General features: G+C 36.9%; 3 protein-coding genes across 10 annotated transcripts; 1 reads left to right on the plus strand and 2 right to left on the minus strand.

The window, feature by feature from the left end:
* Positions 1-12372: 12372 nt before the first annotated feature.
* Positions 12373-25746, plus strand: LOC140006075 (uncharacterized). 8 transcript variants are annotated; one of them, XR_011813669.1, is made up of 8 exons: positions 12373-12864; positions 12992-13017; positions 13198-13322; positions 13421-13464; positions 16741-16790; positions 24000-24155; positions 25101-25370; positions 25474-25746. XR_011813669.1 is itself a non-coding variant. In XM_072047723.1 (8 exons), exons 2-7 carry the CDS (start codon positions 12827-12829, stop codon positions 25266-25268), a joined length of 624 nt encoding a protein of 207 aa, XP_071903824.1. In that variant the 5' UTR covers positions 12373-12694; positions 12783-12826; the 3' UTR covers positions 25269-25370; positions 25474-25746. The 8 variants fall into 8 exon arrangements, 5 of the variants coding, with proteins under 5 accessions (XP_071903824.1, XP_071903820.1, XP_071903822.1 ...); XM_072047723.1 differs by lacking the exon at positions 16741-16790 and having other exon boundaries at positions 12373-12694; positions 12783-12864; positions 13149-13322; positions 13403-13464; XR_011813668.1 differs by having other exon boundaries at positions 12373-13017; positions 13403-13464.
* Positions 25747-33883: 8137 nt separating this feature from the next.
* On the minus strand, positions 33884-37412 carry LOC140005499 (uncharacterized). The gene is made up of 3 exons (XM_072046499.1): positions 36604-37412; positions 34598-36460; positions 33884-33914 (listed from the first exon to the last, which is right to left on the minus strand). The coding sequence occupies exons 1-3, from the start codon at positions 37410-37412 to the stop codon at positions 33884-33886; spliced, it is 2703 nt and encodes a 900-aa protein (XP_071902600.1).
* A 13229-nt stretch (positions 37413-50641) lies between these two features.
* Positions 50642-54512, minus strand: LOC140005500 (uncharacterized). Its single transcript, XM_072046500.1, has 3 exons — positions 53519-54512; positions 51356-53147; positions 50642-50672 (listed from the first exon to the last, which is right to left on the minus strand). Exons 1-3 carry the CDS (start codon positions 54510-54512, stop codon positions 50642-50644), a joined length of 2817 nt encoding a protein of 938 aa, XP_071902601.1.
* Between the last annotated feature and the right edge of the window lie 17577 nt (positions 54513-72089).

Here is a 72089-nt window from a genome sequence, read left to right on the forward strand (position 1 = left end):
ACATTTCATTTAAGTCGAATGCGATAAAGTACACACTCGCCTAGCAAAATTCATTTTGTCATAAACATTTATCATTTAATCAAATATCCACAACAAATCATATAGTTAATGGAAACATAACAAACAAAGAACACTCACCTATTTAAACAAAAGAACGTCCAAAGTATTCTTCCGGGTGATACCCTCAATCACCAAGGAACCCTAATATAATCAAAAGAACACATTATGCTTCGACCATTAAAGATTTAAGTACTTCAAAGAAAATCCGAATACTTACTAGTACAATATATAAATATGAGTTTTAAAGTGAAAAGAGTACATTTAAACCAATGAACATGAGTAACTAAGAGTTTCCCCAAACCAACCACAAAACTATACTCAAAAAAAAGTTTTTAGAAAATTCCCGCGGAAAACAAATGAATAGTGTCACGTCACAATCAGGCCAGAACTTGGCCGGATATCTCCGGCCGGATTCAAGGCAGTGAGCAATCGAATTTTTTTTCTTCTTCCCCTGTCAATTCGGCCAGCAATCCGGCCAAGACTTGGCCGGATACACAGCTGGATTTGAAGAAACATTTTTTTCAAATTTTTGCAAAACTTTTTGTTTGGCTCGAAACTAATACATATGCAAAGAAATAACGTATAACAAGTGTTTTGGATAAAATCATATGAAAAGGAAGATAAACAAACCCTAAATTCACACCCAAAGCCTCGCTTGATAAAATTAGGTTTTGCGGCCGAGAAACCCTATGCAACTCTTCTTTGCCTTGGAAAGGAAATGAGTAAACGTTTGAAGTTCAAAACTTGACATTTGTATCTAAGTATCATGTTTAAAACGGTTGTCACATTCACCATGCGAAAATGTACAAGTTCAAATGAAATCTAGCTCAAATAACACCATTAAAGTGGACCTAAGTATGTCCAAGCAAAGTAAGTCCAAAGCATCACAAAATCACATTTCCAATATCACTTTTACTCACTCAAACTTCAAGAAATAAACGGACAGCATTTCCCCTTAATTTCTTCACTTTCCATCCTACAATCAAACACCAAATCTCATCCCAATTCAACCACAATTTCACATACAAATTATAGGCGATAAAACATTTTTCGGCATAACAACCACAACTGAAACTACACTTATCGGATTGAAACGAATCTTATGGCATTTCGAAACCAAAACATATACCTACATTTCTTATGAAGGCCTCCAAAGCTAAAACATGCATTTTCAGGGTCAAAAATGGAAATCTCCACGAAAACAGAAAACTGTCCGCGAAACAGGGCTTATGGGCAGTCAAGGGTATTTCAGTCATTTCAAATGCTACAGTACTCCGATTGAGTTGAAATTTTACAGGTAAATAGCTAACTCAATTACCTACAACTTTTATGTTTTGAAAAAGGGCTAATTCGGTCTCTCTCAAGGACGAACATGCAGTACAAAATCAGGGCAGATTACTAACCCTAAACTGGAATTTGTGCACATAAGCTGAAATTTCTTTAGGTAACCAAAACTAGCATACCAAAGCTTCATTTCATCCAATATAAAGCTATCATTCCATGGCCAACCATTATTCATCTCATGAGGGCAGAAAAATCACCATAAAAACTGAAATTTCCATAATACTATTTCAAACTATGAAATATGCTCATAAAACTACCAAAACTACAATTTTAAACCATTAATTGGCAACTATTAGAAACAAAGAGGGATTTTGCAAGCAAAGTACCTTGGATCCTCAAGAAAGATGGTGGCTTAGAGTTCTTCATCCCAAATTAGCTCCACAAATACCTTGGAAACTACCCTAACTAGCACTTTTATGGTGTAGTTTGCGATTTAATCGGTTGGAACTTAAGATTTGGACAAGAATTTGAAGTAGAAGATGATGGTTTCTCTCCCTTTCTCTCCCTCAAAGTTTCGGCCAAGCAAGCTCAAAAAATGAAGAGAAATGTTGGTCAAAATTGATTTTAAGAAAGGTAAGAAAGGTTGGTCAAAGTCCAAGTTCCAATAGTTTTGTGACAAATGGTCCTTTAGGGTTTCAATCCTATCCTTTTGTCTACCAATGGTAATTTATCTAACTAACTTCTAATTGTCTCCTAGCACCTTGTACAGTAATATTCCTTTATACAAAACTTCAATTAATCGGCAAAACTTTATCGCACTTAGCGCACTAGCGGGCCCCACATCCATAATGCGTTTCAAATTTAACGTACACTAACTTATATTAGGAAAATGATTTAAAACTGTACTTGCTTATAAAAATGCATAGAAACTTTAATATTTTAAAAGCAAGTATAAAAATGTAGGCAAAATAAAATAATACCTAGAAAATGTGAAAATTTTCGGGTTCTCACACATTCTATTTAAAATAAATATCTGGATAATTTTTTCAATACTGACAAAATATTAGAGTATATTATAGGATAATATCCTCCACAACATATCATCTTTATTAAACTCTTCTTACACTAAAATACTATCACCCATACATTTCATACACTCTTATTTTAAATTATTTATCATTTGCATTCTACTTCATTTAAACAATTGGATAACTTCTGTAATACTAACAAAATATTAGACAATCAAATCCATATCCAATACTGAAATACAAATTAGGATATCTGTAATTATTAACAAATAAGTAATTCACTAAGGGATAGTGCAATTTACTAATTGTACTTGAACTACTATTATAAAAAAATGTCAAGATTTTTGAAGGAGCTCAATTCTTCAGGATCTTCTTTCTTTATCTTTCTCGCTCATAGTTTGATAAATTTATTTTTAGTGAGTCCTGATATTTTAGAAACTATATCATGAATTTCCTTAAGGTTTAGCACTAATTGCAAATGAAAGGTAGTAGTAAAAATCATTAAAAAAAATTGAAGAAAAGTAAGTGACAGTAAAAATAATTCAAAAAAAGAGTCAAAGAAAAAGTAGAATTCTAAAACGGAATTTTTAGTGTCTAAATTTGAGAAAACCATTATCATACGGATAGAGGCAAAACCGTGTACTAAATGGGATCGAATTGTGGCACAACATTGTTTTGTAAGGTAGGAAATACTACAATACATACATCTTCTGCAAAAAAAAAAAAAAAAAGAAGTACTACAATACATATATCTGTTATGACTACCTATCTATTGTCTAAAGATATTGTAAAATTAAATTGTTGATAAATATATATTTTTTAAAACATGAATAACTAAACAATCATTCAACAACCAAATTCCCTATATGTAAAATAATGTAAATCCTAATTAATTTCATAATTATTGATTTCAAAATATTAAAACAAAACAAGGTGATAATTTTTTGTGGCAAAACCCTACACATGAGACTGGAATGTGAGCTTACATTTTTGTGATAAATAAACAGAATAGGGAGGACTAAAATTTAACCTCCAATAGATGAGAAAATGACTTAAAATAGAGCATCATCCTCTTATATTGAAGACTCCAATAGTAGGAAAGTTAGTATTATTTAACTTAAAAATATTTCTAAGTCTTATAAGATAACATATTTATTTTGAACATTCAATGATATAACACTATAAGCTTCATGATTAATATGTTGAATCGAAACTTGTTAACACCCAATCAAGCCTAGAACACGATCAACAATATTGCAAAGAGGTCATTTAACAATTTCCAACCTAGTCATCGTTTGAACATGAGCATAAAAATCAAACTCCATTTAAACATTAGAAAACCTAATAGAAAGGCAACCTCCAGTAGTTGGATGTCAGAAAATCTATGAGCAAGGTGTAAAGATAAAGCAAATAAAAGGTCTCATCTTTTAACTAATTAGAGTCACAAAATTTCTTTTTAAACCCACTCTTTAGTTTAATCTGTTGCTTTCTTTCATATTTTTTAGTTTAATCTTTTAGAGTTTTATTTTTTATCTTGTGTGTATGTTGAATTTCTTTTTTTTTCCCTCTTTTCATTTGAACTTTTCTTTCTACTATTTTCAATATGTTGCTAAATTTAAAGTTTCTTTCTTGATTTGCAATTTTTTTTGTTTGTTTGATTTTCTCTCTCTTTTTTTGTGGCATGAAAAAATCGTCTATCAAATATGAAACTTCACTTTTTTTTAAATTTTTCATGCGACCAAGAAATTTTTTAGGGGATTTAAAAGTTTTTCTTTGATTTTCAAGAAGAGATTACTTTTAAATTTAATGTGAACAAAAATATTTTTAAATTATTTGTTTAGGTGATGATGATGCAATTAGAGGAGTACTTGGGATCTAGTAATGTTTCTATGTGCAGGGGATCGTCACTAACCATAGAAGAATGGAGATTGTGATTCTTCAGCACTTTTAAAATTTGAAAATAAATAAAAATATAGTGAATTGATGAACCATCCGGTTGAACCGAAAAAACTAAGAATCGGTGGCTCAGCCGGGTCAGTCACTGCTCCAACTTTAAAAACACTGATTACTTTATATTCAATCCTTAGAGAATGCCAAAATAAGGTGATATTTAAATGAGACAAAAAAAGTGTTATAAAAGTTCTATGAATATATCACTAACTATTTGAATAAATAAAGCTTCAATTTTGCGACTAAACTAAAACTCAGCATTGAAGTGTCTAGATTCTAATCCATCATAATGGAAGAAGTTTGAAAAACATAGCTAATACCATGGTAACTTGAAAATAATTATTTTGATTAATATCGTAACTCGATAGTTTTAGTGAATCATTTGTTACTAGTACTACTAAATATTACACTTCTAATTGAAAAAATAACTATAAAAATAATATTTGAATAAAGCCAACATACTATAGAAAGAGAGAATCCATAAAATGTATAAATGTAAATAACATTTAGTTTAAATTAAGTTAGCCATCAATATGCAACTATAAAAGAAACGTGTTTAGTGGTTAACTTTTAATCAATGGATTTTGATACATACATTCTACATGATGTATTATTTTATAAATAAATGATTCATTACTTGATGTGTTACATTTCAAAGGTATGAAAAAACATAACAATTGTAGAAAGATTACTAATACTTGAAAAAATGTCAAATTAACAAAAAAAAATTGTCAAAAATGGCTTTGGAAATCAACTAATATCAAATAAATCCAATTGTTATATTCTATAGTTCTAAGAAACAATAATTAAAATAAGGGTTCTCAAATTAGCTCCTCCTCGATATTTATCCAAAAAAGATTTTTTATGTAAGAATAAATATTTCTCATTGATACCCTGAAGGATTCTAGACTTCTAGTCAAGTTAATCTAAAGAATAAGGTTTGGCAGCTAAATTTAACAATCAGCAAAAAAAGGTAAAAGAATAAAAAGGAAACCTATTTCAGCCAAGTGCTAGTTGCATGCGGTCTAAAAATAAATATTAACTAGGAGTAATTCTTTTTTGGAGAATATAGTGGCAAGTAAGTACTTTTACAATTAAGATATAATTACATAGTACAGTATTCCTCTATCTATAAATCGTGTCAGAGAATTTAATTACTTATTGTGTAAATTTAAATATATCTAACTTACTAGATATCCATTGACTAGTCAATTTGTTGCAAAAAAGAAAAATATCTTTTTATGATGTGGCTATTACAACTTAGAGTAGTATGGGAGTTGAATTGCAGCTGAATCATATAAATGATTTATTTTCTTATGCATGAATTTAAATACAAATAAACTGTTGAATATCTATTAGGTGGTCAATCTGTTGCAAAAAATCTTTTACGATTTAATTACTTACACCCTAGTATAAGTGTCGGAGTTAAATTATAGTTGAAACGTATAAATGATTCATTTTTATGTTCTATGTCTATTCCTTACGAAGGAGATATCAGGAAAAAAAAAATGGGGAAAGGTGGGAGAAGGGCTCTTATGTATATAAAAAGGATTCTCTGTTGTAAATAAATGATGGCAATTTGTGTCGGAAAAGTCGATAACCTATTATATGAATTTAAATGTATTTAAACTGTTGTATATCCATTGGCCAGTAAATCTATTGCAAAAAAATCTTTTATGATATAACTATTATACCCTACTGTAAGTACAAAAGTTGAATTACAGATGAAGTGTATAAATGATTCATTTGTTTATGCTTGAATTTAAGTATATTTAAACTATTGGATGTTCATTGGTTGGTCAATATATTGCAAAAGATTTTTTATGATATGGCTACTTATACCCCAATGTAAGTGTGAGAGTTGAATTGCAGCTAATGCGTACAAATGATTCATTTTCTTATACTCTATATATGTTTCTTGGAAAATGAGACATCAAAAAAAAAAATGGGAAGGGGGGAGGGGTTGTTAATGTGTTCTTGGTTTCATTTTATTGTACTCTACATCTGTTTCTTGGAAAGGGAGATGTCCTAGAGAAGAGGGGCAAGGGGACATCAGGAAAAAAAAAGGTGGGGGTGTTCCCGATTTCATATTTTTTTAATGATCTATTTATGTTTCTTAGGAAATGAGACATCATGCGTCATGTGGGTTGGATTTGCTATTGGTTATTTGATGGTGGCCGCTTTCCCTTTTCTTTTGATCATGCTACAAATATTAGTCTAGCTTTATATATATTTATTTTTTTTAACTTAAACAGGAGATACTACCAAGTGCAAGATAGATTTTATTGGCATTTTAACAAAAACACCTCAGTGTAAGTATTTTCAACCCCAATTCATTCCCTTTCTCTTGATTAAAGGAAGTTCAAGAAGTAACTTTAAACATGCTTCAACTCACAACTCATAATGAATATCCAAAACATAATCATGAACACTAGATTGCATTTGAAAAATGAAAAATATGCCTAAAGTCAATACATGATCTAAATTTGAGGTGAGAACGGGTCCAACACGTCAAAGTTTGCATTTTTGCATAACAAGAGAAAAGCCAAATTCTTTTTAAAGATTTACTCAATTGACAGACAAAACATTAAACCTTGAAGCAATAAAGGAGAAAAGAAATAGAAAAGTTAATAAATGTGGCCTCCCTTACAATTTGAAATACATTTTCCTTAACCGCACATATCTAATATGGGTCTTTTCTCACAGTACGTAATTTAACCCCCATCATATCATAAATTGAAACCATACCCCAATCCTATAACATTATTCATAGTCAAAATTTATTTTTAACATTTTTTCGTGCTCAAGAAACACGACTCAAATAATATAGTAAACAATTACTAACGCCGATTAATCACCTCTAAAATGAGTTTCAAAATTTCCCTTCTATTCAGATATGGTTTCAAAATTTCCATCCCTTTGATCAAACAATAAGATAGTACTAATCATCAAACCCATCTCAAAGGAGAAAGAACCATGGCTTGCAAGGTTAAAATCTCAATATTATGTCATGGTTTGGTAAAAAATTTTAACAAGGGTTGAAATGCGATAACTAGAGGTTAAATGTAGGGAGAGATGATTTGACTAGGCAAAAGGAGTTTACATTAGATATATGTTAACGTAGGCAATGCCAATAGTCCTTGAAACTAGCGGAGGAAAATTTCCTTGTCATAAAACCTAATTGATAAGCCATGTGCTTGATGGTGACAGAATAACAAATTAACGTAGGCAAAAAAATTATGTGTCTCAAGCATCTTTCGGTTTAAATTGTCCCTACTATATTCTCATACTTACTTTGTTCATAGGGTTCAATCAGGAAGAAAAGTATGTTCCCTTTGTTTATAATTATTATATGGAATGATTCTAGCATGGCATGTATGTTATTCTCCAATTTGATACTTATTAGAACTTTGTTAGGGTGACAACTTAAAAGAAATGAATAAAAAAAAACTTAAAAAAATATGAGGGGAGAGAAACTTTAATAAGCAGGTAGCTTCACAATCATCTTCTCCTCTTAAATGATGGGAAGCTTTTGTAACATTTTTTTATCAACTCTATAGCTAATTAACGGGGAAAGATGTGTGTTTTATGGCTCCACTACTAAATCATAAACCTTCTTGGAAGCTCAAAACTAACCATTTTAAATGATAGTATATTCAAAGAGGTTTTGTCTCTTTCTTTTGAACAAAAGACCCTAGCAGCCATTAAACTATTGTTTGCATCACCTTTTGACCATTAAACAATTTTTTGTCTTAAATTAGTTACTCAATTAGCTAATCAGCACATTTCTAGTCATTAAGTTGATTGTTGCTTTTAATCTATGAAATAAGCAGAACTCGCGCAATATAAGTGTCAAATGTGAGGGTAGATTTGTCCACCACTTTCTCGACCTGAATCCATTTATTTTTTTCCTCCAAATGTGAAAGCTTTTGTCAAACGAAAAATTGGGTCTCAATTTGGAGCTCTTATTGTCGCAGACAAAGAGCGAAGAAGATGAAGGAGAAATAAGCGATAAAAATTCTTTTGGATAAGCTTATTTATGATCAATATTCCAAATAACTTGCATTTATCAACAAGTTTTACAATTGAACCAATACTTTAGTTGAGGGAGGTCAAGTTTAGTCAATTAAGAAAGTTTTGAAGACGGACTCCTATTTCAATTGTAGTCAAGCATTTCTCTTAAGGCATAATATTCAGCTTGAATGAAAACTTGAACCTTTTGTTGATTTTTTTGGTGGATATTTGTTAGTATTTTTTTTCTCATCTTTTATGTTAAATTTCAAGACAATGATTTTAAAGTCATACCACATCCATCAAGTAGTCACATATGGATTATTGAAATTTTAGAAGGAAGTAGGAGAAAAAAAGCAAATAAAAAAGAGAAAGGGAAAGGGAAACAAGGAGAGAAAAAAAAGTAAGTCTCGATTTTTTGTCCGAAAAAAAACTTTGACATTGGGATGATCCTTAAGGAAAGAAATAAGCGGGTACAGGTCAAGAAAGTGGTGGACAAATTTACCCTTACGTTCTGACACATGTATTGTGCAAGTTTACTTATTTCATAGATTAAAAGCAAAAATTGACTTAATGGCCATGGGTGTACTAATTAGTTAGTTGAATAACTGATTTGAGATAAAAAAAAATTATTTAATGGTCAAAAAAGCATGTATGCAATAATTTAATCGCTATTAATATTTTTTTTCTATGTAAGATTGTTAATTTGTCAATGTGTCGTATTCGTATGAAATGATTCCAAAACCAAATACACATGTGTCTCATATTCAAGTGAAATTTATTTATTAAAGAGTTGTATCATACTTAAATATGTTTGACTTATATAACTTTTTATATAAAAATTGTAGGTGAAAGAGAAGAAAAAATTAAATGGGCAAAACCATGCAAGAGAAGAAAAATACAATTGAGAATATATTCAAAATAAAAAAATGATAAATTTGTAGAAAAGAACGTTAACAGTTACCTAGAAAAGAGTATCAGTAGGAGGAAGAGCAAATGAGTAATAACTAATTTATCAATTTGAGGAAGGAATAATGAAGACAAGAAATAGAAAGGTTTAAAAAAATCATATAAATTATAAATGTGAATCTATAGAAGTTAAACTCTAATATGTAAGATAATTTTCTATGTTATTTTGTTTGATATAAAGTTAATATATACCTATAATATAGTGCTATGTCGCCCAATAATCCAACTTTTTTATATGGTCAACTCTATTGATCCCTAAACAAGATTTTATTACTTTTTTATTTGGGTTTCAAAATATTGTTAAAAGGTAAGCATTGTACTCGTGCTTACTAAAATTATACACACAGAAGGGCATTTATCGTGCTAAATATATTTTGATCACCATGATTTAGTTTAAGTCATCTAACGGATAAATTTTATACCCTTACATGAAGCCTATTGTAAGCAAATGTTGCTTCTCAACTTGCAATTAGAGCTATTTGAAGAATGTTATTATTCTATTTCTAGGTCTATTAGAGCTTCTCAACGCACTATTATATTAGTTATTACTTTAATTTTTAGGCAGTGTCATCTGTCTAAAATAATGCATAATGCGTTGATAAATTGGGACTGGTATAGCCTGACTAGGTTACAACTTAATCATTGGAGTAAAATAACGATAAATGTATAGGAAGTAATAAAGAGATATATCTAATAAAACATAATATAGGCTACCAAACACTTTTCACATATTGCACTGCATGCTGTTTTTTTTTAAAAAGTAACGATTATTAGTTTAGATTTTACATGGAATCAAATCAAGAGTACAAAAGTGATTTCCAAGCTTGATTTCTCGTTGAATTGTAGGCTAAGAATTGAAAAAAAAAAAAGAAAAGAAGTTGATTAGCAACATATTAATATTTATATGGCACAAGCACCTATCAGTTAAATAAAAAAAAGCATCAACTAGTCTATCGTCCATACTAACAAATAAAGGAACTTGCAAGCTTCCTTCATTAAAACCATCAGTAATGTATCAGTGTTTATGTGGCATAAATGAAAATTTTTTGAAATATTTTAAAATTGGATGTGATACCATATTTTGTGTGACAGCTTTACAATCAGATTAGAAATCAATTGTTTCCAAATAGTATTTCCCCAATAGGTTTTACCTAGGTATTATAGCCAAACAAAAAAAAAATTGAAGAACTGAGTAGCTAAATCTTTAATATCGACAAAAGAATCGAACCACAATCCATCCTCCTATCTAATACGAGGAATAAAATTTTTATTTCTTTATTGCTCAACAAACCACAACTCAAGCTCGATGGCTAGCAAACATGTATGAGCAACCCTCACTTTTCCCAACCAAGTTTTGCCTTTTTTATCCCCATGTCGATTGTATAGGTTTTCTTGTCTGACCTTTTGTGTGATAGATACACATGAAACTGGAGCAATAAACAATGATTCGAACAGTGAATCTATCTTAGTTTTCCCTGAAATTTAGTCGTATTTGGGGCCTCTCTTCTAACATAAGCGAAATTAGTTCTCAATAGTTAAGTTGTGATTGCATTTTGTATGTTAACTTTCCATATTTAAACTTTTTCTTTGTCAAAATTGATTTTGTCATACATATGAGTATTTTTCATACGGAAAGGAAGTAATTGTTTATATATTTTGAAATACATTTACAAGCAAAGTGTTAAATCTTTTTCAACTTAACCTTATAGATGAATGTAGTGCACTAATTAGTCGTTGATTATTAATAGCTTTATTTCTTACAACATTTCTTTTTCAAAATATATAATTATGGCAAAATGTCTCAATGGCTCTCAAACCATTATAAAATTTAACTTTTGATCTTCTAACTATTAATTGATAAGTTTTAGCTCTCCAATTAATTAAAATATATAATTATATTCCTTCCATCAACTGTCAACATGAGCCATTATGTTTTATAAAAATAGCATGACATGAGCAGCAGTAGCCCTCAAACTATTATAAAGTTTAACTTTTGACCCTCCAACTAATTAAAACATATAATTCTAACCCTTCCATCAATTTGAATCCTTATGTCAAATAGAAACATCCCCACGTGCGTGGTAAGGGCATAACCGAGGGGTGTTTTTGTTGTCACAGGACATGTACCAGTGTAAAATTATTATATTCCATTGGACTCATAAACTAATTTACCAAGTCTCCAATTGCTAAACTTGTCCAAAATTAGTTGAAAACCTAAAAATCAAAACCCTGAATAGAGAAATTCTAGCAAGGATAGGCAACTTGAATTAATTGAGTTGTTTTCAATTGGAATTTAACTCATTTTTCAATGTTGTTCCATATTTATTATGTTCATGTACTTCTCTTAATGACATAAATCTCGCATACAATTCATTTTCTGGGATATTCCAATAAGTCTTGGTTCATCTCAAAGTTTGAACTTTCTAAACCTCTCAAATAATCAATTCTCTGGTGAGATTTCTCCAAACTTTACATTACTATATCTAAACCTTCTTAATTTGTCAAACACTTGGTTAGGCATATCCCAAATTCTTTATCAATAGATGTTTCTATTCGATATAACAACTCAAGTTGATGAAAAAGGGTAGAATTATAAGTTTTAATTAGTTGGAAGGTTAGAACTTATCAGTTAATAATTTGTGGGTCAAAAGTTGAACTTTGTAATAGTTTGAGGGCCACTAGCATCTCATGAATCCTTTATCTTTATTAAACATAATGACTCAAGTGGACAAAAGGGTTAGGATTATATGTTTTAATTAGTTGGAGGGTTAAAACTTATCAGTTAATAGTTCAAGAGCCAAAAGTTGAATTTCGTAATAGTTGGAGGGTCACTGAGGCATTTTGCCCATATAATTATAAGCATCAATTAAACTTCAATTAATGCAATTTATTATACAAAGTAAGTAGTAATAATTATTGGTTATGTTTTTTTTACTAATCTACCTTGTATATAAGAAAAGAGCCAGATTTAGTGCTTTCATTTCCTCTTGCCACATGGCTACTTAATTATCTGACAAGTGGCAAGGTAAACCGAAGCCTTCTATTTCTTTTCCTTCTTTTGCCACTTTTGCCATTGCACCGTTTTTCCCTCAAATTGCATTGAAGCCTTTTCCTGCTCTCTCTACCACGCGCCTATTCTGAGCAAAATTCAGCACACCTATTCTGAGCAAGTCCAATCCCAACCGGCTATGCTACCAAACCCAGCAGGTCAACACCCCTCTTCAAGCCTTCTATTCCTTTTCCTTCTTTTGCCATTGCACTGTCTCTTTCCCAAATTGCTGTTGAACCCTTTTCCTCCCTTTTCTCTACCACACGGCTATTCTGAGCACAAATTCGGCACATCTATCCTGAGTAAGCCCAATTCCAGCCGCCTGTGCTACCAAACCCAACAGGTCAACAACCCTCTTCAGACATGTAAAAAGTTTGGATTTTCCATGATTTGGGCGATGGGTTTTGTGACTTCCTTCTTTAAGCCAGCAGGTCAGTTGCTACTCCTGCAGGCGCTTGATTTGCTGATCATTCACATGGTCTTTGTACTTCAGAGCAGAAGAATTGGGCGCAGGTTAACTACTTTGCTTACACTAGCCGTTTTTCCCTCTTTCTCAAATATCCAATTAACCCGTTTCTGTATCAATTTCGCCTCATGTTGCTGAATTGTTGGAGCCTCACATGATAATTGTACTTCAAAGGAGTGAAATGGGGAACTTTTTGTTAGGTATGCCATTCTATTCTGATCAGCTTTGGCATTCAATTTTCTGCCCAAATTATGCTTTCTATTCAACCTTCATCATCCGTATGATTACGATTAGAAATGTCTGCTTGGATGTGATTTTTCCCTTATTCCAGTTATGATGAGAAATAGGGTTCCTATTCACTTAGCCTGTACCTTTTCCAGTGGCTTACGAAATCAAAAAAAATGGGATGGACGTATTTATCAGTGCATCGTACTGCCTTCTCTGCCTTGTGAACTGCAAGAAAAAGCCTTCGAGCCTTTACGCCTTGTTCTTTGGAGTCTCTCTGGTGAGAAAAAAACTCCCCTTTTTTTTTGCCAAATTTTCCTCTTATGAATAGTTCGCAGATTAATAAATTCTAATATACAGATATGTTTCAATTCATAGGTTCCTTTTGCTGCGGTTCCTTCGAGGAATCTTTTAACTTGAAGGTCAGTTTGTTGTCTTCCTTCAATCTATCAACAGCTTTTCTTTATTGAAGTGCCTATATTTTCATAAGTGAAATTTCACCTTTCCCTTTTCTTTTTAGTAGTTTTTCTTCAGTTTCTGCTTCATTTATTTTAAGTTTATTGGTGCTATTTGTTTTGTGTCATCCTTTATGAAACAAACGATTGCTTATTTGAGCAGGTGATTTTGTTAATTTGAAATATTTGATTAAAAATCTTTCTTATAGACATGGGCTTACAAAAATATTGCTGGGTAATAGTTTTAACGATGAATATTGGGTTGTAAAGGATGCATTATAGGGTGTGTGGAATAGTTGATTGTATGCTATCTTTATCATATTCTGGCCTTAAACTGTAACGTAGTTAATTCAATCTGGCCAGCTTTAAAGATTGAAGTTCCAATTAATTCAATCTGGCCAGCTTTAAAGGTTGACGGACCAAGTTCACTATTTCCCTTGTGAAGCGCATATGCATGCTATAAATCAACACAAAGGACATCAGGTTGAACCCCTTGCTTGGGTAACCCTGTGTACAGGAGAAATTGATGGGTGAAGTAAATCTCATATTGTTGCTTAACAATAGTTATTTCAGCATAATATTGTGTCCAAAGTTATTTAATGTAGTCTAGAAATCATAACTTTTCTATCCTAAGCACTATTGTACTTGTCATTACCATAGCCTTCTGTAACAAGTTCAATATTAACAATATTTGAAATTTAATAACATTCAAAAGAAGTACATACGGATGGACAAACTTGAAAAAGTAACTGAGCTTCAAGAGTCAATTACTCTGCTTATATTTTTGTAGGAACTAAAGAATAGAAAAGACACATTTTAATTATTTTCAATACACTAGATGAAACCTTGCAAGCTTTCAAATTTTTCCTGATGAATTCCGATTCTATAAATACAATGAGAAAATTCTGAATTTATCGCAAATGTTCATTATCATGGTAATCATTCAATTTTATTCTTTTTTGTAGTATATAATTATATTTTAATTAGTTTTGCCCAAAAATTGGAAATCAATAAAACTTGCTTGGTGCTTTGCGGATAGTTGATATGATCTACTGTGGTCTTTTTCTAAAACTATTTTTAAATTTTTATGCCTCTTAACTATTTTTAAATTTTTTGCATAAAACTGTTTTTGTGCAAACACAATAAAAAAGTATTGCTACTCAATTATCAAGTTGAAAATATGCGTATCCACGTTCCATGTAAACTGTCAAACATAAAATGGCCTTGTGTCTTTCTTGCTTATGTTGTTTGGTACAATGTTGTCGCCTTCTTATTAGACTCTTGAATTTTTAGCTTTTCTGGATATCATTTTTGAATCTTGACTTCATTTTCACTACTAATATTCGATAGGGTTAACTGCTCCATCATACACTAACATTTTCTGATGATTTTATTAGGTTTTTCAACTTTAAAATTCTCCATTTGCCTCCTATATATTTCAACACAAATAAATGCAGTATTTCAGACTTTCTATGGAAAATCAATAGCTTCTCTTCCTGGAATCATTTTCACAGTTTGACCCAAAGCTTCAACGCAAACATTAATCTGCCATTAAAATTTTAGCTAAGATTTCAACTTGACTCTAATGTATGATCTTAAAGTAGTTAAAGTAAGCAAAAGCTCTTGAAAATGTCAAGTCATATTAGACAACAGGCATTCATTATGTCTATGACAGCTTGATTATCTCAAGCTTAGATTTTTTTTTGGTAGGTATCTCATGCCTAGAATAGACTAAATAACAAATTATTGCTCAGAATTAAAAGCTGTTCACCCATTTGCTGATGTTATTCTAAGTAACTGAGCTGTCCTATTGGTTTGCATATAATGAGTGTTCTATCAAATAGTCAAATTTCTATATACACACTAGAAAAAAGATTGTAGTGATGGACATCAATAACAGATTTTATGCACCATAGTCATTTCCAACCTCCTGGTACTGATGCTTTGGTCTTTAATCACAATGAAGCTATACAGACTCTAAGTTAGTTTTTCTTACAATATACATGTCTGCTATATGTGACCTGTTGTTGTTCTAAATGAGGAATGGGAGTGCTTATGTATTTTTAAGATAACATTAAATTGGCCAGCCTTTTTTAGTGATCTAAATGCCTATTGGTTAAGCAGCTTAAGACTTTGTACTTCTTGTTTCTAATTGCTTACTTAGTGTGTTCCTTATTTGCTGTTTCGTTTAGGCTAGACTTGTATGGAGCAATGAAAAGCTCAATGGTTATTTTTTAAGGATATTGTATGTAGACCATTCTTCGTCTGTTATTCATTGTAGTCTTTTTACTCAAAGCTCATTCACTCATTTAAATGCCTATCAGTTGAACATCTTAGGTTATTGTGCCTGTTTTATCCCAAGTATATACACTCTATTTTTTTGGCTTGAAATTGCAGAAGTATGTGTAAATATATATGTTAATCTTATCTAGATGTATCATTGGGTCCCCTAATAGCATTAATTTGGCTACCATTCGAGTTGAATCGGGAAGAAAACAAATTGCAGTAGGATGTAGTTCTTGCATTGAGGAGTTGGCTGCTTTTAATCATTCATGTATTTGACAAAGGTGAAAGTGCCGCTTATGGGAGTCGATCTTGTCTTTGTGGACTAAATGGATTTCTTAAGGTCATAAAGCTACAATACTCATTTCTGATTTTGATCTCCTTTGGTGTAATGAACATACTTTAATGTCCTTTTCAAACTTGCTTCTGTGCCTTGGAGAGTAGAGTGCATTTTCTTATCTTTATAACTGGACTTCATTAATTGATACCTTCTCTAACTTTGAAGCTGCTCTGTATTTGTTTTCTGTTCTTATTTTCCATATTTCTTTAGTAACTTATCTTTTTTCCCCTCTCTAGAATTACCACTTAATATGGGGCATGGACAATTATCATTTTATCGGCAATTTAAATAAATGACAGTAATGGATGTTAATCCCAATTCCCAGACATCATGAACTTATAACCCATACTTGGAACATCTTAATGTATCTAAACTGATTGTACAAGTAATTTTGGAATGGAAACTTCAATTTCTTTGTGAATCATGGAAGGGTAATATGTAAACTTGAAAACTTTTGTTACCGTTAACTGATTACAACTGTATAGCTCAACAGCTCATATAGCAAACTAATGCAAGCATTATCATTTACTATTTTTCTTTGCCCCCTTTTGTCTATGCTCTTTCCCTGATATTTCTTTTTCCCTGTGTTTTGTTGCTTGGTAATCTACACCTCATCCTAGGCGCAAAGCTTTTTGCATTTCCCTATCTGATTTATCGTTGCTGTTACCAGGTATGCCTAATGCTTCAGCCTGACTTTTACACAAAAAATCCCGTTGTTAGCTGTATTGTCTCCTTAGTTCATGTTTTTTTATGCTTTTGCTATTAGACTTTGGTGGCTCTATATGCTCAATTCCTTTAACCTCTACTCAGTCGTATGTCCAGTTGGTTTTACATTTATTCTGTAGTTGCTTTCTGTTTATTTGATTGTCTAATATTGTTTGCGTAAGAGTATATAAACAACCGTATAATATAGAGCAATTATATGATTGACTAAATTGTGATCGAGATATCTGATAGTCAGTCATTACATTAGAGAAGTTCCATTAGCTATTTTATCATGTCTGCCTTGATGGACTAGCATCCTTCTTTTCTTATATATTGTGTCACAAACGAGGCTTTTGAGAATGCTATTAGTATTCCTCCGTTTGAGGTGACTCAAAAATATGGATAAAGTTAGTTATAGAAAACAAGCTATTCAAAGATGGAGGCAAAAACGGTTAGATAAGCTGTCGCGACTTTGTGGCTCGGGACCCTCAAATGTAATTAATGTTCCTCACTTGCTTCCTATAGGGCCAAATAACAGCCAACTATCTATGAGTAGATCACTTCCATTTCTACAAAATCAATTTCTTGCTATAAGAAATAATGGAAGCCAAAAAAATATGGGATATAGAAGCAAAAAATCCCAAAGAGATGGCTTGCTTCACTCCATATCTCTGGAATCACATCAGCCATTTTTTCTTAGACGCCCGAACGTCCATTCTATCCTACCAACCAATTCAAATGACACAGAAGCATCCATGAATATGTCATTTCTATTTGCACCACTTGAGCCTTCCAGTATAGCCTATAACAAAGAGGATCATCTTACTTTAGAACCTGATATATCTCAGATGCATTGTATGCATGAAACTGAGCAAATAGAAGCTGAAAATGCTAGCTGCTCTAGGTTTGTGACTCGCCCTATTGAATCTGGTATGCCTCATCCTGTGAACCCAGCTACTTTGCTGTTTGCAAGTTCAAATATGGTGCATTCAATTGTCAATGCGCCACCTGAACTCTTGGCAACAAAAAATCCTGTTGCAGCAAATAATAGAAGGCAAAGATCTGTGATACTAAAACATAAAAGGTGCCAAGAAAAAAAGACATCTAAAAGTTCGCCTGCCAAACCTCAACTTCCTCTTCCTTCAATTGTTGCCATCCCTGCAGTGGATACTGTGCAATCAGAATCAATTCAATATGAATCCACATGTGCTTGCCTTAATCCCCTCCACTAATATGCTATTAAAGTCAAACCAGCTCATACAGTTTCGTACCAGTATTTTTTTCATATCATTATTTTCACTAATTTCGCCATATTTTCCAAGTTAACCATTTTAAGCTTTTGTAAAAGTATATGCCTTCTATTCACTGTCAACCAAAATAGGTCTGTAACATTAAAAATATTATGTGATTTTATTTTAAACTCGTTTTGTCTTTTAAAGCCTTTTTTATAAATTCCAGCTTCCTATGCCTTCAATCTTAGAATTAAATCAATTACTCTAACTTATCATTCTATAAACTATAAAATTAATTTTATACATTTGTCGTGACCTTTTCACATTTAGAACAATTCACTTGGCTACTGGAATGATCATCCTTTTACAAACAGTGTTTTCCAGCCCTTTAGTGTACCATGAAAAAACTTTAACCTTAGATAAACCTTTCCCATAAATATAGACTTTTAACCTACTACACCCCTTAGCGCTTTTGTTTAACTTATACCATATTCTATCTAGTTTTGGTAGCAAACACTGAAGGAATAGATAGAGCCATACTCCAATCAAACCAAGTAAAGCCTAAGAGAAAGCGTGCAGGTTTTGTAAACTTTTTAATGTCTTACTAGCTTCAGTTTTTTAATTTCTACTTCCCTGCATTACACAAAATGAATAACTAGATATCTTTTCCTTGTCGATTATAGCAAGAACGCCAAAAATAGGTCGAGAGGTCTTGAATCACATTCCTACTGCTGCTGATTTGCTTCCTCGCCAACGCAACTGTCCCCATCGTAGTGCAAAAAAATTTGCTCATGAAACAGCAAATTTTTGTTGTTCTAATGGGGATGTTATTTTAGCTAGCAATTCAATCCCAACTGTTCTAAAAGAACTTCTTATGTCATCATCTGAGGAAGCTCAACTGTTTAGGACCTGTATTAGAACAATTAATAACACATTTGCTTTCACTTCCTTTGGAGTAAAATGTGATAAAAATTTGGCTAAGAGAAATAAAGGCATTTATACTTTTAAAGTGCAAGGTCAGGTCTATCATTTCATCAATGATTTAGAGACCTCAAAAAATTTGCAATTCTATTTTCATGATAGTGAAAATGAATTAGCAAATCGATTAGATGCCTACCCAAGATTAACTGAGAGTATTCTCCAAAAAACCATGAATCTCATGCAGCAAAATCCCTATGCTAGATTCTTTCGCGGCTTGAGAGAGGTTCATAACCTTGATACTTATCGCATTGTTTTACGAACACATCCTGGTTTAGACCAAAGAGTATTCAATAAGCCTACAGTGTCCCAAGTTGCTGCTTTATGGGTAGAAGGAAAAGAAAATGGAGAAACAAGCCGTCGAGATATTCGAGTGTACACCCATGGTGGCCATTCACACAATATCCAATATTACTATGGCTGTTATGACCCTCTTCAGTACCCTCTTTTGCTTCCTTTTGGTGAATCTGGTTGGCATCAAGGGATTAAAAAACACGGGAAAAAGGTGCACAAAAAAAAGACTAGGAAAAGGGATGCTCAAATTTCTATTTCTCTAATGAATGCTTCTACTGCTGAAGAGTTAATACCAATGGAACAAGACTGGAAGTAGAATAAATCTATTCCACCTGTATTCTATTAATTTTAACATGCCAGCCTCATTAACCTTTTTTCTAAATTCCTTCAACCAGTAATGGCAGGAATAGACGGCGATCCTGATTTCGTTTCCATCCGTGAATACTATGCCTATAAATTGCAAATGAGAAATGATGATGAATCTTTCTTATTGCACTTTGGTAGGCTATTTCAGCAATATGTTGTTGATATGTATGTTAAACTTGAATCACAAAGATTAGATTATTTGAGAACCCAGCAAGAAGAATTTAGAAAAGAGTTCTTACAAGGTATAGTAGACTCAATAGGTACTGGTGAAGTCCGGGCAGCAAATGTCGGTCAAAGAGTATTTTTACCAGCTAGCTTTATTGGAGGACCAAGAAATATGAGAAGAAAATACATAGATGCAATGACTTTGGTCCAAAAATTTGGCAAGCCGGATATATTCTTGACCATGACTTGCAATCCCAATTGGCCGGAAATAAAAGAACATTTACTGCCGACAGAAGAAGCCCAAAATCGACCAGATTTGGTTGTAAGGGTCTTTCGTGCTAAACTAGAAGAATTAAAGAATGAACTTTTGAAGAAAAATATTTTCAGAGAAGTAGCAACCTATACATATGTGATAGAATTTCAAAAAAGAGGCCTGCCAGATATTCATTTTCTTTTAATCTTAAAGCCTCAGCACAAAATGTTCATCCCTGATGAATATGATAAAATTGTCAGTGCAGAAATTCCAGATAAAACAAAATATCCGCACCTGTACAGAATGGTTAAAAAACACATGATGCATGGCCCTTGTGGTGTGTTGAACCCATCAAATGTTTGCATGACTAAGCATGGCTGTTGCAAAAATTCTTATCCAAAAGAGTTTTCTGAGCAAACAATTCAGACACTAGATTCCTATCCAAAATATTGAAGAAGAAACAATGGTGTTAAAATTAAAGTCAGAAAACAAAAGCTTGATAATAGATGGATCGTTCCTCATAATGCATATTTACTTGCTAAGTTCAATTGCCACATTAATGTTGAGATCTGTTCAACAATTCAGGCTGTCAAATATATTTACAAGTATATCTGCAAAGGGCATGATCGAATCAGTTTCCATATCAATTCTGATAATCCAACCAATCAGATTGATGAAATTCAGCAATATCAGGCAGCTCGGTGGGTTTCGCCGCCTGAGGCTGTTTGGAGACTATTTCGATTTTCCATAGACGAGATTAAACCAGCTATCATTCACCTACAATTGCATCTTCCAAATTTTCAGCCAATTCACTTCAAGAAGCATGAAAATTTAAATAACATAGTGAAAAACCCAAGAAATAGGAAGACAACGTTGACTGAATTTTTCTATATGAATAGAATGGATTCAGTTGCACAAGAACTAAATTGCACATATGCTCAATTTCCAGACCATTTTGTGTGGTTAGCTGATGAAAAACGCTGGAAAATTAGAGATAAGGGAGATTCTATAGACCGAATAAATATAGCTCATCCATCTGAGGGAGAAAGATATTACCTTAGACTTCTTTTGTCTAAAGTCCGTGCTCCAAAGTCTTTTGAAGACTTAATGACTCACAATGGAGTGCAAGTTACCACCTTTCATGAGGCAGCTCTCTTGCGTGGCCTCCTTGAGTAGAGGTGGCAAATCAACCCACTTAAATAAATTTACCCATACCCGCCCATGAATAGATGGGTATGGGTATCTTAAATTTTTGTATATGGGTATAAATGGGTTACCCAATAATATCCATTTAATAAATGGGTATTATTGGGTAACTCATCAAACCCAATTAATCCATTTAAAATTCTCTTCCCCTAAATCTCTTCTTTTCCCCTACCCATTTTTTTTTTCAAAATTTTCATTTTGTCATGATATTAACTACTTTTGTTTCATTATTATTATTATTTGTTGGTTTTATTTTATTATTTTGTTTTCTCTTAGTTTGTTAACTTGCTCATTTTTCGGTATTACCAATTTATGATAAATTTGAGCATCTTTTCTTATCTTTCTAAAATGAAATTTTAAATTTATATATGAAAAAAATGTTAGGGGTTAAAAATTTTTGGATTAAATTTTTATATTAACTTTTATAGTACTTAGTTCAAATTTTTATATTCTTATTATTCAATTATTAAATAATATGTAATTTTGTGAAATAGAGTATAAATGAAAAAAATTTGGTAATTAGGCTTATTGAATATTATAAGTAAATATTTAAAACTAATGATGGGTACAAAGAGTGGTATAAATTGATAACTTAGTTTGCAAAAATGAATTTAAATGAATTTACAAAAAATTAAAATAAATGGGTTATAAATGGGTAATTGGGTTACCCAATTCATTTTTGACTTACCCATTTATACCCATCTAATTAAATGGGTATAAATGGGTTGACTCACTTATACCCATTACCCATTTTACCCAACCCAAACCCGTCCAAGTCACCCATTGTGACACCTCTATCCTTGAGGATGATAATAGCCAGGAAATTTGTCTACAAGAAGCGTCTCTTTTTCATATGCCTTATGAAATGAGACGACTTTTTGCTACGCTATTAGTTTATTCCTATCCTAATGACCCCAAACAGCTATGGACAAAATTTGAGACTGTCATGTCCGAAGATTTCATGAGAAATACTGATTTGTCTCCTAGAGAAATCAAACGAAAAGTTTTAGAGCAAATAAATGGGTTTCTACAGTCAATGGAAAAAAAATATAGCTTCATTTGGCTTACTTCCTAATAATTTCTCATTCTCAGATGTAAAGAACCAAACAAGAGATGTATTGGCTGAAAAAAACATAAAAGTTCTTGAAGAGGACTTAAATGCGATTTCTTTGCTTAATCAGAACCAAAGGCATGCATTTGAAGTTATATCTAAAAGAGTTTATGAAAATAAGAGTCGTGCATTTTTTGTTGATGGCCCTGGTGGAACTAGAAAATCTTTTCTTTATAGAGCGTTGTTAGCTGATATTAGATCAAAGGGCTATATAGCATTAGCGACAGTCACATCAGGTATCGCTGTATCAATACTACCTGGAGGTAGAACCGCTCACTCTCGGTTTAAAATACCAATTGATACCTCAGAGGGTAGAGTATGCAAAATTAGTAAGCAAAGCAGTTTGGCAAGTATGATTAAGGAATGCAAATTAATTATTTGGGATGAGGCTCCAATGTGCAAGAGATCTGTGATTGAAGCTTTAAATGATTTTCTTAGAGATCTTATGAATTCAGATAAGATCTTTGGTGGGAAAGTAATTGTTCTTGGGGGTGATTTCAGGCAAACCTTACCAGTGGTTCGTAAGGGAAGCCAATCTGAAACCATTGCTGCTTCTTTGATTAATTCCCCTATCTGGCCAGCTCTTGAAAAATTAGAACTCACACAAAACATGAGGGCTCGATTTGATCCCTCATTCACTGATTACTTATTAAGGGTTGGTGATGGCGCTGACCAAGCTGAAGATGACAGTCTCATACACCTGCCTTCTTCTATTTTGGTTAGCAACGGTTCACAGAATGCATCACTTCAGGATCTGATAGATGTGGTTTATCCCCACATTCATTATAGATCAGAAAATCCTGCCTTGCCATTAAATCGAGCAATCCTCACTACAAAGAATCATTTTGTGGATGAAGTGAATGATATCTTAATTGATAAATTTCCAGGTACAGCAGTAGAATATCTGAGTTTCGATCGAGCTTTGAATCCAAACAACCAAGTTCAATATGAAGATTTTTTAAACTCCTTATCTCTTAGTGGCCTTCCACCCTATAAACTAATCTTGAAACCTGATGTTCCTGTGATATTGCTTGGAAACCTCGACCCTACTGAGGGTCTTTGCAATGGAACAAGATTAATTTGTAAAAGTTTGAGCAAACATGTCATTCATGCTCAAATAGCTGTAGGAGATTTTGCTGGAAAAGATGTCTTCATCCATAGAATTCCCTTACAACCTCCGACTGATGAACAATATCCTATTCCGTATACAAGGACTCAGTTTCCAATTCGCTTGTGCTTTGCCATGACAATAAACAAGGCTCAAGGACAAACGCTTGATTATGTTGGTATCTATTTGAAGGAACCAGTGTTTTCCCATGGGCAGCTCTATGTTGCATTATCGCGAGCAAGAACTGCTTCTCAAGTCAAAGTGCTCATTAAACCTCCCTTTTTTGACAAGCCTAGAATAGACCAGACAAAAAATATTGTATTTAGAGAAGTTCTTGAAACTTCTCGCATAGCTGCCAAGTAAATATGTTGTTTTAGGATTTAATTTTAATTTTCCTGAATGTTCCAGAATTTCTCTCTTTTAACTTACAAACTGATTATGTGTCTTTCTTATTATTATAGATAACAATGGCAAGGAGATGTGTATCAGTGCATGAAGTCCATGACAAGATGAGAAGGTGGACAGTGCTTGTGCAAGTTGTGGAGAAATCACACGTGTTAACCAGTAACGGATCGCCGCCTATTAGATTTCAGCGTCTCATGTTAACAGATTCTGAGGTAATATAAGCTCAAACTAATCTTAGAAATTTAACATTTTCTAAATCATCAACATGTCCAGATTATTAATTATCCTCTGTGCAATTTAATTTCAGGCCTATTACTTTTTAATATTGGTTTCTTTTTATGTTTCTTGGGTAATATTGTTCCGTTGGAACTTAAAATACCAATGCTCGACTATAGTGAAATTCTGATTTAACTTACATGATTCTACCCTATAATATTCCAAGGTTTGTTATTAACCAATGATATATGCCTAATCAGTATAACTTTCTCTATGGGAGATCATATATAGTGATTTGAAAATGTTACAGCTTGGATGCATTTGAGTGCCTCAACGTGCATTCAATGACTAAAACAAAATACAAAAGACTTACGGAAATGATTTATAGCAAAAGAGCAAAACACAGCAAATGTAAGCAATAATAGTTTACCTATTCCCAATTTTACTCCTCTGGACTTACGAAGTACAAAGAACTTCTTGAAATTTTCAAGAAGGAAAAGAATCTCAAAAAATTCCTGCTACTAACGTGACCAATAGCTGCTAAAGTATCTATATAGAAAGCGTTTTAGATTTTTCCTACTTCAATTCTTTCAAAGAGTCACGCGATTTCTCCTGTTACATATCCCTGTATCTGAAATACTTTTTTGCCCTTTATAGAAAATTGAGGCAAAGGATGGCAGTCTGTTGATACCATTAATTGATAACAGTCTCTTGTCAAATTCTGTTCTGGTTTTTCTACCATTTTCCTTCATAAATGTCTCTGGTTATTCTTAGTGATTTACTTCTTGCAACTCAAACATTGCTGTTATATGTTTTCTTCCCCCTCTTCCTTCTTAAAAAAAAAAACCTCTGCATACTTGCTGTTGTATGTTTCTTACCTTGAGTGTTCTACTTCAGCCTTTTGGTTAATATTGCTCATCTTGGTTCTTTCTGTGAACAAGGGACTCTGGTTTCAGCTGTCATTTATGGAAATGACATTCGCTATTTTGCTAATCTGCTTCAACAATTCAAGCGATACTATATCACTGGTGGGACTGTCAAAAAATAGGATGCAAAGTATAAAGTTAGTGACTATCAGTTCTCATGGGTGCTTCATAACAAGGCATTAGTTGAAGAATATGTCGAACCAAATCCACCAATGCTACCATGCACTTTTGAATTCACCAAATTTGAAAACCTTTTTAGGTTCGCAGACACGGAGAATGTTCAGAGTAAGTTATATCTATGCTTTACTAATTGAAATATAAATTCATTTTCATATTTTCTTTAGCTATTGAAACACAGCTAACCTCTTCTCTTTTGGTTTGTACTAAGATTTACAAGCTGTTGTTGTCACTGCATTTGCGACAAAGGAACAGAATAACGGCTGTACAACAAGAGACTTCATTGTTGTGAATGAAGAGTTAGTTATATAGACCTTACTTTTAATATTCCACATTAATGAGGATGCAAAAGCCTAAAATGAAGGGGAAAGGATTGGAGGATCATGCCAAATGCTAGAAAACTAAGAAAAAATGTATGAAATGTAGTGAAACATGCAAGTATGTACTAACGAGAAGGGGCCTTATTAGGTCTAGCGTTGGACTAGCCCATATCTACGCTCTCTCACAAGCATTGGACTTGCAAGAGCTCGAGGGGACAACCATGACTAGCATTGGACTAGCCACGGTTACGTGCATTTGCATCCATCATACACATATGTAAGTAATGTGCATAATTAAAGCAAGTAGACATGTAAGCACGTAATTCACATAACACATAAGCATAGTATCTAGATGCAAGGCCTAAGAAAGCAAGAACACATAGCAAGTAATCATGCAAATCACACTAATGAACCTATTACATTGGCTAACTAAAACAAATGGGGAAGGGGAAAAGTGAATAAAAATGCTCTCCAAGCCCTATCTATTACAAGCCAAGAGGTGTACACATACCCCATAAAAGAATAACTTAATAAAAGCAAAAGTAAATGAAATAAATGAAAGGAATTAAGGAAAGGCAAGGAAAACAAAGTAGACATGCAATTCTCACTTAGCACGTTGGATCACATAGAGAAATAAAACCATGGAAATAGAGGTTACCTCCCTTGCGATGGTAATGAAATGAAGGAAATATTAGCTTCAAAACAATAAAAGGGTCAAGGCACCACTTTAATCAAGAAATAATCACAAAAGATAAAAGTAATCATGAAATTGAATCAATTAAATCATGTAGACAACCCACATTTGGAAAGTCAAGACAAGAAAGGACTTGATTGCAAAAATTAACGAAGCTTTGGGGTCAAATTATAATCAGCACAAAGATTCGGGGTCACAATTAAAGCAAAACAAAGTTAGGGGTCTATTTGCAATTCAGTTAAAGACCCAATTGAAAGAAATTAAAAGTTTATAGGGCCATAGTGCAACAAAGGGAGACTTGGGGGCCAAAGTGCAATGCCAAAGAAAAATTCCATGCATGCAACGAAGGCTAAAGCCTTCTTTACTTCTGCAGTTTTCTGCTGCAACATTGCAGCTCAATTCACTCAAGTGAATGATTGCGCACTAACTCATCATTTAGTTACCAAACCCACACACATTTCCCAACATCATTAACCAAAGATGGATGACTACCCTCTGTATCCCATTCGATAGAATCCAATCAATGAAACAAGAAACAAGCACTCGCACAAGAGAAAATGCAGCGAGAATTTCTGCAATCAACAAAACAAACAAACAGGCTGCTGTATTTTTTTTAGCCGAAACCCATCTATGCGTGGAGTTAGTAGCCTGCCGTGCAATGGCTTCCTAAACTACAGACTTCATGAGCTGTAACAGATTGTGAAAGATTGCAGCAAAAATGAAAAATAAAGAAACTTGCGGCATGCAAAAATTGAAATAGCATTCTGCAAATTTCCAGCTACAGGCCGAAAGATTATCATGAGAAAAAATGGGAATGAATGCTTAGTGATTTGTCCATCCAAACTTCAAACTAAATAATCACACAATACAAATTTGACATCCAAACAAGCAAAACATAAAAGCAAACTCATGCAAAAAGACACGAAGAAGCTCATACATTCTGCAAATTCCAGCCACCATTCTTTCTACAACATTTCTCCAAGATTGGCTCTACCCAAGTATAAACCGAAAGGAAATGGAGTCCAAGCCGAATTATGCAGCTGGTCAATCACACACATTCAGGTAAACTCCAGCAGATTCCATGCACTTATCGACTAGAAACCAACAAGAAATCACAATTCAACAGGGGAAATATCACAGGAAACAAAAGATTAGAGCTCAAAACTTTCCCCCTTATACATTTTCTTCTCGGCTTCGCAAGTAAAAAAAAAAGAGGACTGAGTGCTTGCATTTGCATACTCCTAATGCCAAAACTTCTAACACAACAGGTTTCTTTTTTTATTCTAGTATTTACAACAGCTCAAAACTCAACATCTAACAGAACCAAAAGACTTAGGATGGGACCATGCAATTCTGGAAAATTTCTGCTATTGCAGCCGTAAACAACAAAGCATCATTTTTATCAAAAAACACAAACATAATCCATCTAAATATGATAGAACGTGCACTGAACATTCAACAAAAGAAATCAGCAACAAATGGCCAACCACAGCAGATTCTAACTCGCAAAACGAGAGGACAGATTCTTGATGAACATGAAAAAAGAGAGGGAAGATAAACGATGAAGAACATTAAAATTTCCACAAGAAAAGTCACGGAATACATGCTTTGAAAGCTTAAAGGATCTACGCCTGAAGAGAAACTAGAGCTTAAAAGAAAGAATAGCTTACAGTGATCTCTTTTTTGTTGGAGATTCACCACTGATGATGGCGGAATGAAGCCCTCTTGGTTTCTTGCAGAAAAAACACCAGATTCCTCTCCCTTCCTCCTTGCTCTCTCTCGCTGAAAGCTGCGTCTTTTCTGTTCTTAAAACCTGGCCGTCGCCTCTACTATTTCATTCCCTTTATCCATCCCCAGATTCTCGCTCTCTCCCTCTCTTTTTCTCTTCCTCACAATCTCAGCCGCCACACTTTTTCTATCCCTTTCTTCGTTCCTCCCTACTGCCCAGCCGAAGCTCTCCTTTCTAAACCTAGCCCGTTCTCAGCCGTCATGCCGTCACACCCTTTTTTTTTTTTCGTTGCGGCTGCTGTCTTCTTATATTTATACCAGACAACACCTCTCAAACCCTCACCTCAAGGGTGAGGATGAAAGTGGAGATTTCTTTTTCAACCCAGGCCATCCGATGAGCCTATGATTTTTTTTTCAAACTTCTGCCCTGCTGCCGCGATTTTGCTGTGCGCAGTTTTCTCTCTCTTTTTTTTTCAATCACTTAATTAATAATACCAAAATGACAATTTAAACAAACTTAAATAAAATATACCACATTAGTAACCAAAAGATAAAAAATAAAAAACTAAGATTTTCCTCTTTTTCCTCTTTTCCTTTTTCTTTTACTTTTTTTTTTCAAAGAAATAAAACATATCTTTCCCCAATTTTCTCTCTTTCTAGCAAAAATTTATGCTAAAAGTCTTATAATAATAAAAATAAATAAATAAATAGCTAAGAGAGCCCAAAATGAATACAAAATACAACTAAAAATAAAATAAAAAATAAAAAATAAAATAATAGATAATGATAATCTAAAAATACTAAAGTGCTATATAAATGCTAAAAGTCTAAGAACCAAAAATCATGGAATTAAGAGAATTATTGCTAAAAATAAAAACAAAATTAGGATAAAAATTATTTTAAAATTTGGTGTCTACAGTTTGCCCCTATTTGTCTGAGTTTTGGAAAAACTTGAGACAAAGAAGTAGACACCAAATACTTACCTGTGTTATTTGACCACAAAATGATTCCAACGGACAGGAATTTAAAACGGGACTGACCCGAACATGAATTTAAAACGGGAATGACCCGAACAGGAATTTGAAATGGGACTGACCCGAACAGGTAATTTAAAACGGGACTGACCCGAACAGGAATTCAAAACGGGACTGACCCGAACAAGGAATTTAAAACGGGACTGACCCGAACAGGAATTTAAAACGGGACTGACCCGAACAAGAAATTTAAAACGGGACTAACCCAAACAAGAAATTTAAAACGGGACTGACCCGAACATGAATTTAAAACGGGAATAACCCGAACAGGAATTTAAAACGGGACTGACCCGAACAAGAAATTTAAAACGGGACTGACCCGAACAGGAATTTAAAACGGGACTAACCCGAACAAGAAATTTAAAACGGGACTGACCCGAACAGGAATTTAAAACGGGACTAACCCGAACAGGAATTTAAAACGGGACTAACCCGAACAGGAATTTAAAACGGGACTGCACTGGGGAGGTTTAAACAATAAATTGAGTTTTTACCTGGGAGTGGTTCAAACTTTTTTGTACCAAGAGGGAGATTTGATCTCTGTGGCTGAAGTGATAGCTGATGTTGTTTCTTATGATCAAATTTTGCCAATAACATTATCACTTCGTCTTTGCTTACTGGGGAGCTGTTTCTGACATCAATTTAGGTGCGAAAAGGAGAGTGGTTGTTTTCGTTTGTAAACGTAACGTTCCTGCAAGAAAGAAGAAATAATGGACTTGTCACCATCATTTGATCCGGTTTGCCTTGAGAATCGTGTAAACATGAGTCTTGTGATGCTTTTGCCTCTGTTTTGCGGCGTCTAGCTTAGTCGAACTTGTAATTTTGAAACCTTTCAATTTCTGAGACTGATAAAGTACGTATTTACCACGTCACCAAATCTATGTAGCAGCTTTGTTGCATTTTACCCACTTTAGTAGATGATTGAACCCCTTATCCTTGCACAAACCCTAGGGTTTATCATCCATTCGAATCCCATGGTGAAAGAATGATGCATGAAAATTTGTCATATAAAAATCAATGATATATGCAAGATGATTCCTATGTCAGGCAAAGATGAGCATGTAAAAGAATGCAGACAACCACAAGCAGTCGAACGCAAATAATCGAGAGAAACCAAGAGGTTTATAAAGATACATTTTGCAACAGAATATTTGTAAAGAAAAATACAAATTTGGCCAACGAATATCATATTCAAGACTTTGGATATATTTGCTTCGGATTTCAATACTGGCAGAAGTGTCACAATCATGAGGGAAAGTCCAAATGAATCAGGTCACCAGCTGTTCCTTCTCGTGCTCGTCTTGTTGAGAAAACCTGCCTTGGCGCCCTTTCGGGTTTTCACCAAGGTTGCCCCCACCCTTTTTGTTTTTGTTTTGTCTTTTCCTTTTCTTTTTCCTTTTTTTCTTTTTTTTTTCTTTTTCCTTTTTCTTTTCTTTCGAGGCGCCCTTTCGGGTTTTCACCTAAAGAACAATGAAATATCTCAACCATGATCGACTCAGAAATATGAGTTAAAGATTTCTGGCATCAGTAAAATGCACTTCCCTTGTGAGATTAGGCGAAGGCATTATGGACATCACTTGCCAGTTGATTAACAAATTTCCTAATAGAAATACAACAAATGACGAAAGCCAGGACTTTGGGCTTTGTAATGAGGTCAGGTGGGGTGCTTTTCAAGAAAAGTTGAGGCTTGAAAGCGAATTTTTGATGCGAGGCGAAATAACTTGAGATTGCAATATTTTGAAAATGTCTCCGATTTTGAACGAAACTGAGGAAAATTTGCCCCAGTTTGATTGGATTTTCTCTCTTTGCATTTTCTTTATTGCATTTTCCTCACTTTTGCATTTTTCTTTAAAAACCGATCATCTCTCTTTCAAAATAAATTTGTCCCAGACTTTATCAAGTTTTGTTGTAAGCCCTGGCATTTCGCCACACGTTTCTGATAGCACTGACCATGACAGATAGCAATGAGCCGCTTTTCATCGATCAAAGGCCACACGTCAATTGCTCATGACGCTGCTTTATCCAATCAGCCTCCTCCAATTTAGCTTCCATGAGGATTCGTAGCGAAGGAATTTCAACTTCAGCTGGTAACACAGCTTCCATTCCATACATGAGTGAATATGGTGTTGCCCCGGTCGATGTCCGGATAGAAGTCCGATACGCCATTAATGCATAAGGCAACTTTTCATGCCAATCGCGATGCCTTTCAGTCATTTTGCGAATAATCTTCTTCAAATTCTTGTTTGCGGCTTCTACAGCTCCATTCATCTGAGGCCTATAAATGGCAGAGTTGCGGTGTCTGATCTTGAACTGCTCGCATAGTCCATCTACCATGTCATTGTTCAGATTCTTGGCGTTGTCTGTAATAAGCGTTTCGGGTACTCCAAAGCGACAGATGATGTGATCTCTCAAGAAATTGGCAACTACCTTCTTCGTTACATGTTTGAATGACTCCGCTTCAACCCATTTGGTAAAGTACTCAATTGTCACCAATATAAATCGATGTCCATTTGAAGCGGGAGGATCAATTGTACCAATCACGTCCATACCCCACATTGAACAGGGTCATGGGGCGATCATACTATGCAATTCAGTGGGTGGAGCATGTATAACGTCACCGTGCATTTGACATTTTATATATCTCCGGACAAAATCTATACAATCACGCTCCATAGTAAGCCAGAAATATCCGATTCTCATGATTTTCTTTGCTAGCAAATGGCCATTCATGTGAGGTCCACAAACGCCACTATGCACTTCTTTCATCATATATTGAGCTTCATCTTCATCAATGCACTTTAAAAGGTTCAAATCTGAGGTTCGTTTGTACAAAACTTCTCCACTCAAGAAAAATTTTGAAGCCATTCTACGCAGAAAACTCTTGTCCTTTGTACTAGCATGCAGAGGGTAAGATCCAGTTTTGAGAAACTCCTTAATATCATTATACCAAGGAATATTGTCAGAGGACTTGTCTACAACCCAACAGTGGGCAGGCTTGTCTTGAAGTTGAATCTGAATAGGTTCGATCCTCAATTCATCTGGATACTGGATCATAGAAGCTAAGGTGGCCAAAGCATCAGCAAATGCATTTCGGGCTCGCGGGAGATGTCTGAACTCCAAATTTTGAAATTGCTTGGCCAGAGTGAGCAAACTACAATGGTAGGGCAAAATTTTTGAATATTTGGTTATCCACTGCTTCAAGGTTTGGTGCACGAGCAAATCTGAATCACTAAAAACTATCAACTCTTTGATTTCCATTTCTAAAGCCATTTTGAGACCAAAAATGCAGGCTTCATATTCAGACATGTTGTTTGTGCAAGCAAATTGCAATTTGGCAGCGGCAGGGTAGTGCTTCCCTTCAGGTGAAACCAAAACAGCTGCAATTCCAGCTCCGAGAGAATTCGAAGCTCCATCGAAGAAAAGCCTCCATTCAGAGCTTTGCTCACTTATATCGTCTGTGGCGCCTACAAATAAGACTTTCTCATCAGGGAAATAAGTATGAAGTGGTTGATAATCATCGTCCCTTGGATTTTCTGCCAAATGATCAGCTATAGCTTGCCCCTTGACAGCCTTCTGTGAAGTGAAAATAATATCGAACTCTGAGAGAATTATCTGCCATTTGGCCAGACATCCAGTTAGCATCGGCTTCTCCAAGAGATACTTCAAAGGATCAGATCGGGAAAATAAGATAAGTGGTATGGCTCAACAGGTAGTGTCTCAGCTTTTGAACTGCCCAGGCCAATGCACAGCAGCTTTTCTCAATGAATGAATAATTAGCCTCATACTGCGTGAACTTCTTGCTTAAATAGTAAATGGCTTGCTCCTTCCTTCCAGAGTCATCATGCTGCCCGAGGACACAACCAACTGCTTCTTCAAGCACAGATAGGTACATGATTAATGGTCGACCCGGCTTGGGTGGCACCAAGACTGGCGGATGTAACAGATAATCCTTGATTTTATCAAAAGCTTGTTGGCATTCTTCACTCCAGTACAATGGCACATTTTTTCTCAACAATTTGAACAACGGCTCGCATGTGGCAGTTAGCTGGGCAATGAATCTCCCAATAAAATTGATCTTTCCTAAGAAACTTTTCACGTCCTTCTGAGTTTTCGGTACTGGCATATCTCGAATTGCTTTGATTTTTGCTGGATCTATCTCTATGCCTCTTTTACTGACAATGAAGCCCAACAATTTACCAGCTGGTGCCCCAAAGGCGCACTTTGCAGGATTTAGTTTCAAATTGTACTTTCGCAACCTTTCGAATAGCTTCTTCAAATCAACCAAATGGTTCTCTGCCCTTTTAGACTTGATTATGATGTCATCCACGTAGACCTCCATCTCCCGGTGGATCATATCATGAAATAGGGTGGTCATGGTCCTTTGATAAGTAGCTCCGGCATTTTTTAGACCAAATGGCATCACTCGGTAGCAAAATGTGCCCCAAGGGGTTATAAAAGCAGTCTTCTCCCTATCCTCTTCTGCCATCAAAATCTGGTGATATCCAGCGAAACAATCACAAAAAGATTCAATCTCATGCCCAGCGGTATTGTCCAGGAGAATGTGAATATTTGGCAGAGGAAAATCATCTTTAGGACTGGCCTTATTGAGGTCTCTATAATCAACACAAACTCGCACCTCTCCATTCTTTTTTGGGACAGGAACTGGATTCGAAAGCCAAATAGGGTAATGGGAAACAATGATAATGTTGGTTTTGAGCTATTTTTCAATTTGCTCCTTTATTTTGAGGCTCATATTTGGTTTGAATTTTCGGAGTTTTTGTTTTACGGGTGGAAAAGTAGGGTCTGTGGGCAACTTATGCACTACCACATCAGTTGAAATACCAGTCATATCATCATAGGACCATGCAAATACATCCTGGAGCACAGTAAAAAATTCAAGCATATCCTTTTTCTGCCTCTCATTCAAATGAATACTAACTTGCACCTCCTTAACTTCATCTTTAGTGCCAATGTTAACCTTTTCTGTTTCTTCCAGGTTCGGTTTTGGTTTCTCCTCATATTGTTCAAAGTCCTTTGCAAACGAATCGAATACCTCCTCATTATCACTCTCGCTTTGGAGCTCGGATTCCCAGACCTCCAAGTCGTGAGTGATATAGAGATTGCCATTATTGAATTCCATAATAGTGATATCCAAAGGGTCAAATAGTTTTATTTTTGGCCATCTGAAAGAATTAACGAATGTGGGATAATAAGCAAACAAACATACAACAAACAAATGAACAAGCAATATGACAGAAATATAAACAAACGAATAAACAAATCAACATGACAAGAACAACTTGTGCATTTTCATAAAACCTTTGATTGAAAGCGAGAACAAAAGAAAGCAAGCGAGAACGAAATGAAAACTTAACAATATTTTCACGTGCAAACTTTAGTCAAAGGTAAAAATGCTTTCATTAGCTATTTACAGATGCAGAAGTATTTTCATGAATTCGCATGAATGACAAACCCCTTTAGGTTTACCGAAACTCCTTCTGAATGGGCAGAAACTCGGCTGTCCAATTGGAAATTGATCCTTCAGGGATGTCGGGAAACTCGGCCTCATCTGGGAAACTGTCTTCAAATGTTGCCCCAACGAACAATTGGGCCAAACTAGTTTCGATTCCGTCAACTGGGTTAATCTCTGATGTGATCACCTCGGTTGGTCGTGGAAAAGTATAATGCAGTGGTGGAATATCAAAGGCCTTTTGCCTGCCTTCTTTCTCTGCTCTCTTGCGTTCCTTCGTTTCTTTGATGTCTTTAGCGGTTGGTCGGAAACCCAAACCGAATGAATCCTTTTTCTCCACAATTTCCACTGGTTTCAGCATTCCTTGTAGATCACGTCCCAGCCCTTTGTCAAACTCATATCCTCCGCAGATCATTTTCTTAGCGATCATGACACTGGCCTTTGACAGAGCTCGTTCCTCTTTTGTTATCCAACTAACAGAGACGATATCAGCTGTGCTATGAGGGGTTACTGTGGCGTTTCGGCTACTATCTTCTTTGGACCCAGAATCAGCAATCACGAGGCAATCCTCCTCGGCAAAGATAGTTATCAATTTGTCATTTACTATGAATTTCAACAATTGATGCAATGAAGAAGGCACAGCTCCGGACTTATGAATCCACGGCCTTCCAAGCAAAACATTGTAAACACTAGAAAAGTGCATAACTTGGCAGGCTATTTGAAACTGTGCCGGCCCCATCTCGACTACTAAATCTACTTCTCCTATAGGTTCTCTTTGTGCTCCATCAAAACCTCTAACTATGGTCGCTGAAGGCCTGAGCTTGATATCTTGCAACCCTAGCTTTTCCAAGGTACTCCAAGAACAGATATTAAGCGCAGATCCATTGTCAATCAACACCTTTGGCAAAATTTTCCCATTGCACCTCACAGCTATGTACAGAGCCTTGTTATGTCCGATGCCTTCCGCTGGTAACTCATCATCAGAGAAAGTGATTTGTTTTGTAAATAACACACTCCCAACTATATGTGAGAAATTAGCAACTGAGATGTCATTAGGGATTTGAGCTTTGGTCAACACTTCGAGCAACGCATCCCTATGCATATCCGAAGAAAAGAGCAGATCCAACATGGATATTTGGGCGGGCGACTTGCTTAGCTTCTCCACTACATTATATTCACTTCTTTGGAGCCTTTTAAGAAAATCCAAGGCTTTCTTCTCAATAATTGTTGGTTTAGCAGGCAGCTCGGCATTATTTGTTTGAATCGGAACGGTAGCTCCAAACGGACTTGCAATCCTCCCTGATCTAGTGACCACTGACACCTCTTCTTTGGCAATTGACTTTTCTCCAATTTGTATGACAGGTTCATCGTAGTTCCATGGCACTCGCTGTAAACTCAGAACAGGCTCCTGCTCTGGGAATTCGATGACCACTGGCTCCAAAGCCTTGCTTTCAGCTACAGTGAGATCCAAAATAAAAGGCCTTTTATCCTCCTCAAATGGCACCTCTATTACAAATGGTTGGTCTGTGACCCCAAACACCTCAGCTTCCCTTTCCAATTTTTGGACTTGCTCCTCATACTCTGCGTCGTCCAGAATGACCCCAATGGTATTAGTGTGTTCCGGCAAGGGGTTCCTATTTATATTCGGCCCTTGTGCCTCCTTTTTCCTGATTACAATCTCTCCGGCTTCAATCATATCTTGAATTCTATGCTTAAGAGCCTTGCAATCAACAGTTGAATGTCCGGGTGCCCCTGAATGATAAGCACAGACGGCTTGTGGGTTATACCCAACGTATATGCCATATGGATAGGTCGGAGGGGGTACCGTGCCAATCTTTCCGGCGGCCTTCAACTGGTCATACAATTGGTCTAGAGGCCTGCCTAAATCGGTAAATGTACGGCTACGGGATTGGTTGTAAGGTTCAGGAGGTTGAGGATGGCTATAAACAGGTCTATTTTGGGGAGGAAATCTTGCGTTATATGGAGAGCGATGTCAATTTTGGAGTGGATTTGGTTGAGAGATTTGAAAAGGGGCTAAAGGTGGGTTAGGATAGCTTGGGCGAGGTCGAGGGTGATGGATATTGGTAATATATACATGGTGCGGGTTTGAATAATAAGGGTAATGTGGTTGGTAGGTTGGATTGTGTTGATATCGGGGTTTGGGTGAAGGGTTCTGGTTCCAGATAAAAGTTGCCTCCTCCTCTTTCTTTTTAAACTGCGGCTTCTTTCCACTGCTCCCTTCCCTTGCAAACCTTCTACTTGTGATTTTAGGGCAGAGACGTTGACAATTTTTTCGGCTCTCACAAAATCATCATACTCTTCGAGTTTATTCACAATCGCAGCAAATGTACACCCAGTCATACGGAAGATTTCTTCGAAGTATGGAGGATCATGCGCCTTTATGAAAGTGCGAATAATTTCATCTTCAATCATCGGAGGCTCAACCTTGGCAGCTATCTTCCTCCATCTTTTGGCGTATGTCTTATGATCTTCAGATGGTCGCCTCTTGGTGCCTTCCAAAGTAGTTCTGGTCGGTGCTAGCTCACAGTTATATTCGTATTGTCTGATGAAGGCGTTGGACAGATCAAGCCAAGTCTTCACCTTCTCTGGCTTTAAGTTTGAATACCAATCGAGGGCGTCTCCTTCTAGACTCTCTGGAAATAACCTTAATGGCAAATTTTCGTCATCCACCGGTCTGCCCAACTTGTTGGCAAACAAACACAAGTGTGTCTTAGGATTGCCTGTACCATCATATTTATTGAACTTCGGGGTCTTGAACCCCACGGGCAGCTGTACATTTGGAAACAGGCACAGATCATCGTAGTCTAACACCCCTTGTTTGCTTAAACCTTGGCTTTTCCTGATGAATTCATCGAAACGATCCAACCGCTTAAGTAACTTCATATCAACCGGGGCAGACGACTATCCCATTTCTGGCTTGGTTTGAACAGTGTGCTCCGACGCAACAGGCTCTGCGGTAGTCTGATAAAAAGCTTGTGGATCCAGAGGCATGTTTGGACCACCTTGACCACCCTGAGGCTGAAATCCTTCCCCATAAGGAGGATAGAATGGAGGATTTTGAGTGTAAGTATACTGCGGGTTGAAAACTCCCTCAAAAGCGATTTGAATTGGAGGAATGACAAATGGTTCGGATTCCGGTTGTTTGACGGGCGCAGGCTCGGGCTGCACTCCACTACTAATGAGCTCGTCGATCAACTTCTTTTGGGCGGCCGTCTCAGACGCCATTTCCCCAAATTTGGTGAGCAATTCAGTCAACTGAACCCCGGGACTTGTGGCTTCCGGCTGGGTAGTTGCAGCGGTCTTATCAGACGATTCTGGTTGAGAACTCATGTCTACACGATTCCTTTGGGCTTTACTTCGGGATCGTGTAATAATGGGGCTTTTCCGAGAAGCTATTTTGAAACTTTACCTGAGGATGCAAAAGACATCTTTAGATAAACTAATCGTTACTAGCTTTCTGCAACTTATTCAAAAAAGAAAAAGAAAAAGACATGAGTTAGTGATTGTTCAAACAATTCAGATGCATGTCCTACGGGGGGACCCTTTTTGTGCCAAGGGTAGGCCTAGCATGATGCAACACCTTCGAAATGGGACCCGTAACACAAACCTGTTTTTGACAACAATTCCAAATGAGTGCAAAAGAAAAATCGCTTTCATTGATAAACTTGCCAATATTTACATCATGTCACGAAGACGATTCCGTACAAGATTGCCAAAACTTCTAAGCCTATCTAATACAGAGTCCCTGGTTTCTCTAGTATATGGAATTCTAATACGTTCAGCTTGGTCATATAATTCTCCGCATTTCCTTTTCAGCTCTTGACGCTTTTCTCGTTCATTTTCATACAATTGCTTGTTTTGCTCCGCCATCCCTTTGTATGTTTCGACAGACTTAATTAATTGCAGAATTTCCTTATCCTTTGCTTCTATAATGGCTTTCAACCTTCCCACCTCCTCGGTTGGTTCATCTTGTGTTTCTTGTGTGGCGGACCTTCTCACCCAATTTTCGTATTGCGGAGTGGTCAATCCCCTTTGTTTGAGTTCCGGAATGTACTTGACGCGTTCGTCGTCGGACAACGTTTCCCAGGCCTCATTAATAGGGGTCTTCCTCGAAATTTCTTTCGGACATATTCCTTTGTCGAAAATGATGATAAATGTAGTCAGATCAACTGCAGGCGGCACATCTTGGACTCGCCCTAATTGTCGGAGAAACCTCCTCGGATTGTATGCCATGATACCCTGAGTACCCAATAAAGGAACGAAATCGGATGCCTTGGTGCGAAGAACAGGTTTGACACAATTGGTCCAATCCAATACCCATCTAACATTTTGATTGGTCACATTCGTCAAGAAGTCCACAAACTCGGATGCATTACACGGCAAACTACTGCTATTAATCCTCTTGTGATGTGTGATTACCCAGTTATATCCGGACATTGGTAGACTCTCGGGAATAGACGGTCGTCTCATGAATTGCTCCATCCCCCATACATGTAAGATCAAATTTGAACCACAAAAGAACTTTTCCCCTCTCTGACAGGTAGTGCAAGCTACGAAGATATCCGCCAAAATAATTGGAACAATAGAACACTGTTTATCTTTTATTCCTAGAAACAAGTCATACAAGATTTTAGTGAGCTTAAAGGCTATCTTTTTGTCTTTCCTAGGGAAAAAATAGGTTCCAGCCATAACCAATCCATACACCCAAACTCTCTTTCGTTCCCATATTTCCTTGGAAGTAAATGAGAAATCTCCCAGGTGCCTCTCAAAACCATCCCTTAATGCGAATCGATCAAATAAGAACTTTACCTCTATATTTTGGTCCGACCCTTGAATCGTTGATTCCTTTAATCCGGTGAAACGATAAAATTCGACCTTGTTAGACACTAGTGGAAATATCACGGCAGTTCCCTGAATTGGCAAATTAAGAAATCCGGCAACCTCCTCAATTGTTATGGTCATTTCCTTTTTCCCAAGTCTAAATGCGGAATAAGTGGAATCCCACAAATGCATCAAGGCTTCTACCAAATAGCCATCGGACTTAATATCCTTGAAATCCCCAACGGGTCCTAATCGAGCGGCTACTTGGTTGATTTCACTAGGTGAAAGGAATGTGGGCCACCTTTGTACCTCCAACGGTACTACCAACATCTGTTGGACTCGGCGAGGGCTTTCCATCTAGGAACAAAAATCGGTGTCAAATACCTTACCTACGGGTCCCACTTCTCTGGTTAAACATGAATTTAAACGTGTAAATCCCAAGATAGGGTTAAATACCCACGGGAATATAGGGTTGGCTTATCCCTAATGTGGGATTCCCTAAATGGCATTCCCTTTCTATGGTTTATGCGTGATGCCTGTTTATTACAGCAGTAAAATATGCAATTTGAAATGAAACATGACCTAAGGGCCCCTTTATTTGCCAGGGTAAGCCTAAAATGATATGACATTATTAATTTATGAACGAAATATGCCAAAATTTCTTAAACGTGCAGTAGCCTATCTACAAGGGTAGGTTCTAAAAGAAGGTCATGCCAGACCTCTTATTTGCTAGGGTTTGTGAATGCAATGGGGACACAAAACCAAAAAAAGTTAGTTCAGATAGATAAATACACATAACACATTGTAGCAACGAAATCAATACAAAGAAATAAAGCAATAAAAGGGAGAAAGGGGTTGGACCCCTCCCCTCGTGAATAGTGTCCCTAATAGGGTAAGACAGACGCTATCCTAGGTAAAACTATAATGGATGCATGAGGTTTGGGCTCACTAATGCATCTAGACTCGATAGGTTTTAGGTTCCCGAGCCTTCAGACTTAGAAACCAAAGGTCATCAATCCCAAGGTTCTTTGTCGGTGGCTCGAGCGATTCCCCAGACACTGCTACGCACACGTCGTGTCACGGCCACATGTCTGAGTGAATCTATCAAAAATCCCTCAATCTTCGACTAAAAGTTAAAGGCTATTAGCCCAAAGTTTAAAGCGGAAGATTGAGTGACCCCTCGAACCATGCTACGCACACGTCGTGTCACGGTCACATGTCCAAGTGGGTCACCTAAAATCCTAATAAGGTGGAGTGGCGTGACAAGCCATTAAAAGAAAATAAATGAGGGGTAAAACTTAAAGCGTATGCACGTATGCTAGTGCTCGTTTGGAGGGGAGGGATCAAGAACCAACGCGAGGCTCTAGGGTATGTCCCCCACCCAAATGCAATGCAAAGCGCGAGATAAAACAAGTACAACATACATTCAAATAACCAATCATACATACATGAGTGAGGGAGTAGTTTGATACGCGCGCGAGGCAAAAAGTCCTAAAAAGGAAAAATGCAATCCTAAACATCCAAATGCTATGCATAAAAGGGTAAAAAAAGGAAAAGAATAGCTAAATCAAATGCTTGGACCCACTTAGGAAGTCCCCAGTGGAGTCGACAAACTGTCTCGCCCCACTTTTTGAGATGTGAAAGTGGTGTGTGGGATATGTATGTGAACGTGTGTGAAAATGAAAATAAAAGGCCGTGGGATTGTGAAATGCGACGGTTTGGCCAAACAAAGTTTAAAAAAGGGTTTTTTTAATGAAAAATGGAGTCGCCACTTGGTATAGAGTTAGGGTGTACCAAGTCACCCAAAAAGTGATTTTTTTTGGAAAAGAAAAGGGAACAAACCCTTTTTTAAAGAATTTTTTAGGTCTACGCAACCAAAGAATGGGATCGGGGGTCACATTTGATAAGGGAGAAGGCAAAGGCAAAGCCTAAGGCACTCCCTTACCCTAGCCAAGGCTAGTTGCGTGACTTAGCCCCACTTTTCCTAATTCTTCTACCCAAAATATGTGTTGCATGTTGGATGTGACTAATGGATATGAAAAAAAAATGCAATCCTAAATCTAAAATGTCTCTTATGAGGCTTTTTGGTCCCAATCACATGAGTTGTGATGGCCAATAAGGAAAACTCTCATAGAGGTCATGGGTAATGCAAATGAGGACCCAAATATGAATGCAAGTGTGAAAATGTAAGAGGAATGCAAAAATAAAATACCATAAAAACACAAATGTAAGTGCAAGTGTGCCAATGAAAGAAAAGTGCAAGTGTGCAAATGTAAGAAAAGTGCATGTGTGCCAATTGAGAAAATAAAAGTGTTTGTGTGCAAGTGGAATGAAAACATGGTATAATAGTAGTAAATGCATCTAGGTACAATTGGGTGCAATTTGTGAGGTAGAAAATAAATAAGTGATAGGGAAAGAAGATAAATGTGTGAACATGGCATGAGGAGTGAGAAAAATATAAGTAGTGAGAAAATGTAAAAAAATGAAAAAAAGTGATATGGTAAAATGGAGGTGCACGAACCTAGAGGAGTGCATCAAGTCGGGTACGGGAATGACTCCTAACTTCATGATTTTGATTTTCCCTTTGATTAGAAGGAAGAACTAGCGTGCTAAGGCTATTTTGCAGCCACACTCGCTCGTTTCCCTTACCGAAAGGGGACTCTCAAACAAATGTACCCTATAACTAGCATGAGGATGCAAAAGCCTAAAATGAAGGGGAAAGGATTGGAGGATCATGCCAAATGCTAGAAAACTAAGAAAAAATGTATGAAATGTAGTGAAACATGCAAGTATGTACTAACGAGAAGGGGCCCTATTAGGTCTAGCGTTGGACTAGCCCATATCTACGCTCTCTCACAAGCATTGGACTTGCAAGAGCTCGAGGGGACAACCATGACTAGCATTGGACTAGCCACGGTTACGTGCATTTGCATCCATCATACACATATGTAAGTAATGTGCATAATTAAAGCAAGTAGACATGTAAGCACGTAATTCACATAACACATAAGCATGGTATCTAGATGCAAGGCCTAAGAAAGCAAGAACACATAGCAAGAAATCATGCAAATCACACTAATGAACCTATTACATTGGCTAACTAAAACAAATGGGGAAGGGGAAAAGTGAATAAAAATGCTCTCCAAGCCCTATCTATTACAAGCCAAGAGGTGTACACATACCCCATAAAAGAATAACTTAATAAAAGCAAAAGTAAATGAAATAAATGAAAGGAATTAAGGAAAGGCAAGGAAAACAAAGTAGACATGCAATTCTCACTTAGCACGTTGGATCACATAGAGAAATAAAACCATGGAAATAGAGGTTACCTCCCTTGCGATGGTAATGAAATGAAGGAAATATTAGCTTCAAAACAATAAAAGGGTCAAGGCACCACTTTAATCAAGAAATAATCACAAAAGATAAAAGTAATCATGAAATTGAATCAATTAAATCATGTAGACAACCCACATTTGGAAAGTCAAGACAAGAAAGGACTTGATTGCAAAAATTAACGAAGCTTTGGGGTCAAATTATAATCAGCACAAAGATTCGGGGTCACAATTAAAGCAAAACAAAGTTAGGGGTCTATTTGCAATTCAGTTAAAGACCCAATTGAAAGAAATTAAAAGTTTATAGGGCCATAGTGCAACAAAGGGAGACTTGGGGGCCAAAGTGCAATGCCAAAGAAAAATTCCATGCATGCAACGAAGGCTAAAGCCTTCTTTACTTCTGCAGTTTTCTGCTGCAACATTGCAGCTCAATTCACTCAAGTGAATGATTGCGCACTAACTCATCATTTAGTTACCAAACCCACACACATTTCCCAACATCATTAACCAAAGATGGATGACTACCCTCTGTATCCCATTCGATAGAATCCAATCAATGAAACAAGAAACAAGCACTCGCACAAGAGAAAATGCAGCGAGAATTTCTGCAATCAACAAAACAAACAAACAGGCTGCTGTATTTTTTTTAGCCGAAACCCATCTATGCGTGGAGTTAGTAGCCTGCCGTGCAATGGCTTCCTAAACTACAGACTTCATGAGCTGTAACAGATTGTGAAAGATTGCAGCAAAAATGAAAAATAAAGAAACTTGCGGCATGCAAAAATTGAAATAGCATTCTGCAAATTTCCAGCTACAGGCCGAAAGATTATCATGAGAAAAAATGGGAATGAATGCTTAGTGATTTGTCCATCCAAACTTCAAACTAAATAATCACACAATACAAATTTGACATCCAAACAAGCAAAACATAAAAGCAAACTCATGCAAAAAGACACGAAGAAGCTCATACATTCTGCAAATTCCAGCCACCATTCTTTCTACAACATTTCTCCAAGATTGGCTCTACCCAAGTATAAACCGAAAGGAAATGGAGTCCAAGCCGAATTATGCAGCTGGTCAATCACACACATTCAGGTAAACTCCAGCAGATTCCATGCACTTATCGACTAGAAACCAACAAGAAATCACAATTCAACAGGGGAAATATCACAGGAAACAAAAGATTAGAGCTCAAAACTTTCCCCCTTATACATTTTCTTCTCGGCTTCGCAAGTAAAAAAAAAAGAGGACTGAGTGCTTGCATTTGCATACTCCTAATGCCAAAACTTCTAACACAACAGGTTTCTTTTTTTATTCTAGTATTTACAACAGCTCAAAACTCAACATCTAACAGAACCAAAAGACTTAGGATGGGACCATGCAATTCTGGAAAATTTCTGCTATTGCAGCCGTAAACAACAAAGCATCATTTTTATCAAAAAACACAAACATAATCCATCTAAATATGATAGAACGTGCACTGAACATTCAACAAAAGAAATCAGCAACAAATGGCCAACCACAGCAGATTCTAACTCGCAAAACGAGAGGACAGATTCTTGATGAACATGAAAAAAGAGAGGGAAGATAAACGATGAAGAACATTAAAATTTCCACAAGAAAAGTCACGGAATACATGCTTTGAAAGCTTAAAGGATCTACGCCTGAAGAGAAACTAGAGCTTAAAAGAAAGAATAGCTTACAGTGATCTCTTTTTTGTTGGAGATTCACCACTGATGATGGCGGAATGAAGCCCTCTTGGTTTCTTGCAGAAAAAACACCAGATTCCTCTCCCTTCCTCCTTGCTCTCTCTCGCTGAAAGCTGCGTCTTTTCTGTTCTTAAAACCTGGCCGTCGCCTCTACTATTTCATTCCCTTTATCCATCCCCAGATTCTCGCTCTCTCCCTCTCTTTTTCTCTTCCTCACAATCTCAGCCGCCACACTTTTTCTATCCCTTTCTTCGTTCCTCCCTACTGCCCAGCCGAAGCTCTCCTTTCTAAACCTAGCCCGTTCTCAGCCGTCATGCCGTCACACCCTTTTTTTTTTTTCGTTGCGGCTGCTGTCTTCTTATATTTATACCAGACAACACCTCTCAAACCCTCACCTCAAGGGTGAGGATGAAAGTGGAGATTTCTTTTTCAACCCAGGCCATCCGATGAGCCTATGATTTTTTTTTCAAACTTCTGCCCTGCTGCCGCGATTTTGCTGCGCGCAGTTTTCTCTCTCTCTTTTTTTCAATCACTTAATTAATAATACCAAAATGACAATTTAAACAAACTTAAATAAAATATACCACATTAGTAACCAAAAGATAAAAAATAAAAAACTAAGATTTTCCTCTTTTTCCTCTTTTCCTTTTTCTTTTACTTTTTTTTTCAAAGAAATAAAACATATCTTTCCCCAATTTTCTCTCTTTCTAGCAAAAATTTATGCTAAAAGTCTTATAATAATAAAAATAAATAAATAAATAGCTAAGAGAGCCCAAAATGAATACAAAATACAACTAAAAATAAAATAAAAAATAAAAAATAAAATAATAGATAATGATAATCTAAAAATACTAAAGTGCTATATAAATGCTAAAAGTCTAAGAACCAAAAATCATGGAATTAAGAGAATTATTGCTAAAAATAAAAACAAAATTAGGATAAAAATTATTTTAAAATTTGGTGTCTACAGTTTGCCCCTATTTGTCTGAGTTTTGGAAAAACTTGAGACAAAGAAGTAGACACCAAATACTTACCTGTGTTATTTGACCACAAAATGATTCCAACGGACAGGAATTTAAAACGGGACTGACCCGAACATGAATTTAAAACGGGAATGACCCGAACAGGAATTTGAAACGGGACTGACCCGAACAGGTAATTTAAAACGGGACTGACCCGAACAGGAATTCAAAACGGGACTGACCCGAACAAGGAATTTAAAACGGGACTTAAAACGGGACTGACCCGAACAAGAAATTTAAAACGGGACTGACCCGAACAAAAATTTAAAACGGGACTGACCCGAACAAGAAATTTAAAACGGGACTGAACCCGAACAAGAAATTTAAAACGGGACTGAACCCGAACAAGAAATTTAAAACGGGAATGAACCCGAACAGGAATTTAAAACGGGACTGACCCGAACAAGAAATTTAAAACGGGACTGACCCGAACAGGGGAACAGGAATTTAAAACGGGACTGCACTGGGGAGGTTTAAACAATAAATTGAGTTTTTACCTGGGAGTGGTTCAAACTTTTTTGTACCAAGAGGGAGATTTGATCTCTGTGGCTGAAGTGATAGCTGATGTTGTTTCTTATGATCAAATTTTGCCAATAACATTATCACTTCGTCTTTGCTTACTGGGGAGCTGTTTCTGACATCGATTTAGGTGCGAAAAGGAGAGTGGTTGTTTTCGTTTGTAAACGTAACGTTCCTGCAAGAAAGAAGAAATAATGGACTTGTCACCATCATTTGATCCGGTTTGCCTTGAGAATCGTGTAAACATGAGTCTTGTGATGCTTTTGCCTCTGTTTTGCGGCGTCTAGCTTAGTCGAACTTGTAATTTTGAAACCTTTCAATTTCTGAGACTGATAAAGTACGTATTTACCACGTCACCAAATCTATGTAGCAGCTTTGTTGCATTTTACCCACTTTAGTAGATGATTGAACCCCTTATCCTTGCACAAACCCTAGGGTTTATCATCCATTCGAATCCCATGGTGAAAGAATGATGCATGAAAATTTGTCATATAAAAATCAATGATATATGCAAGATGATTCCTATGTCAGGCAAAGATGAGCATGTAAAAAAATGCAGACAACCACAAGCAGTCGAACGCAAATAATCGAGAGAAACCAAGAGGTTTATAAAGATACATTTTGCAACAGAATATTTGTAAAGAAAAATACAAATTTGGCCAACGAATATCATATTCAAGACTTTGGATATATTTGCTTCGGATTTCAATACTGGTAGAAGTGTCACAATCATGAGGGAAAGTCCAAATGAATCAGGTCACCAGCTGTTCCTTCTCGTGCTCGTCTTGTTGAGAAAACCTGCCTTGGCGCCCTTTCGGGTTTTCACCAAGGTTGCCCCCACCCTTTTTGTTTTTGTTTTGTCTTTTCCTTTTCTTTTCCCTTTTTTTCTTTTTTTTTTCTTTTTCCTTTTTCTTTTCTTTCGAGGCGCCCTTTCGGGTTTTCACCTAAAGAACAATGAAATATCTCAACCATGATCGACTCAGAAATATGAGTTAAAGATTTCTGGCATCAGTAAAATGCACTTCCCTTGTGAGATTAGGCGAAGGCATTATGGACATCACTTGCCAGTTGATTAACAAATTTCCTAATAGAAATACAACAAATGACGAAAGCCAGGACTTTGGGCTTTGTAATGAGGTCAGGTGGGGTGCTTTTCAAGAAAAGTTGAGGCTTGAAAGCGAATTTTTGATGCGAGGCGAAATAACTTGAGATTGCAATATTTTGAAAATGTCTCCGATTTTGAACGAAACTGAGGAAAATTTGCCCCAGTTTGATTGAATTTTCTCTCTTTGCATTTTCTTTATTGCATTTTCCTCACTTTTGCATTTTTCTTTAAAAACTAAATTTGCCCCAGTGTGGGGTTCTCTTTTCTTTTTGATCATCTCTCTTTCAAAATAAATTTGTCCCAGTGTGGGGTTTGCAATTCTCAGGGGTTATCAAGTGAAAATTTGTCAATTCTGATGGCTCAAAGGGGACAAGTAGAGATAAAATGTTTTAAGTGTAAAAGAAGATGGCCTGACTTGCATTTCGCCGTTTGCATGAATTTCTAAAGAAAATTTGCATGATCAAATGAAAAACTTCTTGCACATGTCTGAGTTGATGGGTTGAGGGAATGTTCGTCCATCCATTTCTGCCAAAATAAGTGCTCCGCCAGGTAATACCTTTTGGACAATGAACGGCCCTTGCCAATTTGGAGCAAATTTGCCTTTAGCTTCATCTTGCATCGGCAAAATTCGCTTTAGTACTTTGTCTCCTTCTTCGAATACACGCCGATGGACTTTTTTGTTGTAAGCCCGGGCCACACGTTTCTGATAGCACTGACCATGACAGATAGCAATGAGCCGCTTTTCATCGATCAAAGTCAATTGCTCATGACGCTGCTTTATCCAATCAGCCTCCTCCAATTTAGCTTCCATGAGGATTCGTAGCGAAGGAATTTCAACTTCAGCTGGTAACACAGCTTCCATTCCATACATGAGTGAATATGGTGTTGCCCCGGTCGATGTCCGGATAGAAGTCCGATACGCCATTAATGCATAAGGCAACTTTTCATGCCAATCGCGATGCCTTTCAGTCATTTTGCGAATAATCTTCTTCAAATTCTTGTTTGCGGCTTCTACAGCTCCATTCATCTGAGGCCTATAAATGGCAGAGTTGCGGTGTCTGATCTTGAACTGCTCGCATAGTCCATCTACCATGTCATTGTTCAGATTCTTGGCGTTGTCTGTAATAAGCGTTTCGGGTACTCCAAAGCGACAGATGATGTGATCTCTCAAGAAATTGGCAACTACCTTCTTCGTTACATGTTTGAATGACTCCGCTTCAACCCATTTGGTAAAGTACTCAATTGTCACCAATATAAATCGATGTCCATTTGAAGCGGGAGGATCAATTGTACCAATCACGTCCATACCCCACATTGAACAGGGTCATGGGGCGATCATACTATGCAATTCAGTGGGTGGAGCATGTATAACGTCACCGTGCATTTGACATTTTATATATCTCCGGACAAAATCTATACAATCACGCTCCATAGTAAGCCAGAAATATCCGATTCTCATGATTTTCTTTGCTAGCAAATGGCCATTCATGTGAGGTCCACAAACGCCACTATGCACTTCTTTCATCATATATTGAGCTTCATCTTCATCAATGCACTTTAAAAGGTTCAAATCTGAGGTTCGTTTGTACAAAACTTCTCCACTCAAGAAAAATTTTGAAGCCATTCTACGCAGAAAACTCTTGTCCTTTGTACTAGCATGCAGAGGGTAAGATCCAGTTTTGAGAAACTCCTTAATATCATTATACCAAGGAATATTGTCAGAGGACTTGTCTACAACCCAACAGTGGGCAGGCTTGTCTTGAAGTTGAATCTGAATAGGTTCGATCCTCAATTCATCTGGATACTGGATCATAGAAGCTAAGGTGGCCAAAGCATCAGCAAATGCATTTCGGGCTCGCGGGAGATGTCTGAACTCCAAATTTTGAAATTGCTTGGCCAGAGTGAGCAAACTACAATGGTAGGGCAAAATTTTTGAATATTTGGTTATCCACTGCTTCAAGGTTTGGTGCACGAGCAAATCTGAATCACTAAAAACTATCAACTCTTTGATTTCCATTTCTAAAGCCATTTTGAGACCAAAAATGCAGGCTTCATATTCAGACATGTTGTTTGTGCAAGCAAATTGCAATTTGGCAGCGGCAGGGTAGTGCTTCCCTTCAGGTGAAACCAAAACAGCTGCAATTCCAGCTCCGAGAGAATTCGAAGCTCCATCGAAGAAAAGCCTCCATTCAGAGCTTTGCTCACTTATATCGTCTGTGGCGCCTACAAATAAGACTTTCTCATCAGGGAAATAAGTATGAAGTGGTTGATAATCATCGTCCCTTGGATTTTCTGCCAAATGATCAGCTATAGCTTGCCCCTTGACAGCCTTCTGTGAAGTGAAAATAATATCGAACTCTGAGAGAATTATCTGCCATTTGGCCAGACATCCAGTTAGCATCGGCTTCTCCAAGAGATACTTCAAAGGATCAGATCGGGAAAATAAGATAAGTGGTATGGCTCAACAGGTAGTGTCTCAGCTTTTGAACTGCCCAGGCCAATGCACAGCAGCTTTTCTCAATGAATGAATAATTAGCCTCATACTGCGTGAACTTCTTGCTTAAATAGTAAATGGCTTGCTCCTTCCTTCCAGAGTCATCATGCTGCCCGAGGACACAACCAACTGCTTCTTCAAGCACAGATAGGTACATGATTAATGGTCGACCCGGCTTGGGTGGCACCAAGACTGGCGGATGTAACAGATAATCCTTGATTTTATCAAAAGCTTGTTGGCATTCTTCACTCCAGTACAATGGCACATTTTTTCTCAACAATTTGAACAACGGCTCGCATGTGGCAGTTAGCTGGGCAATGAATCTCCCAATAAAATTGATCTTTCCTAAGAAACTTTTCACGTCCTTCTGAGTTTTCGGTACTGGCATATCTCGAATTGCTTTGATTTTTGCTGGATCTATCTCTATGCCTCTTTTACTGACAATGAAGCCCAACAATTTACCAGCTGGTGCCCCAAAGGCGCACTTTGCAGGATTTAGTTTCAAATTGTACTTTCGCAACCTTTCGAATAGCTTCTTCAAATCAACCAAATGGTTCTCTGCCCTTTTAGACTTGATTATGATGTCATCCACGTAGACCTCCATCTCCCGGTGGATCATATCATGAAATAGGGTGGTCATGGTCCTTTGATAAGTAGCTCCGGCATTTTTTAGACCAAATGGCATCACTCGGTAGCAAAATGTGCCCCAAGGGGTTATAAAAGCAGTCTTCTCCCTATCCTCTTCTGCCATCAAAATCTGGTGATATCCAGCGAAACAATCACAAAAAGATTCAATCTCATGCCCAGCGGTATTGTCCAGGAGAATGTGAATATTTGGCAGAGGAAAATCATCTTTAGGACTGGCCTTATTGAGGTCTCTATAATCAACACAAACTCGCACCTCTCCATTCTTTTTTGGGACAGGAACTGGATTCGAAAGCCAAATAGGGTAATGGGAAACAATGATAATGTTGGTTTTGAGCTATTTTTCAATTTGCTCCTTTATTTTGAGGCTCATATTTGGTTTGAATTTTCGGAGTTTTTGTTTTACGGGTGGAAAAGTAGGGTCTGTGGGCAACTTATGCACTACCACATCAGTTGAAATACCAGTCATATCATCATAGGACCATGCAAATACATCCTGGAGCACAGTAAAAAATTCAAGCATATCCTTTTTCTGCCTCTCATTCAAATGAATACTAACTTGCACCTCCTTAACTTCATCTTTAGTGCCAATGTTAACCTTTTCTGTTTCTTCCAGGTTCGGTTTTGGTTTCTCCTCATATTGTTCAAAGTCCTTTGCAAACGAATCGAATACCTCCTCATTATCACTCTCGCTTTGGAGCTCGGATTCCCAGACCTCCAAGTCGTGAGTGATATAGAGATTGCCATTATTGAATTCCATAATAGTGATATCCAAAGGGTCAAATAGTTTTATTTTTGGCCATCTGAAAGAATTAACGAATGTGGGATAATAAGCAAACAAACATACAACAAACAAATGAACAAGCAATATGACAGAAATATAAACAAACGAATAAACAAATCAACATGACAAGAACAACTTGTGCATTTTCATAAAACCTTTGATTGAAAGCGAGAACAAAAGAAAGCAAGCGAGAACGAAATGAAAACTTAACAATATTTTCACGTGCAAACTTTAGTCAAAGGTAAAAATGCTTTCATTAGCTATTTACAGATGCAGAAGTATTTTCATGAATTCGCATGAATGACAAACCCCTTTAGGTTTACCGAAACTCCTTCTGAATGGGCAGAAACTCGGCTGTCCAATTGGAAATTGATCCTTCAGGGATGTCGGGAAACTCGGCCTCATCTGGGAAACTGTCTTCAAATGTTGCCCCAACGAACAATTGGGCCAAACTAGTTTCGATTCCGTCAACTGGGTTAATCTCTGATGTGATCACCTCGGTTGGTCGTGGAAAAGTATAATGCAGTGGTGGAATATCAAAGGCCTTTTGCCTGCCTTCTTTCTCTGCTCTCTTGCGTTCCTTCGTTTCTTTGATGTCTTTAGCGGTTGGTCGGAAACCCAAACCGAATGAATCCTTTTTCTCCACAATTTCCACTGGTTTCAGCATTCCTTGTAGATCACGTCCCAACCCTTTGTCAAACTCATATCCTCCGCAGATCATTTTCTTAGCGATCATGACACTGGCCTTTGACAGAGCTCGTTCCTCTTTTGTTATCCAACTAACAGAGACGATATCAGCTGTGCTATGAGGGGTTACTGTGGCGTTTCGGCTACTATCTTCTTTGGACCCAGAATCAGCAATCACGAGGCAATCCTCCTCGGCAAAGATAGTTATCAATTTGTCATTTACTATGAATTTCAACAATTGATGCAATGAAGAAGGCACAGCTCCGGACTTATGAATCCACGGCCTTCCAAGCAAAACATTGTAAACACTAGAAAAGTGCATAACTTGGCAGGCTATTTGAAACTGTGCGGGCCCCATCTCGACTACTAAATCTACTTCTCCTATAGGTTCTCTTTGTGCTCCATCAAAACCTCTAACTATGGTCGCTGAAGGCCTGAGCTTGATATCTTGCAACCCTAGCTTTTCCAAGGTACTCCAAGAACAGATATTAAGCGCAGATCCATTGTCAATCAACACCTTTGGCAAAATTTTCCCATTGCACCTCACAGCTATGTACAGAGCCTTGTTATGTCCGATGCCTTCCGCTGGTAACTCATCATCAGAGAAAGTGATTTGTTTTGTAAATAACACACTCCCAACTATATGTGAGAAATTAGCAACTGAGATGTCATTAGGGATTTGAGCTTTGGTCAACACTTCGAGCAACGCATCCCTATGCATATCCGAAGAAAAGAGCAGATCCAACATGGATATTTGGGCGGGCGACTTGCTTAGCTTCTCCACTACATTATATTCACTTCTTTGGAGCCTTTTAAGAAAATCCAAGGCTTTCTTCTCAGTAATTGTTGGTTTAGCGGGCAGCTCGGCGTTATTTGTTTGAATCGGAACGGTAGCTCCAAACGGACTTGCAATCCTCCCTGATCTAGTGACCACTGACACCTCTTCTTTGGCAATTGACTTTTCTCCAATTTGTATGACAGGTTCATCGTAGTTCCATGGCACTCGCTGTAAACTCAGAACAGGCTCCTGCTCTGGGAATTCGATGACCACTGGCTCCAAAGCCTTGCTTTCAGCTACAGTGAGATCCAAAATAAAAGGCCTTTTATCCTCCTCAAATGGCACCTCTATTACAAATGGTTGGTCTGTGACCCCAAACACCTCAGCTTCCCTTTCCAATTTTTGGACTTGCTCCTCATACTCTGCGTCGTCCAGAATGACCCCAATGGTATTAGTGTGTTCCGGCAAGGGGTTCCTATTTATATTCGGCCCTTGTGCCTCCTTTTTCCTGATTACAATCTCTCCGGCTTCAATCATATCTTGAATTCTATGCTTAAGAGCCTTGCAATCAACAGTTGAATGTCCGGGTGCCCCTGAATGATAAGCACAGACGGCTTGTGGGTTATACCCAACGTATATGCCATATGGATAGGTCGGAGGGGGTACCGTGCCAATCTTTCCGGCGGCCTTCAACTGGTCATACAATTGGTCTAGAGGCCTACCTAAATCGGTAAATGTACGGCTACGGGATTGGTTGTAAGGTTCAGGAGGTTGAGGATGGCTATAAACAGGTCTATTTTGGGGAGGAAATCTTGCGTTATATGGAGAGCGATGTCGATTTTGGAGTGGATTTGGTTGAGAGATTTGAAAAGGGGCTAAAGGTGGGTTAGGATAGCTTGGGCGAGGTCGAGGGTGATGGATATTGGTAATATATACATGGTGCGGGTTTGAATAATAAGGGTAATGTGGTTGGTAGGTTGGATTGTGTTGATATCGGGGTTTGGGTGAAGGGTTCTGGTTCCAGATAAAAGTTGCCTCCTCCTCTTTCTTTTTAAACTGCGGCTTCTTTCCACTGCTCCCTTCCCTTGCAAACCTTCTACTTGTGATTTTAGGGCAGAGACGTTGACAATTTTTTCGGCTCTCACAAAATCATCATACTCTTCGAGTTTATTCACAATCGCAGCAAATGTACACCCAGTCATACGGAAGATTTCTTCGAAGTATGGAGGATCATGCGTCTTTATGAAAGTGCGAATAATTTCATCTTCAATCATCGGAGGCTCAACCTTGGCAGCTATCTTCCTCCATCTTTTGGCGTATGTCTTATGATCTTCAGATGGTCGCCTCTTGGTGCCTTCCAAAGTAGTTCTGGTCGGTGCTAGCTCACAGTTATATTCGTATTGTCTGATGAAGGCGTTGGACAGATCAAGCCAAGTCTTCACCTTCTCTGGCTTTAAGTTTGAATACCAATCGAGGGCGTCTCCTTCTAGACTCTCTGGAAATAACCTTAATGGCAAATTTTCGTCATCCACCGGTCTGCCCAACTTGTTGGCAAACAAACACAAGTGTGTCTTAGGATTGCCTGTACCATCATATTTATTGAACTTCGGGGTCTTGAACCCCACGGGCAGCTGTACATTTGGAAACAGGCACAGATCATCGTAGTCTAACACCCCTTGTTTGCTTAAACCTTGGCTTTTCCTGATGAATTCATCGAAACGATCCAACCGCTTAAGTAACTTCATATCAACCGGGGCAGACGACTCTCCCATTTCTGGCTTGGTTTGAACAGTGTGCTCCGACGCAACAGGCTCTGCGGTAGTCTGATAAAAAGCTTGTGGATCCAGAGGCATGTTTGGACCACCTTGACCACCCTGAGGCTGAAATCCTTCCCCATAAGGAGGATAGAATGGAGGATTTTGAGTGTAAGTATACTGCGGGTTGAAAACTCCCTCAAAAGCGATTTGAATTGGAGGAATGACAAATGGTTCGGATTCCGGTTGTTTGACGGGCGCAGGCTCGGGCTGCACTCCACTACTAATGAGCTCGTCGATCAACTTCTTTTGGGCGGCCGTCTCAGACGCCATTTCCCCAAATTTGGTGAGCAATTCAGTCAACTGAACCCCGGGACTTGTGGCTTCCGGCTGGGTAGTTGCAGCGGTCTTATCAGACGATTCTGGTTGAGAACTCATGTCTACACGATTCCTTTGGGCTTTACTTCAGGATCGTGTAATAATGGGGCTTTTCCGAGAAGCTATTTTGAAACTTTACCTGAGGATGCAAAAGACATCTTTAGATAAACTAATCGTTACTAGCTTTCTGCAACTTATTCAAAAAAGAAAAAGAAAAAGACATGAGTTAGTGATTGTTCAAACAATTCAGATGCATGTCCTACGGGGGGACCCTTTTTGTGCCAAGGGTAGGCCTAGCATGATGCAACACCTTCGAAATGGGACCCGTAACACAAACCTGTTTTTGACAACAATTCCAAATGAGTGCAAAAGAAAAATCGCTTTCATTGATAAACTTGCCAATATTTACATCATGTCACGAAGACGATTCCGTACAAGATTGCCAAAACTTCTAAGCCTATCTAATACAGAGTCCCTGGTTTCTCTAGCATATGGAATTCTAATACGTTCAGCTTGGTCATATAATTCTCCGCATTTCCTTTTCAGCTCTTGACGCTTTTCTCGTTCATTTTCATACAATTGCTTGTTTTGCTCCGCCATCCCTTTGTATGTTTCGACAGACTTAATTAATTGCAGAATTTCCTTATCCTTTGCTTCTATAATGGCTTTCAACCTTCCCACCTCCTCGGTTGGTTCATCTTGTGTTTCTTGTGTGGCGGACCTTCTCACCCAATTTTCGTATTGCGGAGTGGTCAATCCCCTTTATTTGAGTTCCGGAATGTACTTGACGCGTTCGTCGTCGGACAACGTTTCCCAGGCCTCATTAATAGGGGTCTTCCTCGAAATTTCTTTCGGACATATTCCTTTGTCGAAAATGATGATAAATGTAGTCAGATCAACTGCAGGCGGCACATCTTGGACTCGCCCTAATTGTCGGAGAAACCTCCTCGGATTGTATGCCATGATACCCTGAGTACCCAATAAAGGAACGAAATCGGATGCCTTGGTGCGAAGAACAGGTTTGACACAATTGGTCCAATCCAATACCCATCTAACATTTTGATTGGTCACATTCGTCAAGAAGTCCACAAACTCGGATGCATTACACGGCAAACTACTGCTATTAATCCTCTTGTGATGTGTGATTACCCAGTTATATCCGGACATTGGTAGACTCTCGGGAATAGACGGTCGTCTCATGAATTGCTCCATCCCCCATACATGTAAGATCAAATTTGAACCACAAAAGAACTTTTCCCCTCTCTGACAGGTAGTGCAAGCTACGAAGATATCCGCCAAAATAATTGGAACAATAGAACACTGTTTATCTTTTATTCCTAGAAACAAGTCATACAAGATTTTAGTGAGCTTAAAGGCTATCTTTTTGTCTTTCCTAGGGAAAAAATAGGTTCCAGCCATAACCAATCCATACACCCAAACTCTCTTTCGTTCCCATATTTCCTTGGAAGTAAATGAGAAATCTCCCAGGTGCCTCTCAAAACCATCCCTTAATGCGAATCGATCAAATAAGAACTTTACCTCTATATTTTGGTCCGACCCTTGAATCGTTGATTCCTTTAATCCGGTGAAACGATAAAATTCGACCTTGTTAGACACTAGTGGAAATATCACGGCAGTTCCCTGAATTGGCAAATTAAGAAATCCGGCAACCTCCTCAATTGTTATGGTCATTTCCTTTTTCCCAAGTCTAAATGCGGAATAAGTGGAATCCCACAAATGCATCAAGGCTTCTACCAAATAGTCATCGGACTTAATATCCTTGAAATCCCCAACGGGTCCTAATCGAGCGGCTACTTGGTTGATTTCACTAGGTGAAAGGAATGTGGGCCACCTTTGTACCTCCAACGGTACTACCAACATCTGTTGGACTCGGCGAGGGCTTTCCATCTAGGAACAAAAATCGGTGTCAAATACCTTACCTACGGGTCCCACTTCTCTGGTTAAACATGAATTTAAACGTGTAAATCCCAAGATAGGGTTAAATACCCACGGGAATATAGGGTTGGCTTATCCCTAATGTGGGATTCCCTAAATGGCATTCCCTTTCTATGGTTTATGCGTGATGCCTGTTTATTAAAGCAGTAAAATATGCAATTTGAAATGAAACATGACCTAAGGGCCACTTTATTTGCCAGGGTAAACCTAAAATGATATGACATTATTAATTTATGAACGAAATATGCCAAAGTTTCTTAAACGTGCAGTAGCCTATCTACAAGGGTAGGTTCTAAAAGAAGGTCATGCCAGACCTCTTATTTGCTAGGGTTTGTGAATGCAATGGGGACACAAAACCAAAAAAAGTTAGTTCAGACAGATAAATACACATAACACATTGTAGCAACGAAATCAATACAAAGAAATAAAGCAATAAAAGGGAGAAAGGGGTTGGACTCCTCCCCTCATGAATAGTGTCCCTAATAGGGTAAGGCAGACGCTATCCTAGGTAAAACTATCATGGATGCATGAGGTTAGGGCTCACTAATGCATCTAGACTCGATAGGTTTTAGGTCCCCGAGCCTTCAGACTTAGAAATCAAAGGTCATCAATCCCAAGGTTCTTTGTCGGTGGCTCGAGCGATTCCCCAGACACTGCTACGCACACGTCGTGTCACGGCCACATGTCTGAGTGAATCTATCAAAAACCCCTCAACCTTCGACTAAAAGCTAAAGGCTATTAGCCCAAAGCTTAAAGCGGAAGATTGAGTGACCCCTCGAACCATGCTACGCACACGTCGTGTCACGGTCACATGTCCAAGTGGGTCGCCTAAAATCCTAATAAGGTGGAGTGGCGTGACAAGCCACTAAAAGAAAATAAATGAGGGGTAAAACTTAAAGCGTATGCACGTATGCTAGTGCTCGTTTGGAGGGGAGGGATCAAGAACCAACGCGAGGCTCTAGGGTATGTCCCCCACCCAAATGCAATGCAAAGCGCGAGATAAAACAAGTACAACATACATCCAAACAACCAATCATACATACATGAGTGAGGGAGTAGTTTGATACGCGCGCGAGGCAAAAAGTCCTAAAAAGGAAAAATGCAATCCTAAACATCCAAATGCTATGCATAAAAGGGTAAAAAAAGGAAAAGAATAGCTAAATCAAATGCTTGGACCCACTTAGGAAGTCCCCAGTGGAGTCGCCAAACTGTCGCGCCCCACTTTTTGAGATGTGAAAGTGGTGTGTGGGATATGTATGTGAACGTGTGTGAAAATGAAAATAAAAGGCCGTGGGATTGTGAAATGCGACGGTTTGGCCAAACAAAGTTTAAAAAAGGGTTTTTTAAATGAAAAATGGAGTCGCCACTTGGTATAGAGTTAGGGTGTACCAAGTCACCCAAAAAGTGATTTTTTTTGGAAAAGAAAAGCGAACAAACCCTTTTTTAAAGAATTTTTTAGGTCTACGCAACCAAAGAATGGGATCGGGGGTCACATTTGATAAGGGAGAAGGCAAAGGCAAAGCCTAAGGCACTCCCTTACCCTAGCCAAGGCTAGTTGCGTGACTTAGCCCCACTTTTCCTAATTCTTCTACCCAAAATATGTGTTGCATGTTGGATGTGACTAATGGATATGAAAAAAAATGCAATCCTAAATCTAAAATGTCTCTTATGAGGCTTTTTGGTCCCAATCACATGAGTTGTGATGGCCAATAAGGAAAACTCTCATAGAGATCATGGATAATGCAAATGAGGACCCAAATATGAATGCAAGTGTGAAAATGTAAGAGGAATGCAAAAATAAAATACCATAAAAACACAAATGTAAGTGCAAGTGTGCCAATGAAAGAAAAGTGCAAGTGTGCAAATGTAAGAAAAGTGCATGTGTGCCAATTGAGAAAATAAAAGTGTTTGTGTGCAAGTGGAATGAAAACATGGTATAATAGTAGTAAATGCATCTAGGTACAATTGGGTGCAATTTGTGAGGTAGAAAATAAATAAGTGATAGGGAAAGAAGATAAATGTGTGAACATGGCATGAGGAGTGAGAAAAATATAAGTAGTGAGAAAATGTAAAAAAATGAAAAAAAGTGATATGGTAAAATGGAGGTGCACGAACCTAGAGGAGTGCATCAAGTCGGGTACGGGAATGACTCCTAACTTCATGATTTTGATTTTCCCTTTGATTAGAAGGAAGAACTAGCGTGCTAAGGTTATTTTGCAGCCACACTCGCTCGTTTCCCTTACCGAAAGGGGACTCTCAAACAAATGTACCCTATAACTAGCATGAGGATGCAAAAGCCTAAAATGAAGGGGAAAGGATTGGAGGATCATGCCAAATGCTAGAAAACTAAGAAAAAATGTATGAAATGTAGTGAAACATGCAAGTATGTACTAACGAGAAGGGGCCCTATTAGGTCTAGCGTTGGACTAGCCCATATCTACGCTCTCTCACAAGCATTGGACTTGCAAGAGCTCGAGGGGACAACCATGACTAGCATTGGACTAGCCACGGTTACGTGCATTTGCATCCATCATACACATATGTAAGTAATGTGCATAATTAAAGCAAGTAGACATGTAAGCACGTAATTCACATAACACATAAGCATGGTATCTAGATGCAAGGCCTAAGAAAGCAAGAACACATAGCAAGAAATCATGCAAATCACACTAATGAACCTATTACATTGGCTAACTAAAACAAATGGGGAAGGGGAAAAGTGAATAAAAATGCTCTCCAAGCCCTATCTATTACAAGCCAAGAGGTGTACACATACCCCATAAAAGAATAACTTAATAAAAGCAAAAGTAAATGAAATAAATGAAAGGAATTAAGGAAAGGCAAGGAAAACAAAGTAGACATGCAATTCTCACTTAGCACGTTGGATCACATAGAGAAATAAAACCATGGAAATAGAGGTTACCTCCCTTGCGATGGTAATGAAATGAAGGAAATATTAGCTTCAAAACAATAAAAGGGTCAAGGCACCACTTTAATCAAGAAATAATCACAAAAGATAAAAGTAATCATGAAATTGAATCAATTAAATCATGTAGACAACCCACATTTGGAAAGTCAAGACAAGAAAGGACTTGATTGCAAAAATTAACGAAGCTTTGGGGTCAAATTATAATCAGCACAAAGATTCGGGGTCACAATTAAAGCAAAACAAAGTTAGGGGTCTATTTGCAATTCAATTAAAGACCCAATTGAAAGAAATTAAAAGTTTATAGGGCCATAGTGCAATAAAGGGAGACTTGGGGGCCAAAGTGCAATGCCAAAGAAAAATTCCATGCATGCAACGAAAGCTAAAGCCTTCTTTACTTCTGCAGTTTTCTGCTGCAACATTGCGGCTCAATTCACTCAAGTGAATGATTGCGCACTAACTCATCATTTAGTTACCAAACCCACACACATTTCCTAACATCATTAACCAAAGGTGGATGACTACCCTCTGTATCCCATTCGATAGAATCCAATCAATGAAACAAGAAACAAGCACTCGCACAAGAGAAAATGCAGCGAGAATTTCTGCAATCAACAAAACAAACAAACAGGCTGCTGTATTTTTTTTAGCCGAAACCCATCTATGCGTGGAGTTAGTAGCCTGCCGTGCAATGGCTTCCTAAACTACAGACTTCATGAGCTGTAACAGATTGTGAAAGATTGCAGCAAAAATGAAAAAGAAAGAAACTTGCGGCATGCAAAAATTGAAATAGCATTCTGCAAATTTCCAGCTACAGGCCGAAAGATTATCATGAGAAAAAATGGGAATGAATGCTTAGTGATTTGTCCATCCAAACTTCAAACTAAATAATCACACAATACAAATTTGACATCCAAACAAGCAAAACATAGAAGGAAACTCATGCAAAAAGACACGAAGAAGCTCATACATTCTGCAAATTCCAGCCACCATTCTTTCTACAACATTTCTCCTAGATTGGCTCTACCCAAGTATAAACCGAAAGGAAATGGAGTCCAAGCCGAATTATGCAGCTGGTCAATCACACACATTCAAGTAAACTCCAGCAGATTCCATGCACTTATCGACTAGAAACCAACAAGAAATCACAATTCAACAGGGAAAATATCACAGGAAACAAAAGATTAGAGCTCAAAACTTTCCCCCTTATACATTTTCTTCTCGGCTTCGCAAGTAAAAAAAAAAAGAGGACTGAGTGCTTGCATTTGCATACTCCTAATGCCAAAACTTCTAACACAGCAGGTTTCTTTTTTTATTCTAGTATTTACAATTGCTCAAAACTCAACATCTAACAGAACCAAAAGACTTAGGATGGGACCATGCAATTCTGGAAAATTTCTGCTATTGCTGCCGTAAACAACAAAGCATCATTTTTATCAAAAAACACAAACACAATCCATCTAAATATGATAGAACGTGCACTGAACATTCAACAAAAGAAATCAGCAACAAATGGCCAACCACAGCAGATTCTAACTCGCAAAACGAGAGGACAGATTCTTGATGAACATGAAAAAAGAGGGGGAAGATAAACGATGAAGAACATTAAAATTTCCACAAGAAAAGTCACGGAATACATGCTTTGAAAGCTTAAAGGATCTACGCCTGAAGAGAAACTAGAGCTTAAAAGAAAGAATAGCTTACAGTGATCTCTTTTTTGTTGGAGATTCACCACTGATGATGGCGGAATGAAGCCCTCTTGGTTTCTTGTAGAAAAAACACCAGATTCCTCTCCCTTCCTCCTTGCTCTCTCTCGCTGAAAGCTGCATCTTTTCTGTTCTTAAAACCTGGCCGTCGCCTCTACTATTTCATTCCCTTTATCCATCCCCAGATTCTCGCTCTCTCCCTCTCTTTTTCTCTTCCTCACAATCTCAGCCGCCACACTTTTTCTATCCCTTGCTTCGTTCCTCCCTACTGCCCAGCCGAAGCTCTCCTTTCTAAACCTAGCCCGTTCTCAGCCGTCATGCCGTCACACCCTTTTTTTTTTTCGTTGCGGCTGCTGTCTTCTTATATTTATACCAGACAACACCTCTCAAACCCTCACCTCAAGGGTGAGGATGAAAGTGGAGATTTCTTTTTCAACCCAGGCCATCCGATGAGCCTATGATTTTTTTTTTCAAACTTCTGCCCTGCTGCCTCGATTTTGCTGCGCGCAGTTTTCTCTCTTTTTTTTTTTCAATCACTTAATTAATAATACCAAAATGACAATTTAAACAAACTTAAATAAAATATACCACATTAGTAACCAAAAGATAAAAAATAAAAAACTAAGATTTTCCTCTTTTTCCTCTTTTCCTTTTTCTTTTACTTTTTTTTTCAAAGAAATAAAACATATCTTTCCCCAATTTTCTCTCTTTCTGGCAAAAATTTATGCTAAAAGTCTTACAATAATAAAAATAAATAAATAAATAGCTAAGAGGGCCCAAAATGAATACAAAATACAACTAAAAATAAAATAAAAAATAAAAAATAAAATAATAGATAATGATAATCTAAAAATACTAAAGTGCTATATAAATGCTAAAAGTCTAAGAACCAAAAATCATGGAATTAATAGAATTATTGCTAAAAATAAAAACAAAATTAGGATAAAAATTATTTTAAAATTTGGTGTCTACAGTCCCCTGCTAAGGAAAACAAAGGAAACGGGGTAAACTATATGCTTAGCAAGTAAACAGGGGTAAAAGCGTAAATTGTACATAAATAAGAACAATTATGCCACAAAATGTTAAAACAAAAGTACAAAATAACAACACAAGGGAAGGATACAGGTTGGCTCCAAAGCCAAATCGTATGCCACGTGTGACCTCCTGTCGACCCTCCGTCGACCACAAATAATGGTCCGTAGAACTCCACTTGTACTCCCACCGTACACCTTATCACCCTCACTGGCCAGTCACCTCACAAAATGGCTCGAACAAACGAAATTGAGTTTGGTTCACAAGCTCGGTTCACAAACTTGGTTCACATGCTCGGTGAACCGGATTCACAAACTTGGTGACCTCAGACTAGGTTGGACTGATTTCGACCAAGCCCTGACCGGTTCGAATAGTCCATCTAGGTCTTGAGATCGACCTCAAACTCACAAACTTCACAAAATCACCCAAAAGTCACCCCGAACTACAAGTTCGAGGGTTTTAGTTCCAAAATAGTTCATATATATATGCCATGTACAAATACGTGTGCAGATTAGGGTTTAGGTCGAGTGCGATAAAGTACACCCTCACCTAGGTACCCTTTTCATACATATCAAAACACATAAGCAACCAACGCATAAGAATGGCCTGAATATTTACTTCAAAACAAAGATATCAAAAGGTGTTCAATTTATGTCACGTAGAGTAGCTAGTAGTAGGCCCCACCGGCTTCGCCTAACTCACCACCGTCTGAAATAAAAGATTGCATCACATAATATCACAAACGACTACTAATATGCCTAAAACAAGCAAAATGGCAAAATTGGCACATGCAAGTGAGGAAACGGCAAACGAAAACGTAAACGACCGGCAACAGAAACGGCAGATTTGGCACCTAAAACCATTTTGATCAAATTTCAGGTTACGGTTATCGGATCGAAATACATGAGGTAATGTTGCGAAGCTAAGAAGAAGGGCTACAACTTTCGTAAAGGCACCTCAAGCCAGATCTCAATGGAACTAGGACAAAAATGTGCAAACAGTTCCAGCCATATCATTTCGGGTTACCAAACAGGCCCTGTTTGAAAGACCATAACTCAGGATTCAGAAATCGGAATCAAGAAATTCCAATGGAGTTAGAAAGCTTATTTATAAGGCTATAACTTTTGTGTTTAGACCAAAAGTTGAATCAGTATGGAGCATAGGGAAAAATGGGTTCAAAATTCCTGTCAGAACGGTCCAAATTCGAAGGCAGTTCTGATAACTGATCTTGTTTTAGTCATAACTGAAGCTACGGAACTCGGATTTGGATGCACTTTATACCGTTTCGAAGCAAAGACCAAGATCTACATTTCTTATGAAGGTATCAACACCCAGTTCACACGTTATCGAAGTGAACTAAACACGGTCAGAGGCAAAATCCAGAAACGTAGCAAAATCCTGGGTTTAGAATAGAAGTGAATGTTTTGGCCATAACTCAGGATCTACTGATCGGATTGGGCTGAAATTTTGCAGGCACAACAAGGACTTAATGGGCTACAACTTTCATGTTTTGGGAAAACCCTGAATCCATACGTAACATCAAGAAAAATAGAGCTAAAGTTCAGATGCTGAACTGCCCTGGTTTCCAGTTTGCCAGTTTTTTTGCACGCCGCAACCGCACAGTCCGTTCTATGGTTCTTATGCAAGCTTTCTAACCCAATTCCTACCAAATAAGCACACATATACTAACTTCTACATGACCTACTAATGGGCCAAAACTTTCCCTCTAAGACCATAAAATTACCAAACACTAACCAAAATCCCTATCCTCACTCATTGGCACCATTGAACTTATTCCAACAATCTACTAACCAAACCCTAACCAACTAAACTCTAGTCAAGCTAAACTAACCTAATGGAGTCTAGGGTTTCATGGTCAAAATCTGATTTTACTAACAATTAACCACACAAGTGAAATTAACACATCATAGGCTCCATATACAAGCCAAACAATCATCCAAATCAACTTGAATAACTATGAAGCAAGAAACCCTAATTCTTTCATAAGCTTAACCGAAATTTGGGCAGCAATAAACCACTAAAATAAACTATCAATCAACACCATAAACACCACATGAATCATACAAGTTCATAATCACAACAAAACTTCACTTTCATGGCTTCAAAATTAATTCCCCAACTTTAACTTCCAAGAGAGAGATAATTTTACCTTCAAGAAAGTTTTGTAAATGAAGAAAGCTACCACAAACAAGACCCAAGTTGTTTCCCTTAAAGCCCAAGATCAAGATGGAAGCTAGATGAAGAAGAACTTTGAAGAATTTTTCCTTTCTCTCTTTGCTCTTGCTCTCGGCCACCTCTCTCTCTTTCTTATTTCTTATTTTGTTTTATTTTTTATGGAAATCCTATGATATGTATAAGATGGTCAAAGCCTTGGAAGATATTTCTACTTCCACCAATCACACAAAAGCTTCATTTTTGCTCTCAAGCCCTCACACATTCAACTTTGCATTTGATCAACTCTTGCTCTTAAACATTTGAAAAGCTTTCAATTTACTCCATAGGTTACCAACTTAATCTAATCTAAAACACTTGACCACACTTAATTACTTCACTAATCACCCCCCTATATTAATCACCTATACTTAAACATACTTTATCCCACATAAAAGCAATTAAACATTAACCTTTTTGTCAAGGGCAAAATTAGGGTTTAAACCCAACTTAAAACTTCTAATAAATCATAACACTAGAGGTTTTACTCATTTAGGGTTTCTAACCTTCTTAAACTTATTTAACCTATATAAAATGGATCAAATCCTATACTTACCTATATTAAAACACAAACTAGCATAACTAGCTTTAATTATAACTTGAACTTGTGATTAATACAGAACTAGGGTTTCAATCCTAACCTAGATTAGGGTTTTCTCCTTAGCCTGAAAACTCAATTTTACTGCACAAATAATGAATATCACCTAATATCAAACTTAAGAACTGACTGGGGTCTCACAATGTTTTCACACATAGAGGCAAGGGATATACATATAGGAAAAATATGGGATAAGGGATATAGATATAAAGGAAATGTCATGCAAAATGATAAAACCCTAAAAAGTAGAAAATATGCATGCAAATGTAGTGATTGTCATACAAATATGATCTAGTGCCTAGATGGTCCTTAAGGGTCTAGCATTGGACTAACCCATGTTTATAAGTTTTCACTAGTATTGGACTAGCGAGAAAACGGGAACAAGAGCCACAACTAACGCTGGACTAGTGTGGTACCAAAAAAAAGGGTCACAACTAACGTTGGACTAGTGTGGTGACGTCATGCACTTATTATAATCAAATAAATCATGTAAAACATGATAAAAGCAAATAAACACATAAATCACATATAGCACATTGCATATAAGCATGATATCTAGATGCAAGACCCTAAGAAAGCGAGTAACACGTAAACACATAAGCATGCAAAACACACAATGCAAATAAAGCAAATAAAGCCCTAACTATTACATTTGGGGGCCCTAACTACAATCTAAAGGGGTAAAGAAAAATAAAATAATATCCTAACTATTATAATTTTGGTGCTTAATTGCCTTCCAAATAATTAAAAATTAGATTAAAATAAATATACAAAATCAAAACAATTAAAGTGACTAAATAAATAAATTTAATAAAAACATTCAAAAGACATGCAATTACATACATAAAAGCCACATAGGGGGTGCATAGAATCAAGTAAAATCAAAATAAAGAGTAGAGTGTACCTCTCTTGAATTTGTGACTTAATGAAATGGAGTTTCCCTTATTTACCCTTCAAAACAATAAAATGGTCAAGGCATCACTTTAGTTAACGAATAATAACAAGAAATGGAAATAAACATGAAATTGAATCAATCAAATCATTCAAATAAACATAAACAACCCATATTCAATAAATTAAAACAAACAAGGACCCAATTGAAACAATTAAAGAAGTTTGAGGGGTCAAATATATTATTACAAATATTAGGGGTCTAAATTAAAATAAATTAAAATTAATAGCTTAAGATGAAACCTACCAAAACAAAACTAGAATTCACAAAAAATGAATGAAAAATCATTTGTTACAATTAAACAACAAAATACCCCAAAATTTCACTAAAATCCAAATTAAAATCATAAATTTCTTAAAAACTATTAAACCTCAAATTTCATCCTAAAATTCACCAAAAATCTATCCAAAAGAAAACGTTAAGACATCTTAAAGAAAAATGACATGTTAACGGAACAAAATTGATTAAGTTATCCAATTAGTTGGGCCATAGTGAAACGAGGGTATATTGGAGGGATAAAAGTGAAATTTTAATAACTTCTCATGCATGGGATCCGAAGAAGCTTTCTTCTTCACAAAAACCTTTTTCTGCAACTCAATGGGTTTCATCCAATATGATCTTCCTTTTTATTCAAACACACCTAACATTTCGACCAAACAACTGGAAACAAAGTATCACAAAGCTTCTTTTCATTTTCGACACAAAGTTTCAATATTCAAAGATTCAAGAAGATCATGCAAAACTGGAAACAGAAACTTTGCTGTAACTTTCTTATGCAACCGAAACTTGCTTATGCGAAGTAAAGCCTATCCAAGCCCCTATGCTATGACTTCCACCCATGTTGTTAACATCACCCAAATGCAATTGTCTACCCCACAGAAATCAAACAAGGGAGCTGGACATAAAAATCAGCAAAAGAATCTGAACTTGGAGCAGCGAAGGTTTCAATCATTTGCAAAAAAAATGTCTACCTTTATTGCAGCAACAAGCTAGGAAGCTCTCCTCCCAACTTTTGACCAAGCTTTTGCTTTATGAACTCAAAAAAAATTTTGTTTACAGCAAAAAGAAAGTGAAGGCACAAAACAACATTATCGAGCGAACATAAAACAGCAAGTGAACAACAACGAAAAACAAACAACAAGTTCTTCATACACTTGGAGCACTGAAAACCGACATGATGAAACAATCTTCAACCAAATGACAAACTTTAATGCAAACAAAGGCTAGCTAGGAGAGCAAGAAGGATGGAAACATGGACATGAAAGTAATCAAAGAAGAAATGGGGAAAACACATCAGCGGACACAAGTGTAAACCAACAAACTTTTGTTGTATGCATTCTGAACATGACTCAAACAAACCCCACAAATTTATCAGGTAAACCCCAAACTTCCGTCCCTAAAACCAAGCCAATACTCACGGATTTCTCCATTCTAACCAGATTCACAAACAGGACTCACAGGGAGGAACAAAACAGGTATGAAGGCAAAGGTTTCAGTACCTTTGACATAAACCCAGCAATCTATGAGCAGCCAAAGTGGAAAAACATTACCTTTAGCCTTTTAAAAAGACAGATCAAGGCTTGATATGATCGGAGGAAGAAGTCTTTGCTTAGCCAACCGTAAAGTTCACCTCTTTCTGGTTCCGCCGCTCTCCTTCTTTCCTTCAACCCCGCAGCTTCCTCTCCTAATCTCCTCTCCTTTGCTTCAGCCGAAAGCCCTCAACCCCCGAAGCTCTCTATTTTCCTCCTTAGTTTTCTGGTTTTTCTCTCCAAAACCTGTGGCTCTCTCTCTCCCTTTCTCTTCTCGGTCTCTCCCTCTCGCTCTCTTCTCGGTCTCTCCCCCTCACTCTAGTTTTTTCTTTTCCTTTTGCTTTCTGTCTAACCCTCTACCCTACTCAGCCGCCACGCTTTTACTCCACTTGTTCTCCCTCTCCCTTTGCTGTGTTTTGCTCAGCTTTTATATGGCTACAAGAACCCCTCCAACCCTAGCATCCGATGGTGTGGATTGGAGTGGCATCTTCAGGATAATACATAAGCCATTAGATGGCTTTTGTCCTATGAATCTCTTGATGTTGGGATTAAAGCTAGGTGGCTTGAGATTGAAGTGATCCAATGGAGCCAAAAAAAACGAGAAAAAATGAATGGGAAAGGAGCTGGAAAACCGCAGCTACATTTTTGGACCTGTTGCTTCGCTTCAGCTCGTATGATAAGAAGAAGAAGTAGCGCGCGTATGGCTTCCTTCTCTTTTTCTTTTTCTTTTTTTTAGTTTTCCAAATCAATTTTAGGTTAAACAAACGAAATTAATTCCTAATGGACATTACATTTATTTTAAAGAAATCGAATCGTTTGTGATTAAAACATATTTTTGTGAAGATTTTCCATTTTTTTCTATTTTTCTAATAATAATAATTAATTAATTAATTTTTTTCAAGAAATAGAAGTGAAATAAGAATAAATAAAATTTACCAAAAATGAACAAAAATAGAAAATGAATAAATACCTAATAAAAATAAATAAAAAAATAAAAATAATGGTGAAATTTTTGGTGTCTACAACGTGCATTGGAAGTGTCAGTGGACTTTTTGATTCAAGAACCTCAACCCTCAATTTGCGTTCTATATTTGCATTCTTTTGGACCATTTAAATACTATCACGTGCATTGGAAGTGTCGAGTGGACTTTTTGATCCAAGAACCTCAACCCTCAATTTGCGTTCTATATATTTTTTATTTGTTTTAAGGTGTTGAAATTCATGTTTAAGTCACTTTCCATGTGCATGAAGTGTTGGACTATTAAAAATTTCATTATAGAGTGCAAATTGGAGAGTGTGTTTTAACTATGGATTGAATTGAAAATTGCAGAAAATTCTTCAATAAATGTAGCTTCAAAGGATCCGAGCGCGGATCTGTAAATATCCGACCTCAGATCTGTACTTTCTGCCTTGGATATGGCCTCGGATACACTTCTGCAATCAAAGACTGATCCGAGTCTTCGATCCAAGTCCCTTCACCACAATCTGACCTCAGATTCTTACAAAAATAGTTAAAAACCGAAGGTTCGGATCACTTTTTCTCATTCTTTCCTTTCTCCTACTTCGCACCACACATACACACACTTCACTTTTGATCCGTTTTCTTCACTAAATTTCATCACCAAACCACCTCTTAAGTTTCTTAAATCCGTGTTATACGATTAGTCCAAAACAACAGCACTTCAATAATAGGATTGAAAAAGATTTTGTCCTAGGATTTAAAACTCACCTTTGCTCAATTAAAGGTTGATTTAAACCAAATTCAAGGGGCATTTTGCATATTTGTTCTCCCCTTTCATCATTCTACACGATCAAGGTAAGAAATTTTTCACAAATCTTCCTATTTTACAATTTCAAAATTTTGAATTTTTGAATACTTTTGGAATTTCATAAATCTAAACTTGAGATGATATTTGTTGCAGTTTATGTGCTTTACTATGCTTATTGGACTTGTTTACGCCTTCTCCTATGATTGAATATATCAATGTAAACTTATATGATTCAATGACATTTTTGAATTTTGTTTAATTTTGAATGTAATTGGCATTTGATCTTAGGATATTTTTAGACCTTATTTGTTGATGCAATTAGGAGAAAAATGGCTTAGGGAGTATGTAAGGTTAACACAAGGATCATTTGGTTTGGCTTTGAGCAAGTTTTGATATTTATAACATATTACATTTTGATATGTTTACTTAAGTCCTCTTTGTATATTTAAATGAATTGATGTTAAAATAAGTTTAACCTTTGTTGATTCATTAAATTTTATCATATTTTATGATTGTTTTTGTTATTTTGATGGATCTAATAAGTGTTAGGCTAATATTGCATTGAGTTGTCTTTAGAAGTACTTTATCATTCTTAAACAATCTCAATGGTCGATCTCTACTTGGTGAATTGTTATTTGAAATTGTTTAATCACCAACACCAAGTATTCATTTTATTTTTGGTGATGAAATGTATTTTGGGGAGGGGTGAGCAATTTTCCTTTAAATTCAGATTTTATTTTTATTTTTAGATATCATGGTGCGTACATGAGCAAGCAAACAACCCACTCGTGAGCCCACTCCTCCATCTGAATCGGAAGCGATAGCATCAGCATCTCCAACGACCTCTTCACCTTCCGGGTCATCAGAGCCACCATCACGCTCAAGACGGAAGCAAACCTCCACCAGTAGCCAAATTTCACCTTCACCATATAATACCACTTGTTTTACTTCGGCAACTAATCAAGAGTGGTATGAGGCAATTTTTCAGAAAGACATCATCATAGAAAAGCATCTGACTCCCGAGATAGATGCTCATTACAAGATTACTTCCACATTTGCCAAACTAAGTTGGGAGACTATTTTCCAATTACTAACTCATTACTGTTCCAACCTAGTTCCGGAGTTCTACGCCAATGTGAAAAATAAATCGGTCCACAACACTAACAAAATCGTGTCATGGGTTAGAGGTATCTAGTTGGTGATTTGCCGAGATACCACTGCTTCCCTCATTAACTGCTGAAATGAGGGAATTAATGTCAAAATCACCAAGAAATTTCACGCACATGACAAATGGGATCCTGCTAAAGCCGTGACTCGACTCAAGAGCGAATACTGAGAGTCACAAAAGGGTCGAGCAAAATTGTCTTATGCAGATTCTTTTGAACCTAGCTATAATCTTTTGTTTTACATCTTCTACTTCAATGTCTTGCCCAAAAAGAGTGATAAAAAGGAATTTTGCTACAGTGATCTATACTTTTTGGACAAAATGATGTCGATGATAGGAATTCAACTCACTGGTTTATCCTTGCCTAGTACTATTATTGGCTACATGCGAATTACGGCACACATGAAATCTGGTGATTCTCATTTCAATTTCCCTCGACTCCTATCTCTCCTATTTGAGAAGAAAAAGGTAAATCGTAGGAGTGAAAAGGTGATTTGACCAAGAGAACTGACATTGTCTCCTCTACTTTACTCAAATCTTTCAACATCCCAGTTGACTTTGGTACAACCCTTATTCATGGTAGTGGTTGTGGAGAAATTTTGACAGTAACACAGCAACAGGAGACACCTTTGGCAACTCTTGTCGAGACTACTTTTGTTCCTTCGACGTCCATAAGTCCTTTCACATCCACTATTGCCCTACCTCTACCTTCCAGGCCTCCATCTCAATGGCGACAACTGATGGATGCTATTTGTCGTATGGAGACTCACATTGTGGAGAGACTTGATAGAGTGTGTGAGGACCCGAAAATTTTCTTATTTTTATCGAATGTTATTGATTTATTTAAATATTTATTCACCCGTTTTTCTCCGAATAATTTATTTCAACCATTTTAAGTCCATTCGTATGGAACAATGTCTTTCTTATATTTTTAAAACGTCCCGTTGACAAATTTAACTTTTCGGAGGTCCGTTTAAGTGAGGAATAATGAGTACACATGTTTCGAGGCGATATTCTATCCGAGAGTGCAATTATCTTGGAGAATTAAGAATGATCAATAGTAGATTAAGAAAATTTAATTGAGGAATTAGAGATGAATGAGTTCTAATTAAGCTTATACCGTGTTCACGCCGCAAGTTTTCGAAAATCACACCGCGCGACAAATTGGAGGCTTGAGGAATCAATATGTGTGAGTACTCATAGTTTTATTTCTAAAATAACTATTTTTATGATTAATTACCCTAGTAGTAGTTACTTATATTATCGTTACAAGAATTCCTTTTAAATTTCACTTTATCGAGTGTGAATCGGAAATTGGCGTAAATCGATCCGGAGCGGCTGAGTGGAGATTTAAAAAACTTAATCTAGACTACTAAGAGTGAATAATTATAATGTTTAAGGAAGTGCATTAGAGGTTTAGTGCACAAGTGAAACAAGCCCGAGAGAAACGGACACGAAACACACGCACACGATTACTATTGATAGTTGACTTTCACCAAACTTTGGCCCCAAGTTTTATCAAGCTTCCAAGAGAAGCTTTAGCCATCAGATTTTTCACTCTCTCTCTTTCCTCTCAAGCTGCCGAATATCCTCAAGCAAAGAAGAAGAGCAAGAGCTCTCTCATTTCACTCCAAATCTTCTCATCATTTCACTCCAAAATCACCACA

The sequence above is a fragment of the Coffea arabica genome, chromosome 4e, assembly GCF_036785885.1.
Source record: "Coffea arabica cultivar ET-39 chromosome 4e, Coffea Arabica ET-39 HiFi, whole genome shotgun sequence".
Classification (NCBI taxonomy): Eukaryota; Viridiplantae; Streptophyta; class Magnoliopsida; order Gentianales; family Rubiaceae; genus Coffea; species Coffea arabica.

What these genes read in the sequence shown, in the direction of transcription:
- LOC140006075 (XM_072047720.1), top strand. Translation starts at nt 12,491, where the DNA reads ATGCTACCAAACCCAGCAGGTCAACACCCCTCTTCAAGCCTTCTATTC. An exon ending in AGCAGAAGAATTGGGCGCAG is followed by an intron (nt 12,865 to 12,991) that starts GTTAACTACTTT and finishes TGTACTTCAAAG; the next exon opens with GAGTGAAATGGGGAACTTTT. An exon ending in TGTTCTTTGGAGTCTCTCTG is followed by an intron (nt 13,323 to 13,402) that starts GTGAGAAAAAAA and finishes TCTAATATACAG; the next exon opens with ATATGTTTCAATTCATAGGT.
- LOC140005499 (XM_072046499.1), bottom strand. Translation starts at nt 37,412, where the DNA reads ATGAAGTTACTTAAGCGGTTGGATCGTTTCGATGAATTCATCAGGAAA. An exon ending in ATTATTCAAACCCGCACCAT is followed by an intron (nt 36,461 to 36,603) that starts GTATATATTACC and finishes TCCCCAAAATAG; the next exon opens with ACCTGTTTATAGCCATCCTC. An exon ending in AGTTTCCCAGATGAGGCCGA is followed by an intron (nt 33,915 to 34,597) that starts GTTTCCCGACAT and finishes ACTGTGCTCCAG; the next exon opens with GATGTATTTGCATGGTCCTA.
- LOC140005500 (XM_072046500.1), bottom strand. Translation starts at nt 54,512, where the DNA reads ATGGCGTCTGAGACGGCCGCCCAAAAGAAGTTGATCGACGAGCTCATT. An exon ending in CCTAAAATCACAAGTAGAAG is followed by an intron (nt 53,148 to 53,518) that starts GTTTGCAAGGGA and finishes TTACCGATTTAG; the next exon opens with GTAGGCCTCTAGACCAATTG. An exon ending in AGTTTCCCAGATGAGGCCGA is followed by an intron (nt 50,673 to 51,355) that starts GTTTCCCGACAT and finishes ACTGTGCTCCAG; the next exon opens with GATGTATTTGCATGGTCCTA.